Here is a 72,089-nt window from a genome sequence, read left to right as displayed (position 1 = left end):
ATAGCAGTGGGTTGAGGAACAGTAAGCCTAGCCTATCATTCTGATGTCTAAAATGTCACACTTTCAAAGATGCCAGGGAGATGAAAAGCACTTAATAGTCGATGTAAAAAATTAACAAGTGTTAAAGCTCCTGTTTGAATTACAAAAGTATCAATTATAAAACGTCTGCCCTCCCCCCCAAAAAATACCAATTTCCACTCCCTATAACATTACTCCTAAAATGGTTACAGCCGGGACCCACATGCGTACAGCAGACTATACAGGCATTGCTGGGACATACCCTTCGCTGGCTCTGCTCTTGACACAGACTATTTTCTGCATGAAAGGCTCTTTCATTTTGTTTTCCTTATTTGTATCTTTTTTCCCCCCCTGGGCTTGAAAATGAGGTGTTTTAATAGCGCCACCTTGTGGTCATGAGCCATATCAAATTTATACACCGAGCCTCACTTCAGCTTCCTTTTCCAGATTCTCCTTTTTGGAGATTTTTCTTTCCTCCTTTGTTATTATTTTCTCTGTTCTTCTGGTTAATAGTCAAGAGTTGTTCTTTAAAAGGGATGCTATTGAGGATAATGACTTAATTCAAACTAAACAGACCATTAAAAAATTACAAAAATGTCTTAATGTAAGCACAGTAGTTAGTAGTAGTAGTAGTAGTACTAGTAGTAGTAGTAGTTAGTAGTGCACACTTAAGGATACACCCCTCATCACAGGACTGAGGAGAAGGGACTGGGGAGAGGTGTGTGCAGAAATCCCATGGGGAAAGGAGAAACACTGAGACTGGCTCTAACTGAAAGCACTCGGGCTAAACTTCCCTTTTACATCTGCGTAGTTTTCAGGGCTGACGCTGGTCTGTGAACCGGAGAGCTCAGCACGACAGGCAGCTGATTCCAAGGCACAATGAAAGGAATATTAAAGCCATTGATATTCCCCTCGCAGCAGCAGGAACCATAGGCAGGTGCTAAAGGAGTTGGTTGTCTATGAAGAAATAATCCAATATTATTTTCTTCTCTTCTCACTTCTGCAGCCCCGCACAAGACCCAGCCTTCCTATCTTGGGGGAGAAGAATGCTACTCGGGGGAAAAAATAATAGCTTCCCCCTGTCTCCCAAAACCACGTCAATTCCAAAGACTTGGCTACACTAGAAGAAACTCATGTCCAACAACGAATGTCGACAGTCAAGCTTTGAGGTAGGTAATCATGGAATACAGTTTTCAAGATTTAGATAATTAAATCCATTGGAAGCTCCATGCAGCCTTTGTAAGCCCTTGCCTCTTAGAAATTTGAAACAAGCCGTGAGGTAAATTTACAAGGTAGAAACAAAAGAGGAGAGGGGAGGATGTCTGGGAGGGCATCAACAAGAGAGGGTCCTCACTCGTCTACTTGAGAGCACCCAGGCTGCTGAAGGACCTTCCGTAAGCAGAGGCCTTGGAAAAGGTGACCTAATTTAAAGGGCGAGCTGGGATTCACACATAACTGTGCATGCATGCGTACGCATAAACACAAAGATAAACATTCAGCCCTGTTGGCATAGACATTGGGTTTCACCTAAACTCCTAGATCTGACCTTCCCTGTGAAAGACAATTTACTTTCTCCAACGTCAACCAGAAATCCATGGAGGGCATAGGGTAAAGGACTCAAAAGTCACATTTGCAGTCGGTGCTCCACAGAGACAATAGTGTCTCCTTGAAAGGACAGCCAAGGATAAAACCATATGGAGACGTGTATGCTTGAACCTGAAGATGGGATGCTACAGGATGGGCTACAGGAAGTCCCGAGTGGGTCAGGGAAACTGACAAAGCCCCCATGTGTCATCCCACTGACTGAAGGTTCTGGCAGTTTTCCAAGTCTGCCCATGATCCCAGCTGACCTTTCCTGGTCTGGCAGACTCTGGGCCAGACTGTGGAGAAAATGACGGAGAAGCAAATTCCTGCTGCTTCCTGGTGAGATTGCTTTACTTTCCAGTAAGTCCCCTGTGGTATAATTGTTCCTTTATCTGCACAGGAAGAGAATTTTCGATCCCTTCTGGAAACTAAAGTGGGCCCGGCCCACTCTCCTGGATGCTGGCTCAGAGTCTGTGCATATGCAGGCCTGGAAGGAAGCCCTGTGGGGACCACCACATCATAACGGCTCTCAGCATCAGGCTGAATGCGGACTTTAATTCTCTGAGATCCAATGGCCTCGTGGTGATCACCAAGCAGAACTTGCCATATGTTACTATGAAACTGGGACCAACAAAGGGTGACCCACTGGCCAAAGCCAGGCCCGCTCCTGTGTTTATGACTGTGTCTCGTCAGGAGCAGATCCCTGCTCATTCACATTAGTCTCCTGTACACCAACCTCACTCCACGGCAGAGGTGAGTCGCTGTGCCAGAGTGCCTGTGCCTGAAAAGCCAGGATTGTTTACTGTCTGGGCCTTCACTTGAGAAAAGCTCACTAACCTCCGGATCAACAGAAAGGCCATTCAGGAAAGGCAGTGCAGTCTCTGGAAAGACCCTGAGAAGGGACTCAAAGGCCTAAACTCTGGCTCTTCCTCTATCAGAAACCAGCTGGTGAAACCATGACTGAGTGCCTTTTCAAGGGGTATGTGATGCAAAAATTACGTGATTTCCATCTCCAGTGACAAACTGCTTGCCCAACACTTTTTGTTTCCAAAAGCTTTTTTTCTTCTTTGTGACCCAAGGACTATGATATCTAAAGTAATTACATTGGAACTGATACCCTGTACTTGTAGAAAAATAAGTATGGGGATGCAGAGATAGTTCCTTGGTTACAGCGATATCTGCTCTTTCAGAGAACACAAGTTTGGTTTTAGCATCCGTCCAAGTAGAGTAGCCTACAACCATCTATAACTCCAGCCTCGGGGAATCTGACACTCTCTCTGGGCTCCCCATGTACACCGACACACATAGGCGGGTAAATAAAAGACATTTTAAAGAAGGATATACACAGATGGCAGTGGTGACACACGCCTTTAATCCCAGCACTTGGGAGGCAGAGGCAGGCGGATTTGAGTTTGAGGCCAGCCTGGTCTACAGAGTGAATTCCAGGACAGCCAGGGCTACAAAGAGAAACCCTGTCTCGAAAAACCAAAAAAAAAAAAAAAAAAAAAAGAAAGAAAGGAAGGAAGGAAGGAAGGAAGGAAGGAAGGAAGGAAGGAAGGAAGGAAGGAAGGAAGAAAGAAAGAAAGAAAGAAAGAAAGAAAGAAAGAAAGAAAGAAAGAAAGAAAGAAAGAAAGAAAGAAAGAAAGAAAGAAAGAGGGAGGGAGGGAGGGAGGGAGGGAGGGAGGGAGGGAAGGAAGGAAGGAAGGAAGGAAGGAAGGAAGGAAGGAAGGAAGGAAGGAAGGAAGGAAGGAAGGAAGGAAGGAAGAAAAGAAAAGAGAAAGATATACACACATGTAGGTCTAGTGACACTCATATACACAGTGTCCCCACACAGACACACCCCGAAGCACCCAGAGCCCACCCATATACCCATGCTTCCTGTGCTGTCCCACTGCAGAAGAGACATGTGTCTTCTGGGGCCTCGCCATCTGTGGAGCTCCGATCAAAACATTACTATTCAGTTACCATCTAAGCACAGCTGTAGAATTACGGAGACGTGTTTTCACAAAACCAAGCAATTGTCTGAGCCTGTCTCCCAACAGAAGAACGGGGTAAGTCTAATTCACAGAACAATTCCTACTTTATAGAGCATTTATATACAACACGCAGGGTACTAGCCTATTTACTTGTTTTTCGTGCCATCTTTATTTAGTGTGTACTTTATAAGACTTGCAAATAGTTTCCAAACATCTCCAGATTTAAGAGGAAAAATGCAACTGATTTAAATTAGCTTTAGTCTGGGTTCTTCCCAGAAGCAGAGCTCGAAAGAAGATGCTTTATTTTTGGAACTGATTTGAAGAAACAAGTAGAAAACTAGACAAATTAAAATAGGGAAAGGGGAAGAGTCGATTATAGGCCCTTCAGCGGAGCTGGTTACTGGATATGGACAGCCAATGACCCTTCCTCCTGGGTTACTGTGAGCTTCTTTGAGGAATGGCTCCTGGTACATCTTCCTGAAGTATATAGAACAGATATAGAACAGATATATTGATACACTTACTCCCATTACTGCCCTATGTGGATCTAATCTACTCACACTTCCAGGTTGACGACGAGGCAGACGTTCTGTCAGCCGCAGCCTGAAGCAACCGAAGATTCTGTGGTACACCTGCAAGAGGGAGCCCATGTGTCACAACTGCATAGAGTGTTCATAGCCAAGACCACAGCAGGCTAGGAGAACATACAGAAGGACACTAAAGAAACCCACCCAGCATGTGATGTCTAATCCCTACTGTCATCTTCCCCCAAACACCAGCACTTAGAACAGTATGACTTCAGTAGTCCATTACCATCAGAGATGCCTCTGACATACTAATAAATTCCCTTTGTTTACAGACTTATGCAGAAGACGTTAATGCATTCAGATTAACACTTTTGATGAAAAGGAGAACAAGAATTCTCTTCTGTTGCATAGAGAACAGTGAATGGAGAGGATAGTGTAAGAGATGTCTCCAGGGACTGGAGAGATGGCTCAGAAGTTAAGAGCACTGACTCCTCTTCCAGAGGTCCGGAGTTCAAATCCCAGCAACCATTTGCTGGCTCACAACCATCTGTAATGGGATCCGATGCCCTCTTCTGGTGTGTTTGAAGAGAACAACAGTGTACTCACATGCATAAAATACATGAATCTTTAAAAGAGAGATGTCTTCATAAATTGAGCATTGCCATAGAAGTGTTTCAATAGACCAATGAGCTCCTTAGCCAAGGAAGTGCCAAGAAGGAAAAATCTCCTTTGCACAAAGATTGAAGCACATGTAAAAATAAAATAAAAATATGTTAGAAATGTTTAAATAAATACGCGTGGGGAGATGAGCAGCCACGAGGTTGATTAGCAGGGCAGGTCCTCCTCCATCATGGAGCCCTGGGTCCCACCCCAAGCACATTGGGTTCCACACACTCGGTATCAGAGCTCCAGGAAGAACTGGCAAGAAGTAAGAGTTGCTTGGTTTGCTTTTTAAAACCTTGACATCATGGAGTTTAGATCTTCTCAGGAATTTTAGGAGCAACTATAAGTTCGTTCATCTTTTTCTGTTGTTTGTTTCTTGTTTGGTTGTGTGTGTGTGTGTGTGTGTGTGTGTGTGTGTGTGTGGTATAGTATAGTGCATGCGATGCATGTGCGTATGCAAGTGTGCTTACCTGTGCTTGAGTTTGCAGAGGTCAGGGCTTGGCTTCAAGTATTTCCTTCTAGTCCACTCCACCATAATTGTTTTATACAGGTCTCTCATTGAACTTGACGCGCTCTTCTCCAGGTAAATCAGCCTGTCAACAAGCCCCTATGACCTGCCTGTTTCAGTCTGCTCATTCCCGGAGTTCTAAGCTTACAGATGTCCACTGGCAAACCTGGCTTTTGTGGTGGTGCTAGGGCTCAGAACTCAGGTCCTAACACTGGCACAGCGAGCACGTTACCAGCTGAGCCTTCTCCATAGCTCATGTTCGTGTATTTTGATGATCCCAAGATGAAAGGAAGTCAATCCTGTCAAACATTTCAATTCGCAAAACATACAACCTGATTTTCTATAAACATGCAGACAAATGTGGCTAAATTTAACGCAAGGCTAAATGAGAACCACAGCAAAGCTTCATCCGTCAGAGATGTTTGTGCAAACATAGGTCTGCTATTTATTATTTTGTGTCCACCATGCATTACAATGCTAGCTAGAAATAATTTAAACCATCGGCCACCTCCACGGCCCTTTTGTTCTGTGAAGCAGTATGATAATTCAAGGAGACTAACACCAGGACTCAGCCCAGAAATTTAGACTTTCCCCACTCTGTATGGAAGAAAATCAGTCACTTTAGTATCTGCAGAACATGAATGATGGCTATACAACAAGCAAAGCTGACTTTCTCAACTTACATCTGGCAAAAGAAATTAATTCAAAGCTCCTTTCATGTACACGTATACCAAAAAGGAAGAGACAGGGATGGGCCAGTGGAGGAGTAAGATAAGGCTGTGACAACCAACTACAGAAAGTGACAGCAGACACAGGGACAAGGGAGAGATTAAGGTACCAATGAACTCTCTGGACCTCTATTTCCATGTTTCTTAGAACACGCCCTCCGTCTCCCTGCCCCTTTTCTGATAGTCACAAGATTGCTGGTGGTGATGAACAGCCAGGAGAGTGACCCACTTCTAAACAGTGTAGCTATGGTAAGCATCCAAGGGCAGATGTGTCCTTGGCACACTGATTTCAGTGCCATTATATTTGTAGCCAGAAATAACATAGCTAGACCATGGGACTGCAGAAATGGCTCAACAGATAAACGCTGGCTGCTCTGCAGAGGGCCTGGGTTTGGTTCCCCTCACCTACACAGCACCTCACACTGTCTGTAATTCCAATTCCAATGCGATCCAAACCCCTCTTTCAGCTCTCAAGGTCACCAGGCATACACATGGTGTACTTAAATACTTACAAACACTCATACCCTAAAATATAATAAATAGTTCTTTAACATCATGCAGACAGCTGGGTTATAGAGTACTTTTAGCTCTGGGTTTTCTTTTGGGTAAAAGTTGTGAGGAGGTGAGGATATCTCTCCGTTTTTGTTTTTTGTTTTTTAATCTGGTTCCTTTGGTGATTGTTTTTTATATGCTTGTTGGCCTGTTAAGTATTGTCTCTTAAGAAATGATTAATCATTTGTGGGAATCTCTATTATTATTTTTTTAAAGAATGTATTTGGATGCATGAAACCCCTAGGGAGCTAGGATTATCAGTCAAAATATTTTAAAATAAATTGTGTGCTAGACTAATGAGCATCTTTCTTTCTCAACGTGTAAAGCAGCAAGATCCAGCAGGATGGTAGAGATGACCAGTGTGGTGTCACTCTCGTAGAGTGATTTGAACGTGAACGATAATCTTGAAATATCTGCAGCATTGTAAAGTGTCACAAAAATATTAACATTTATACCGGTGACAAATTCGGAGTGTTGCTGATGATATTCCTGTAGTTTGCAATTAACTAATAATCTACGCAGGTAGGGTCCAGGGATTCAAACCCAGTTTGCATAGGGTCTTGAGTTCAAGATTCAATATCACAAAATAATAAATTAAATAATTGATGCATATAAAACTGAAGATATAATTTATGGATTCCCAGTTAAGCCTGCTAGCCATGTTGCCAAAGGTGTAATCAGTGTGTTCAATCCATTCACTGGCGGAGGGTGAGGAGGACCAATCTCACAGAATTCTTTGGATCTCCATTAGCTAGGAGTTCTCTTTTTTCAATTATTGTATTGAGAGCATGTGTAGCCATATGCTGCAATAACCATAAAGGTACTTAGAAATATTTTATTTTTATAAATATGTCATCACTTATTTGGCCTAAAACAGTGTCCATATGCATGCGTGTAAGATCTTTTTTTTTTTCCTACCCTCAGACAACCTACTAAGCACAAAGGAATTTGAAAAGCTGTTTTACTTTTTAAGCAACTGAACTCTCTTTTGGAAGGGGGCGTATAATGCAGAGTTTGAGGGCAAACTGTAATTCCTCTATGTGACCCCGAATAAACTCAGTTTCCTTGTTTGCAAAATGAATATTAAAATAATATTACTACATTAGATTACTGTGAGAACTGCAATGAGACAAACAAGAGGTTTTGGTTTTGGTTTTTGGCTTTTTCTTTTCTCGGCTATGGACCACAACTACCAGCAGAATTTAAAATCACCCTGGCATCTCCTGAGCAGCCTTTTAAAAACCAAAAGAGTACAAAGTAGAAATTACATACATGGTCAAGGAAATGTTACTTAGTGAAACTTTTATTTCAAATACATTTGTGTAACTTAGGTCTCTTTTACACAACAATTTTTTACTGTGAGCCATTGAGGGGGTTGTTTAAATTCAGAGGCAAAATTGCTTAACAGAGGATCCAGTGCACTGGGAGTTGCAACTGGCTTTAGCTTTATGCCTTACCACAGGCCAGAAGAAGCAGGAAATGGATGACTGGGTCACGTGAGCATCAGAGGTCTATCAAACACACAGGCACTCTGCGGTATTTGGAGCTCTTAATAAATATCCGTTGCTTGAATGGAGCAAGACACAGGTTTTGCAGCTGAAGGTGTAACAGTGAACAAGTCACACAAAAGCCCTATCTTTGGAACACCTACCTCCTAGGGAATGAGACAAGTAATCAATCAAAGAAGAGAAATGTATAGAAAGGCAGGGCTTAGGGGCTGTAGGCAGGGCTCAGTGGTTAAAAGTGCTTGGTGCCCTTGCAGAGGACATGAGTTCAGTCCTCAGTACCCACATGGTGCCACATAACTGGAGTTCCAAGGGATTCAATGATCTCTTCTGGTCTCTGGAGAATCCTCCATGCATGCTATACACATGAACTCATGCAGGCACACACCAATATACATACATGTACATAAATGCATAAATAAATAAATCTTTAGGAAAAGAAGGAAGTTGGGGTGAAATGCACACAGGAGGGTGGTTTGCAAGTGTCTCCACAGAGGATATTCAAGGAAGAATAGGTGCCGTTGAGAATCGCCTTGGGGAAGGGAGGGACCAGCTATCCTAGTCGGAAGGAGGGGCAGAGACGCAGGCTGGGCATGTGCTCAGTATTTGCAAAGAAGCAAGAATGTCTGTATGGTTGTAAGGACATTCCTGAGGGCTGAGAGAGGCCCAGAGACATGTTGTATAACCCCGGGAAGACATGACCCTCTATTCTGAGTGAGATGCAGACATTTATTCTCTCTGTTGCACAGTGTTAAGTACCACCCTCCTTCCTTGCCCCTTCCAGATACTGCTCATTGAAGGTCACTTTGGGACAGTCTATAAGACAGCTGGCGTGGAGGAACACAGAAAGCAGAGCCATTGAAACTGAAGACAGGACTAATCTTCCCTAAAAGGCATAAAACTGATGGCAACCAAACTTGTTACCCGACTTCTAAGGATGTGCAGAGGGATTAGAGCGTAGATTAATTTTGGATGATATCGTGTAATTATTTTAAATTTGCTTGGGAATAGTAACAGTATTGGAGCTATGTGGGAGGGTGTTCTTACTGTGTGAAGAGAGGTGCTGAAATCGTTTTAGGATGAATTATTATGAGGTTGGACACACGCTCAAAGGGCGCATAAATAGAAGCAGCAAAAAATGTCAAAATATGAATAAATATTGAGTGTAGATAGTCTATCAACTTCCATCTTCTTTAATTTGTGTGTGTGTATATGTATGTATGTATGTATGTATGTATGTATGCAATCACGATCATGTTGAGAGATATATGTGGAGGACCCAGGAAAATTGGTGGCAGTTGGATCTTCTACCACATAGGCTCAAAGGCAGGATCTTAGATTTGGCAGCAAGCACCTTTACTAGTCATCTCACTAGCTCCAGTTTTAGAATGATCTGTTATTAAAAAGTTGGGAGGCTCCATTTATGCTGTTATCTGTTTGGGTTTTTTTTTTTTAACTTTTAGTTTTTGGCTGCAGAAATTTATTTCTCTGCAGACACTATACTGGGACACAGACTAGGCCATTGATTTATTGCCAGTCAGAAATGGTTGTCTTGGAAAACTCAGAGAAGTCTCTGAGTGCAGGGGCTCAAGTGGGGTGCTGGCTAGGTGGCATACTTTTGGGCAGTGGCCCTTTAAAGGACGAGGCAGTAAGCCAAAGATGGAAGGCGTGCTTCAAACATGTAAAAGACATTCCAGGTCAAGAGAAAGGCAAAGAAAACACCCATAGCCTTAGAGAAATTAATTCCTCCCCTGAACGTGAGCTTTTCCTTAGTGTGGAGGGTCTAAATTAGTCCACTGTTTACCTGCCTCGTGACTTGAAGAAAGGGTAATGTGATTTAGAAACTCGGTGTTCACAATAAGTCTACTTGCTGCCAGCTGGTTACCAGGCAATGTCAGGGTTAGAGCTGTGGAGTATCAAGTCCCAGATCTAATTCAGGAGCCGATGTGCCTGCGAATAGGAGAAAAACTCGGTATCCAGTGCCTGGGTCACATCAATTCACTCCAAGTTTTCCCAGTGGAGGCAAGAAAAAAGAAATTAGACTTAGAACCTTCAGGTCTACTGATGAGAATTCAACTTCTGGGTGGGATGGATATATTTATATACATACAGACCCTCTCCCAACCAAATGAGACAGAAACAGAAATAATAAGTGTACTGGTAGGTTTTGTGTATCAACTTGACACAAGCTGGAGTTATCACAGAGAAAGGATCCTCCCTTGAGGAAATTCCTCCAGAAGGTCCATCTGTAAGACATTTTCTCAATTAATAGTCTAGGGCTGGAGGGCTCATTGTGGGTGGTGCCATCCCTGGGCTGCTGGTCCTGGGTTCTATAAGAAAGCAAGCTGAGCAAGGCAGGGGAAGCCATCCAGTAAGCAGCACCTCTCCATGGCCTCTGCATCAGCTCCTGCCTCCAAGTTCCTGCCCTGTGTGAGTGTCTGTCTTGACTACCTTTGGCAATGAACAGCAATGTGGAAGTGTAAGCTGAATAAACCCTTTCCTCCCCAACTTGTTTCTTGGTTATGATGTTTTGTGCAGGAATAGAAACCCTGACTAAGACAATAACATGCAAAAATGCCTTTGACCTGGGGGAACCTCCTGGGGGAGGTTGCAATAAATGGAAGAATTCTCTAAAGGTATTATTTTAGAGAATTCTTTTATTTTGCAAATGGAAGGAGGCCTTTTGTTTTGCAGCAGGACTGTCAATGAACCAAAAGACTCATTAGTAACTAAGGCGCGAAGGAGAAAGACCATCTCTAGAGGTTTGTCTCCTTGGGCTACAGGAACAAGAGCAATTGAACTCCATAGCTTTCAGCACGGAGACAAAACACTGGCAAACACCAGCTACAGGCGGAGAGGGTTCTTTGCCTCCCGCCTCTCTGCAGCAAGTTCAGACTATGATCTGCTGGCTCTAGCTTTTGAGGGCCTGAGGAGAGGCCGGGTTTTCTGATAGCAGAAGCATGTGATAGAGGCTGCACCTTCACAGCAGCCACAAAGCCAACGCACAAAAGCAACAGACAACAACAAAACAGAAAGAGGAAGGGTTTGGGGTCAAGACTTGTCCCTTAACAGCCCATTTAAATATGAAGTCATCATAGATAAATCCACAGCAAGGCCTCGTGTTCAAAACACCCCTCAACCCGGGGCTCCGACACCTGAGCCTGTAGGAAGCACGTCAACAACACCAGCAGACACTTACTGGATGTGTACCTAGAAAGACTTAATAATCACGCCGCATCTTTAAGTAATCGAATCCTTCTGGGAACACTACGGAAGAAGCTGCTGTTACTATCTTGCTTCTAGGTATCTGGGGAACAAAGAAGTTAAGTAACCCAGTGCCATAGGCAAGAATGACCACAATCTTCAAGCTGTCTCTTGAGGTCAGCCTCTTCAAATGCGCTCCTGTTTATTCTCTCGAGGCACGGCAAAAGCGGGTGTGGTCCTTCCTCAGGATTGAGTATGTGCGAATCGTTTTTGCTTTCTTGCTGTTGTGATAAAACACTCACTAAAGCGAACCTGGGGAAGGAAAGGGTTTATTTGATTTACAGCTTTCAATCTATCACAGAGGGAAGGTAGAGCAGAGGAACTAAAGCAGAGGCCACGCAGGAGCACTGCTTCCTGGCTCTGTCCACGGCTGCTCCATTTGTGCTCTTACATGTCCCCAGGACCACCACCTAAGAGCTGGCCCCGCCCACAGTGGGCTGGGCTTTCCTTCCTGAATCGTTAATCAAGAAAAGATGAGAGAGAGAGAGAGAGAGAGAGAGAGAGAGAGAGAGAGAGAAGAGAGGGAGAGAGATGGTTTAAGAGGAAAATCAGTTTAACAACAAACAAACAAAAAATATCAACGTTATTTGCTTTTCCGTCTTTAGCTACCACACACACACACACACACACACACTTGATTCTTGGAAGCGTTAAAGGGCTTGAATCTTTTCATTTTTGCATTCACAGTGTGGCAAATTACCATGTGTTGAATGACTTTAAGAGTCTTGACCTGAGGAACCATTGTGCCCTGGGCAGAGCTGTGTGCCGAGGGTATTCAGGATCAGACAGATGAACCTGATCTTTCGCCTTCTGGTTTTATGGCTAGAGCCTAGAGTTAATCGCAAACATCCTCTTTGATTTGGTTTGGTAAAGCACCCTGTAGACCCAGCAGCCAGCGCTGGCTGGTGACAAAGAATCTGCATTCCAGAGCCTGTTGACCTCCAGTCGAGGCTGTGTTGTTTGCCTTTGACTAAGGGAGCGCTTTTCCTTCAAGGCTCAGAAAGTTAAACCCACTCTCTGTTCTTTCTTTTGCTCCCTTCCCTTCCCCCTCACCCTCCCCCTCCCCCTCCCCCCTCCCCCTTTCCTATCCCCCTCCCCATCCTCATATCTCTCTCTATCTCTATCTCTATCTCTATCTCTATCTCTATCTCTATCTCTATCTCTCATAGAAGCACTGTATGAGAGAATACTGCATAGAGAAAAATAGATGGAGTTAAAGAGAGAGAGATAGAAACAGAGGCGGAGAGATGAAGAGGCTACAGAATTCACCTGGCCACACTCAGACAGGAGGCTGAACACAGGGACCATGTGGGGGGTGGGGGGCCCACAGTGATGGCCACCAGCACTGGCGCACCTGCGTCCAAAATAAATTTACCAGTGTGTGCTTCACCCTTGTCAACCTTCCAGTCCAATATGTCCACCATAGGAAATGCCATGCTTGGGATTTTGGGGGGGAATCTGGCTAATTGACTAAAGCCTAAGGAGCTCTTAGATTGTGAACAGACTTCTATCATGTTCACCCGTGGTCTATGATATGCCCACGTGGCTCATAATAGCATTTAACTTTGTCCTTTTTAAATGTTTTACCTAGTCTCCATTTCCGTAAAAGTCATTTTATTCATGTAGAGAAGGGTCCATACAGTCTCTCACACAGCTTGCTGACTCAACTAAATGCTTCCATACCACAGGCTGAGGGGAAGTAAGCATTTCTTGTGGGTCTTGAGGTCCCTCCGCAGCTCCTCGCATTGTTTGAGTTTGTCTTGCTTGAATGGAGGCCAATTGATTCTCCTCCAAGTTCCATTTTGGGTCAGATCTCAGGAGACAGCCTGTCTGGTGTCGCAAAAAAAAAAAAAAAAAAAAAAAATCTGGCAGAATATCCACCCCAACCTGGAATCAGGGCGGATCACGGCTGCTTTAGAACCTTCTTCATGCCCCTGGTGCCCTGGGCGTGGTGGAGGGGGGCTGAAAAGTGGGGAGCCCTCTAACTTCTCAAGCTGAGCCTCTGAGTGCGCTTCTAAGTGGGAAGTCCTGCGCAGGCAGCCAGGCTGCCCAGCATCCTTCCCTCTTACACAACAGTGTCTCCTGCCAGGGCCCTTATGTCCTCTTCACTCTCTCCTGTGTTTACTCGCGGGCGTCTCGTCTTGTGGCCTCAAAGCACTTTTAGCTGTCTACCACTGTTTAGTAGCCAGTCAGGGGGCTTGATCTCACTACATTCCCTGCAAAGATCACAAGATCTAGAAGAGGGGGTTCCACTTGCAACGACCTTAAAATCCTGGAATGGAGACAAAAAGCCACAACCACAGTGTGGTTGTTGCATTGTGGATGTGTTACATGGCTCTTTTCACTGACAGATTCCTCTGTGTGCTGCTGAGATTATCTTCGGATAGTCAAGTATGGCCTGTCCATCAAGACGACAAGGCTAGATGGGATCTGGTTCCCTGGTAACCATGTCGGCTTCTTGTGACTTTACACAACCCACTTTAAAAGCATTTTGAAATGGAATTAAGAATTCCCATTGATGTACAACTGACACTTTAGTTGGTGAAAACTTATTCAATTTTGCCATTAATGATAAGTTTGTCTTTTATACCAGAAGGCTCAGAGCAAATTTCAATACTTATTTCAAATGAAACAACAGAAGAATTTGGCAACTGATACGTTGTTATTATAAACAACTTTTGCATGGATTATTATTCATTTATATTTATTATTATAAATTCATTATTCTTTTCCATTTTTAAAAAACAATGTATGTATGTATATGTGTATGTGTATATATATATGTGTATGTATGTGTATTTATATGTGTATATATGTACATATGTGTGTATGTGTATTTATATGTGTATATATGTACATATGTGTGTATATGAATTTGTATGTGCATATGTGAGTATGTATATGAGTATATGTATATATGTATGTGTATGTGTATGTGTATGAATATGTGTATGTGTACATGTATGTGTGTGTATATGTTATGTGTATGTCTGTATATAAGTATGTGTATGTGAGTATGTGTATATATGTATGTGTATGTGTATATGTATATGTGTACGATTATGTGTATGTGTATGAGTATGTGTGCTTATATGTGTGTATGTATATGAATATGTGTATGTGTATATGTGTGTATGTTATATATATGTGCATGTGTATGTGTATGTATATGTGTGGGCACATGCATGTAAACACTAGAGGACAGCTTTGTAGAGTCAATCCTCTCCCTCCACCTTGATGTGGGTTCCAGGGACAGAACTCAGGTCAGCTGGCTTGCACCGAAGCACCTTTGCCCACAGCTATTTCACTGGCCGATGGATTCTTTTCTTTCATCTGTGGTATAAATAACAATATAGGCCAGTGGGGTAAGAAGACCTGGAGAAAGGGGTCATAAATCTGAATCTACTTTTTCCTCATCTTGTGAGTTTGGAAAAGAATAATAGCTTTTAGCTTGTGGCTTTGTTTTTTGTTTTTCTTAATAAAGAAAGCCTAACATGTATGACGTATGAAGTGTACACAGTATTTATTATATATGTCACTTTGTGCTTGCCTGGTATGCTTGCAGAATTAGGCAAGTATAAATCATTAAAATATTTGTTTGCGTAGAGAATAAGTAATTGTAAACCAGCTGCTTATCTTTAAGGAGAAAAAGCGTGCTCTTGGGTCTTATGGGCAGACCTGCCCTGGGTATAATGTCTGTACCGGGACCAGGTAAGTCTGTAAGCAGTCACTTTTTGAGAAAGGCTTAGTCTTTGACAGAGGTTTAAATTAGAAGGGATTTTTCCAGAGACAAGAGAACATTGTCTCTGATGAGCTCATTAGTGAATGACTCTAGAAGATGACTCTAGGAGATTAGTAAATGACTCTAGGAGTCACAACCTGGAGACAACAGAATTCAAGTCTTTCAGCTGAGCTGAGAAACTTCTAAGCCTTGTGGAGGAAACATAGTGTCCAGGGAAGCTCACAGCTCCACATTGTCAGTAAACCACTGGCAGTTGTGTGACCCTAGGCAAGGTGACTGACCTTTGACTTGGAGATCAGATGTGGCCCATGAGAGGGCGTGGCACAGCTCCCTGCCCCCTGGACAGTTTAAAAACTTGGTTGTGTTTAGCTCCTGTCATCTGCAGCTCTTGCAAGCTCCTCACACCATTTCAAGCAGGGATCTTAGCACAAACAAAACCAAAACTAGCCTACATCTAACCTAAAAAGATCAGACAGCACACAAAAGAACTGAAAATTCTAGAAAATCACACAAGGGGATGAAATAGAAAGCATAAATTGTCCTACCAGAGTTAAAAACAAACTGTTGGTCTATTTCTGTAACCATTATTAACGGCACATAAAAAAGTTAATCATGAACAAATTTGACAATTTAAATAAAATGAAAAAGATCTTAAAAGTACAACTTACCTAAATGCAATAATAAATGTGAAAGTCTATCTGTTTTCTATTTTATTTTATTATAAACGTATCTATGATTTTCTACTAAAAATTATATTTACCATAAAAAAACCTTACCACAAAGCAAGTCAGAGTCCATATAACTTTATAAGTTCTATCAAACATTTAAGAAAAAATGCTATCAATCTTACTCAATTTTTCTCAGGAAATACAAAATTAACCTATAGTCATGCATGAAAATTTAACAAATACTGCTAGGAAATAGGCTTGTGGGTTGATATAATTTTTAAATATAGATTCAAAAGGCTCTAGATATTAGTTTCATAAAAATCAACAACATAAAGCAGAAATGTGTGTGTGTGTGTGTGTGTGTGTGTGTGTGTGTGTTAAGTTACTTTTCTCACTGCTATGATAAAAAAAAATTTTCTGGCAGTGACTGAAGAGATAGCTCAGCAGGTAAGAGCACTGGCCACTCTTCCCAAGGGCTGGGATGCCTGGTGGCTCCCAACCATCTGTAACTCCGGTTCCAGGTAATCCTGTGCCCTCCTCGGCCTCCAGAGATACCAGGCATCTACATGGTACACTGATAGTCATACAGGCAAACATCCATACACATACAGTAAAATAATAACATTTGAAAGAAAATAACAAAAGTGATTCAAGGAAAGTTTAGTTTGGCCCACAGTTTGAGGACACTGAGCATCGTGGCAGGGAAGTCCTCACAGCAGGACCGCTGAGGCAGTGGTCACATTGTCCCCACAGTCAGAAAGCAAAGAGAAGTGAGTGCTACACTGCTCTGGTTTCCCTTCCTCTTTATTCACACATGGACCCTGGCCCATGAACGAACGAGGCCGTTCACAGTCAGGCTTCCCATCTCAGCCTAATGAAGTTTCTCATAGGCTTGCTCAGGGGGTTGTTTCCATGGCAACTCAAAATCCTGTCAAGTTGACAATAAAGATTAAACACCACAATGACCAATTGGATTTTTCCTTGGAATGCTAGATTAATTCAAGTCATTCAGTGTGGTTTCCTACAACAACAACAACAGAAGAAAGGTCAGAAAGACATCTCCATCCATGAAACAAGACTTCTGACAAGATCTTATGTCGAGTCACTCTTAAAAATATCAGTGAACTAGGAATAGAAACAAGCTTCCTCAGTCTGCTAAAAAAAAGGGTTTGAAACACGTACAGCTAACATTTTATTTAACCCTGAGATATTGAATTATTTATTCCCCAAGAATTAGAAGCATGACAGGGATGCTCCCTTACGTCTCATCTTAATCAATCCCAAGCTAAGGTCTCAGTCTGGAAGTCATTGCATTCAAGAACAGCATGAAACCTGCCATGTCACTTCATCTCCCCTTACTAGTTCATACAAGGTTCATACTAGTTCATACAAAGTTCATACTAGTTCATACAAGGCATCCTAATGATATTCACCTGCTATTTCCTTTCAGATCCACCTCCTAACTCCCACACCTCCCAAGTTTTCAGAATCCAACAAGACTGATACGCAGTGATTCACTGGTGTAGGGCCATCAACCAGAGGGTGGCTAACAGACCAGGGACTATACCCAGAAAGCAAGACAGCAAGGAAGTAAGGAAGAAGGGAAGGGAAGGAGAAAGGGAAGGGAAGGAGAAAGGGAAGGGAAGGAGAAAGGGAAGGGAAGGAGAAAGGGAAGGGAGGGAGAAAGGGAAGGGAAGGAAAGGAGGAGGGCAGGAGATGGCAGGACAAGGCAAGGCAGGGCAAGAAAGAACTGGCTCTCTCTTCCTCAGAAGCTGTCAACTGTCAGCTGCCAATCAAATGGAGAATGGGGGCTCATAAACCCCTCCCACTCAGTACCAGAACGCTGACCGACTTGATCTTGTGCAGGTCTTGTGCAAGCAACCACAGCAGCAGAGCCCCTCACGTACATGAGTGCAGCCACCCACCATGTCTAGAGGACAACTTCACTCCAGGTCTCCCCGAGCGCCTTCCAGCTCTTGCGGTCTCTTCACCTTTCTTCCTATAATGGCCTCCTTCTCCTCCCCTGGATCCCCCATCCACCATCAATTCATCCTTACTCCAGCCCCACTACTTTCCAAGAACCGATGAGATCTATCACATCAAGGATTCACCTGCTAGCATCTCCACATCAATCTGTGAGCTCCTCTCTGAGGCTTTTTTGGGTACTGTTATCTGGCTTGACTAGCACTCCTTTCAAATTTAGTAATTTTATAATGCAACTCGGACATTACCCAAACTTAGAGGCCGTTGTAGGATAGCTGCTACAAATGCCAATCTATCAGGAAGGATCACTAAACCAAATGGGGAGTAAATCTGCATTGGATTGCCAGAGCGCTCAGCTTCCCGTGCGATAGTCTACACACAGTTGTCCAAGTGAAATCCCATTGCTAGCGCCTCCCAATGGCTCGCCTTTTGTTACCACAAGCACCGCCTCCCCTCTGTGGGCTCCATGGGTTGCACAGGGTCCACAGCCTGAATCCCCATGTGGAGACTAGATCTTGAGGTCCAGATGCTCCTGAGGAACGAGGGAACACAGACCCTGTACAGTGCAGGCTGTTGCTAAATTCACCAGCTTCACTTTGTCCCCAGTGAAGCTATTCGAATCACAAAACAAATCCTAATATTTTTAATATATATTTTTTTATTTTCTATATTCTTTGTTTATAATCCAAAAGCTTTCCCCTTTCCCAGTTCCTCCCTCCCCATATGTCCCATAAGTACTCTTCTCTCCATCCATTCTCCTATCTTTCCCCCCTCCCTTTTCTCTGTCCTGGTACTCCCTACAATGCTAGATCAAGCCTTTCCAGGATTAGGACCCTCTTCTTCCTTCTTCATGGGAATCATTTGATATGCTAATTGTATCTTCAGTATTCAGAGCTTCAGGGCTAATTAACATCCACTTATCAATGATTGCATTCCATGTGTATTCTTTTGTGATTGTGTTACCTCGCTTAGGATGATATTTTCCAGTTCCATCCATTTGCCTAAAAAAAATTCATGAATTCATTGTTTTTAATTGCTGAATAGTACTCCATTGTGTATATATACCACATTTTCTGTATTCATTCCTCCATTGAGGGATATCTGGATTCTTTCCAGCTTCTGGCTATTATAAATAAAGCTGCTATGAACATAGTGGAGCCTGTGTCCTTATTGCATGCTGGGCAATCCTCTGGGTATATGCCCAGGAGAGGTATAGCAGGGTCCTCCAGAAGTGTCATGTCCAGTTTTCTTAGGAACCGCCAGACTGATTTCCATAGTGGTTGTACCATGTTACAGCCCCACCAGCAGTGAAGGAGTGTTCCTGAGATTTCACCTCACACCAGTCAGAATGCCTAATTTTTTTTAAAGAGGAAGCAAGTATAGCAAAGAGGAGGTGAGAGGGAAAATCAGAGAAATCAGAAATAAACAGCACAGAAGGTGCATGACATAAAAAGGCAATTTCAGCTAAGCACAAACATTATATTTGGTGTATAAATAAATTCTACTTCTAAACAAAGGTATGAAGGGTTCTAAGGACAAAGTTGATTGGCTTCTCCTGCTACCATAAAATGATTTAAATAAAGTCTTCTTTAAGAGCACCAAATTACTGCCTGACCCCAGGACACAAAACATGGGCGCTGGTACAGCAAACATGCGCTCGCATGCGTTCAAATACACGCACACACACACACACACACACACACGCACACACACACACAGGCACACACACACACTCACGCACACGCACACGCACACGCATGCACTCCCACTGCCGTCAGCTCTATGCCTAGCCAGTGGTGTGATTACAAGCTCTGCCCTGGCAACCCTCCCTCTCCAACACAAAGCAGCCCCACCCTGGCCATTTCTGTCTTCCTCCCTCCTCCCTCTTTCCTTGTTCAGAAGCAGAGCTCCTTTTCCTCTTGGAAGAGGCCCCTTCCTGAGCTCCCACATCTCCTTTCGGTTTCTCCTTTCGTAGCTCATTTCCTCTCTCACTACTCCAATCTTGGTCCTTAGTTGTTCCCCTTCAACAGCACCAGAGGCTCCTGAGCCTCCCTGACCCTGACCCGCCCCTTTTCTTGCCCTCACCCCTGAGTCCCCAGCCTTGTTCTCTTTTGAACATTATCACCAGCTTTTGAAGGAGCACTGGGTGTGATTCACCAGTGCTGCCACACCACCTCTGCTGCCCCTTCAACTTAAACTCCTGAGGGAAGGAAGGAGCACAGAATGGGAGAGGCAGGCTGGGCACCACAAGAATTCCTCTTACCCTTTAGCAGTCTCCAGAGGAACCAGGCCCTGAAGGGCTAGATTGCTTGGGGTCTGAATTATGGGGTTTTATGTGAAAATCTACCAATTTTAAAATATAATAAACTGCATTTTTTGTTTTTTGTTTTTGTTTTTAATTCTGAGTGTCAAATAAGATGTCTCTTCTGTTTGGCTTTGTCCTAGAGTTTGCAAACTACATTTTCTTCAGCTAACATTCTTCCAAATAGGTTCTCCAGACCATCCAGCACCTTCAGAAGGCCATTCTCTCCCCTTAGCCCTTCTCCTCCTCCTGGGCAAGTGACCTGCTTTAAGGCAGATTACTTGCTAAACCAAGAATTGGAGCTATGTACCTGCCCTTCCGTCATCACCCCGCTGTCTTGCTTTCTCTAACACCTCTTTTGTTGTTTTTCTAATGTACGGGATGTATGTATGCGGGGGCGGGGGTAGGTGAGCGTGTGTGTGGTTTCACAGTCACGTGGAGGCCAAAGGTCCATGGGGGGGGGGGGGTCTTTTATATTGTTCGTCACTTTTTTCAAGGCAGGGCCCAGTCTTTGGATCTGGAGTTCACTTATTTATCTGGGGACTTAACCTGTCCCTGCTTCCCCAGCCCACCCAATCCTTCTCCCTATGCTGAGATTATAGCGCCCCCTAGAGGGCTCATGCAAGTGCAGGGAATGCAAGCTCCATTGTTCCTGATGATGTGACAAGCATTTTACCAACTGAGTCATTCCCCAGCCCCTCCACCTTATCTAATGTGTTCTCCCTTTTTAAAAGCCTCTCTTCTCTGATAAAGAACTTATTTCACCCTCTCTCCCTACACCTCTCCCTAGTTCCAGTCTCGAACTTGCACAGATAGTGTAAAACGCCCAAGTCGTCTCGTCTTCCTTTACCCCAGTTGCCACTAAACATCTTTATTCCTGTCCTTCTGAACAAACAGACCCAAACCTCACCAACTGCTGTCTCCTGACCCCCAGTCCACAGCCGCTTCTCTGTGCCCCTTGATCAATTGTCCTGAACCGACGCCCCCTTCTTCCTTCCCAGGTAAATATGGCGGTCCTCATCCACTTCACTAAACCCTCTTCAACCTCCAAATGCCTTTCCAGGCTCTGGTCGGTCATCTGCCCTTTCCTCCACAGCAGCCTGGGGCAGGAGCTTCCCTTGGCTTACGGAAAATGGAACATGAGACCCTTTGCGCTGACTCTGCCACCCCACAGCCTGTGCCCCTGAGCTCCGCCCCAGAACTCTGTTCCCTAAACACAGCCTTATCTCGATGGTTAATCCACTCTCTGCATGAGCTAGCCTCCTTCCCCCTCTCCTGAAACCACAAAGCAACAAACCCCTACCCAACGCCCCAGTGGCTCCGGACTAGCATCCTGTTTTTCTTCTCCAAAACTCATCACCCTGCATCTTTGTGCCTTGTGGCTATGGGCTGCACGCGGCAGCAGGTGGTTAAGGATAGTTATGAACGCTTCCCAGTAGAAAATCGGAAACTTACTTAAAACACGAGGAGATACCATTCCAAGTCTTAAACTTGATTGTATAGTTCTCAGCCATAAAATTTGCACACGCCAATCTTGTCTCCTAGTATCAAAAGGTTGGATGCGCTTGGCAGCGTTTTGGGTGCCTGTGCTGTCTTTAAGAGTGTGAGTGTCCTGGGCTTGACTCTCCTGCCTTCGCAGCTCAGATGCTTCCTGCTACATACATTTGGGGACTGTGCAATGGCCGATATCCCAACAGAAAGTAATACTAACTATCTTATAAGTTTTTATCGATAGGATTTGAGTCTAGGAGCCTGAGAAAGTGAGGCCTTCCTGTCTTATTAAGTGGTAAAAGCTTAGGCTTATAACCCACATATGCAGTGAGTTACAGGTGCAGCCCCGTTTCTCATTTTCAGTCTGACTCTGGTAGACTTTAAAGACTATTTCCAGCAGCAGGTTTTCCCCTCTCCCACACCCTCCTCCTCCCCCCCTTCTTTTCCCTCCCTCCCTCCCTCCACCTTCCTCCCACCGTGAGACCGCACTAGACTTGCTCTCTCTGGGATTCAGCCCAGGTCTCATCTATAAAGTTATCTTGACCCACAAAGCTTTCATATTCTTCCATCTCAAAACAAATGTAGTGAGTTTTTATTGAAGTAGAAATAGTTCCCACGTGGGTAAAAAAAATTAATTCAAGGGCTGAGACCCAGTCAATAAAATCCTTGCTGCACGGATATGAAGACCTGATTTGCAGCCACAGCACCTCCATAAAGGCTGAGCGTGAGGGTGTGCACATATCACACAAGCCCTGTGGGCTGAAAGGCCGAGCAGGAAGATCTGGAGGTCATAGCCCAGTCTGTTCTAGCCAAATAGTGAGCCTCTGATTCAGGGAAAGACCCTGCCTCCAAAACTAAACTGGAGAGTAATGGAAGAGACCCAGTACTGACATCTGACCTCTGTATACATGCATGCACACGAACATGCGCATTTGCACACAACCACATAGATATATGCATAACACACACACACACACACACTCCATAATTCAAAGAGAATAAATTACTATGAAGTGGAAATTCTCCCATTTACACCATACTCACACTTCAGTTTATCACCTCAGAAATAACATATCCATTATTTTCTTAGTCATCTTTCTATGTTTCCTCCCCTTGCAAATACACACACATACACAGAGAGAGACAGAGAGAGATGGAGACAAAGACAGAACAGAGACAAAAACACAGACAGAGAAACAAAGAGATGGAGCAACACAGACAGACAGACAGACAGAAATGGAGAGACAGAGGAAGAAGCAAAAATTATATATAAGTTATATAAAAATTATATATTTTATTAAAATTATAATTATATAAAATATATGTGGTATATATTACATATATACGTTGCTTTTTATAGAAGCAAAAGAACACAATGCACACTTCTTATATATCTTAGGTCTTTTCATTAACAGCATTCTGTGGTTTATAAATCTAAGTTAATAGCTCTAAATCCCTTACATCGGTGCTTGAACCCCAGTACATACTGAAGCACTGTCCCCTCACATGGGGGAGATCAAAGAACAGACTCCAGCATTCGAGACTGTTGGAGCGCTGAGAAAAAACCAACATGGTTGCACTGGACAGGATGGACAGAAGGACAGAAGCCCAGAGGACGCTCCAGAGACAAGCCTCTAGAGGCTACCCTACTACCTCTCCCAGTGCCTGGGTGGCATTTGAAAAAATAAAATAAAATGTTGCCATCAGAGGTCACACTTCCTCAAATGAAATCCCACTTCTTTCCCTCTGGTACTGATCCACCTAAGCTATGCACAGGGAAGCGAATCGTCATGGTAGATTTTGTTGCAGCTACCATCAGAAAATGAGAGATGCCTTCTGTACTTTAATCTGTTGCGTCACAGTAGCAATGGTAAACTCACCTAAAAAGAATGAGTGGTATTGAGCCCTAGGTTGGCCCAAGCTTGCTCGGGTCCACATCTAGTCACAAATGTTCCTGAAAGATAACGAAGGGGGAGAGGCCCTTGCACTTGTTTCTGGTTCCAAACCTCTCCACTGAGGCCCTCTACCTGAACCATGGCAGAACCATGGTAAATTCCAAGGCTAATCAAACACTGGCCAGGGCAAGGCCTGAGAGGGAACTGCAAGCAGCTTTTAGTGCAGACTACTTTGCCTAGTGCCGTGAGGAACGCATTCTCTGTCCACACAATTCTCAGTTCCCCAAAGATGCCTTCTCATTTCTTGGTGTAGAAACGTGACAGAGGCCTTCCACTCGCCCAGGCCACCTGGCCCACAATGCACCTGTCAGACTCAGCAACCCACACAGCCTGGGGGTAGGATGTGAGGAAGGGCAGAGGTTTTGAAATGTGGAGTTATTTGGGTGTCTGAGGAATTTGACAGAACTTGTGACTGCTCACAGGAGGGAGACTGGCAACTTAAATAAACATGAATCGTTCCAGAAAAAATAATAGAGTCCATTTAAATTCATCAATCCCTCTCTCCCTGCCAGAGCTCTTTGTTTTGAATAGGGCATCGTTTGAGTGTTCGTGGGTATGTGCACGCACTTCCAGCCAAACGTTGGGAGAAATGCCAAGTGGTAGCCCTCCCAATGCTATCAGGGAGGAAACAAGAGCTGCCTGACCCTGGGCTGTACCCCACTGAGAGACTTCTGTGGGGTAGAGACTAGGTCAAAACAAAGCCAACGACTGCAGACAACTGTTCTCGCCATTGAGTCGCCAAAGCCCTACAGCACCCGATACTTGTGACCCACATAACTCCACGGACACAGGGTGCAGGGAGCAAGCCTGCGCTGTGACAGCTGCAGTTCCCTCACAGCTCGACCTTGTCCCGGAGCCCGTCATGTTGACCACCTCAAAGGTCCTGACAGGGAGAAAAGTCGAATCCAGGAGGAATTTGAGTCATTGGGGTGTGACTGTCTAAAGTACTACTGATGAGAATAAGAGACCAAAAACAAAACAAAACAAACAAAAAACAAAACAAACAAAGAAAACCAGGCCAGGCAGTTGAGGGGAGTAACTGCAAACCTTGGCTAAGACCTGAGGATGTTTTGGGGTCTGCCCTGGCTGACCACCGACTTCATCAAAGTGCTGTGGGACCATAAACAACTAAGCGTCTTTCTAATTCCTGAGTGAAAGCTCACATGAGGCTAGAGATAAAGCCGCCCTCACACTGAAAGGCAGCGTACCTTTTCTGGACGGGCCTTCAGTCAGGCTGGCTCGGCCAGCACCAGTGCTGAGCTGTGATCGCCCTTGACTGCTCCACGCCAGGACAGGGAGACACGACCGTGGGATCTCATCAAGCCAACCCCTGTGAACTCCGAGTGACAATGAAAACAGATTGACAGAATGTCACCAAACACTTTGCCAAGACTCAGACCAGGAAAGAGTTCGGGCCACCTGCTCACTTCTGTGCACGGAAAGACTGAGGCTGGCCTTGTTCCAAACAAGGGATTGGTCTAAGGCCGCTGCACACAGATGTAGAAGAATCCCCCAGCTGGGCGAGCAGTTAGGGAAGGGCTCAGACACTCTCCGGGGAAGGATGGATGACAGGGTGACGCAGCTGTTGCAAAGGTCTGTGTTGTTCCAGTGGCTTCGGGGAATTAAGACATTAGGAGGAGGAGTTCCAGACAAAACGCTTAATTTAGTCTGGCTTCCAGTTGCTAGCACCAAGAATCTCAGAGACAGTGGTGAGATCTCTTGTACTCTCTCTCTCTCTCTCACTCTCTCTCTCTCTCTCTCTCTCTCTCTCTCCCTCTCCCTCTCTCTTCTACCTTCTTTCCTTCCCTCCTTCCTTCTCTCCCTCCTTCCATCTCTCCCTCCATCCTTCTCTCCCTTCCTCCCTCCTTCTTCTTACTAATATGTCTAGAAGGCCCATTGCTCCTGTTTTCAAGTTGCAAATGAAGTCTTGCCCTTCCTGGCCATCCCCACTGCCAACACCCGGAGTCAGGTCGTCGTTATCTTTGACTTCCATTGCTGGCGCTCGCCTGCTCATGAGGCCGTCCTTTAAAACCTGAGTCAGACGGCATTCCTCTTCTCCTTTCTAGAAACCCTTCAGCAACTCTCCCTCTCAGGGAAGGGGCCACTAAGGCTCCCCGTCGCCTGAGATATTCATAGTCATCCTGGTGGCTGCCCAGTCCCTGCCTCCCCCTGCTCCTCACTTTCCTCATGCTCTCCAGTCAGGACCATCTTCCTCTCAATCAAAGACAACCTACCTTAGGGACTTCTGGAAAGGCTGCCCTGGGTCTGGGAGCCTCCTTCACCCCTTCAGCTCCTTCCTCAACTGTTCACCTAGGAGACTCCACCCTCCCCAGAACTGCAAGTGTAGGCAAGCCCTCCTCCAAGTACCCGGATTTGTCAGATGGCCTTCCATATTCTAATGTCAGAAATGACATGCTATCAGTCAAGAACAGAGGCCCTTCTAATAAATGGATCCGTGGCTGACTTTGCCGTGGTGCACAAACTAGAAAGTAAATAATTTGGCCCACTGTTGCATACGCAGTCCGGTGCTGAGAGAAACATCCTGACGCACATATATGAATGTGTGTGTAGACACGGTGCAGTTACTGCGCATTTCGTGTGCTCTCTCTGTCTGTCTGTCTGTCTCTCTCTCTCTCTCTCTCTCTGTCTCTGTCTCTGTCTCTCTCTGTCTCTCTTGTCTCTCTGTCTCTGTCTCTCTATCTTTCTCTGTCTCTCTCTCTCTCTCTAGCAAAGTGTAAAACACTATGAGAACATGGAGTCAGAGTGGCATCTGTCCTTTGACATGTGTGTTATGTGTATTCTCTGGTCCTCTCCACACTGTACCAGGTACTGTCCCGGGACCTCAAATGCAAAGTATTCAACCATCAATGGTCCTGTCTTCCTGAAGCTCTCAGTTCAGTATATGGAGATGGGTATTTCACAGATAATACGATTGACATAAGAACACTGTTAAAATAGTCGAGGAAGGATATTGCATTTGCAGTTAGGTAGGTGGTTGGTGGGGGAAAATGACTGTCAAGATCCAAGATCAACTTAGAAGTTGGAGACTGTGTAATTATGAATGAATTGAAGGGAATTTTTATGACACAGGTGAGTATATACATTCTGACTGAAGAAACTTGATGGCAAATACTAATACTTTAATTGGTAGAGAAGGCTAAATAATGAATGGTCTTCCAAAAGATATTTGTCCTCTAATCCTTAAAACCTGAGAATTCTACCTTATGGGGGGAAACAGTTTTTGCAGGTGTGATTTAATTAAGGAAGATAAATGGGCAAATTATCAGGATTATCTAGGAAGGTGCACATGCAATCATGTTTTGCATTGTTACAAGGATCTGATAGGTGGGAATGGTGTGGCACACCTATAATCAGAGCCCTCATGGAGCTGAGCCAAACAGATTACAAGATGGGTGTCTGGCTAAGCTAAACACGAAGAACTTGTCTCAACCTCTACACCTAAAAAACCAGGGTCACAGGAATACTTAGAGACATCCACACAATGTAAAGAGACAGCAAAGAGAGAATCGGTGATGCTGGCTTAGATTGAAAGATGTGGCCACAGGCAAGTTTGGAAGCTAATTTTACTTATAACCTGACTACGCATGGGTTCCCAGGTGTATGGTCAAATAGAATCTGTGTGCCTGTGAGCTTGTTTCTGGAGACTGCTAAAGCACACACACACACACACAGCTCTGGGCCTCAATCAACTGGATAGAACAAAAGGGCTGAGTAGGAAGGGATTTCTCCTTCCTGATTCTGAACTGAGGTACTGGCCTCTCCTCTGCTCACCCTGGAGCTTTGAGCACTTGTTCCAGCTTGATGACTTTAGTACATGTGACACATCTCAGCCTCTGTGACTGTAGGAGCCAATTCCAGATGGATGGATAGATAGATAGATAGATAGATAGATAGATAGATAGATAGATAGACAGACAATAGGTAGATGATAGATAGATAGATAGATAGATAGATAGATAGACAGACAATAGGTAGATGATAGATTAGATAGATAGATAGATAGATAGATAGATAGACAGACAATAGGTAGATGATAGATTAGATAGATAGATAGATAGACAATAGGTAGATGATAGATAGATAGATAGATAGATAGAGAATAGGTAGATGATAGATAGATAGATAGATAGATAGATAGATAGAGAATAGGTAGATGTTAGATACATAGATAGATAGATAGATAGATAGATAGATAGATAGATAGACAGACAGACAATAGGTAGATGATAGATAGATAGATAGATAGATAGACAGACAATAGGTAGATGGTAGATTAGATAGATAGATAGATAGATAGATAGATAGATAGACAGACAGACATAGATATAGACGATATACGTGTATATTATATAGGTTCTGTTCCTCAGGAAAACAGATTAATACATCAAAAACTGCTAGCAGCCACCAACAGCAGAAAGATATAAACCCATCTCTAAAGGCCACATAGGGGGAGCAGCACCTCAAGTTGATTACTTATAACCTGACTAAGATCATATTACTATGATCTGGTGGAATCCATCTCAAATTTCCCACCTGCTGAATTGTAAAAGGAGAGCTGTACCCTGTTGAGCCAACCAATCCGTAGTGATACATCTCAGAGGCCACAGGAAATTAGTAAGATACGAAATACTGTAAGACAGACATCAATATTATTTTTGGAGCATGAACCAAGATTCCAGTCATACGCTGATTGGAAAGACAAGCTAAATCCCAGCATAGATAGGCCACGTGTGACTCACAGAAAGGTCTGCGCCACTGTTGTGCTCCAAGGACACCACAAATACAAAGTCATGGGAAGTAGGGAAGGCAGCTATGCTACACCCCGTGTCTAGACCTCTTGACATCAAAAGACATGGCAGAAGAGAAGTCTGGAAAAGAAAGTAGAAGGAATGGAGTCTTGGAGCCATGAGATGTGAGAATTTTGGATGGCTCTGGAGTCAATGGGAAAATGATCGGTGGTGAAGCCGCCAAGGAGCCACGTGAGAGTTGGTTGCCTGGGAACGCACATGGACAGTAGGCAGTGCCCATGGATGGTGGGTCCAGGAAGGCGCTTGGTCTTCTTCTCTGATGGGAGAGCGTAGAGCACTGGGTCTGCTTTAGAGAACTCCCCAATGGTGAGAGCAGTAGGAATGCAGATTCAGGGTGCTATTACCTCCCCGCACTGAGAAAACCGCCAATAAGGAGGATGCAGAGAACAGAGCTCTCTTTTCGGACAGCGGACAGCGTTTAGGATCCCTGGGGACATTTTAAAAAATCACAGTGAGTTCAGGTTTTCTAAGTTGGGTTCCAGACATTAGACCTAGTCAAGTAGTTTCAATATATGACCCAGGAGACTCAAAGCATTCCTGATATGTATGGTACTGTGTGGGAAGGGGACCAGGCATAGATAATTCATAGATACACGTTAGAACAGTCATTCCAACCTTCACCTTTGTGTTATGAACATTCAAAGCAAGGTCATGTATGTGCTATGTGTGTGATCAAAGAAAGGCACTGAGGGCTGAGGATGAAGAAACCATAGCCTAGTCACGCTGTATAGAAAACTGAAGATGCCTAACTGGAATAAAGTACCACTAATTCTAGAAACGACCAGGAACTGATAGTTATACGGTCCATCCATTTACCCAACCACAATTGTTGGACGAACTCCTAATACACTATGAAGAAAGGCAGGCCTGTAATGTCACCAGTTTTATTACTAACAGAAGGAAATCTTCAAGCAAGCAAAAGATTCAGAAGCTGTAATAGAATTTAGCACAGAGGAGAGTGGTAGTAACTTTTAACTTCTGCACGGAGGATGCTGGGATATATAGTCATTGTTCTACAAACACCTTAGGGGTATGGAAAATGATGGTCATCTCTTAGTCTCCACATGCAGCTAATGCAGCCTTCAAGCCATAAGGACACATCAGCAGTACAGTGCCATGCAGGAGAGGATCTTCTCCGTGTCCTCAGGACAGGCAGCAATGCTCAAGGGCCATGATTTTCTCCTGGTAATTTCCGCGTGACATTCAGAAAGTGGCCACTAGATGGCAGCTGCGTGCTGCGAAGAAATGAACCCAATTCGATCAGAAGCCAAACTTCAACAAAGTCCTGTGCCAGAAGGGAAAAGCCAGAGCACAGGATGGGGACAGGTTTCCTTTTAATCTGGCCTCAACCGCTAGACCACACGCAAGCGAAATGAGTGGCTGAGTGTTCTGAGCGCCACCGAAAAGTTGAAAGTTGGATTTTAATTTAAATATGACAGCAGATGTTCATTCAGCTCAGTTATTTAAAAACCTTTAAATCAGTCTGGCTATGAACACAGGAGTATGACAACCTACTTCCTCAACTACGAATTCTATGACCAGTTCCAATGAAAATAATGAAATTAAGCTGTGCATGTCACCCGTTGGCATGAGGTTGACATAGAAGTGCATTATAAAATAACCACCTGGGTAAGATTAATCTTCTGTTGTCTCGTAGAGTTACCACTTTGTACACACTCAGAAAGATCTACCCTCCTGATAAACTTGAAGCATACAACGTAAAACAACAGCATTTATGTTTGTATTAGCTATGCTGATTTTATATAGATGTATGTAACATTTTGATATAGTTTTTAGATAACGCATATTAAACTTCATCTTCTTTTCTTTCACTGGGTGGTTTGGTTTGGGAGGGTGCTTTGCCATTTACTGAAAGGAAATTAAATGAAACATAGGGGTGGGGACACGCAGGAAAGAGACAGCAGCCCTCGCTAACCTCCTACAGAGTCTGATCCTTTCCCTACCCGCCCAGGTCCCTCTACATGGGGACACTTTCCATTCTACCCACACAGGCATTTTCCTGGTGGTCTGGATCCTCTTGGTTCAAACAGTAGTGATTTTATATTTTCTTTCTCTTCTCTCTCCTCTTACACCTGCCTCTCTCCAGCTTGGTCCACAAAGGGACAGGCTGGAGATCAGGTTCTCCCATCTTGCTCCACACTCGTCTTCAGGACTCTGACTCTGGACTCTGGGTAGGTTTTCTGGAAAGTACTGAGCAAATGCGGCTGCTCTGATGACTGCCCCACCCCCACCCTGTGTCCTTCCACCCCACACCTCACCCCACACGCCACCTTCCTTCCTGATTCCATTACTCAAGAACCATAAAGAATTATAAATGGTCTAGAATGCTTGCTTCATGTGCATCAATGATGTTAGACTATTCTCTCTCTCTCTTTGCTTTCTCTCTCTCTCTCTCTCTCTCTCTCTCTCTCTCTCTCTCTCTCTCTCTCTCTCTCTTGTGAGAATACCAGCTGAGCAAGGGCTGAGGCTTCTTAGTGATGGGCTGGGTCATGATGCTGGGTTTATTTGGCATCAGTGGGAACCTGTGATGTGTAGTTAGCCACTGGCTTCAACTCTGTGACTCAGTGAACAATGGATCAGGCAGCTGCCTGTAACATATCCATAGGATGTAGTTCCAAACAGCCTAAAAATCCCCAATGCCTAACTCCCAAATGATCCCAAGAAGTCAGAAGTTTAAAATGCTATCTCACTCCAAAGAAGCTCCTAACTCCAGCATTCTAACACCTCAAATCCCAGAGGCCCCAAACACCTCAAATCCCAGAGCCCACTCTTTGTGCAACTAGGTGAAAGGTTGCATTCCAGAGCCCGCCCTTTGTTAGGAGGTAGGCAAAAGGGCCTTGAGTACGAGATCCTGCCCCCCTCCCACCCTAAGGTAATGGGAAATGAGCTAATTAGCTGCTTATCTTGCTTCTGTAAATTGCTTACGCCATCACCCCCACCCAGGAGCTCACACAGCTATAGACCTCCGAAAAAATAGGAAACTGATTGGTCCACAGAGCACGGGCTTGGATAATTTAAACTGATTGGCCTAAAAACTATGGAGTGGTACAAATCGATTGGCTCGCACTACGCGGGCTCACAATGCTAAAAAATGATTGGTTTGTGATTTGTGGGCTTTGTTGTAAACCCATAAAAGCTGTCCTGATTCTGCACTCAGGGTTCCACAGTCCTCCACAGTCCTCTACCTCTGCGTGGTGTACCACTGTGAACCCCAGAGCCTCTGGAGTAAAAATCCTCTTGCTGTTGCATCAAGACCGTTTCTCGCAAGTGATTTGGGTGTCGCCTTCCGAGGCATGGGGCGCAGGGGCACTCTCGTTTTTCAGTCTTACATTCCTTTTGGGGGGATCGTTATGTTTCTTGACTAAGATAATTGTGTGAAAGCTACAAGTCCTTTTCACCTTAATCAGATATAAGCATGTTTAGATTTGGAATATATAAAGAGTTAGAAGGCAACCGTCCTACACGGCTAGGGGATGAAGGCCCTCACCTTTGGAGTTATCTAACAAAGCTTCCTGTGCCAGGGCTAGACCTCCTTAGGAGTTATTGTTTAGAGGGACCAGAAATCCCCAGAACCACACAGGTTCTTGCCATTCCTCATGATTGCCTACCAGAACCAGATGATTCTGGAGGCAATATGTGTAATTTTTTTTTGTATGATCTAGAGAAATCAAGCTAGGACTGAGCTAGAAGCTTCCTCTCTGCCAGCCAGCATTTGTGGCTTGAGAAGATGCTATGAAAGCAGCCTCAAGGAGAGAGCCTCATGGGTCTTATTCAGCTGTTAATCCTAGGAACTATAAGGCCATCTACCAAGCAAAATGCGCCCCCACTTGTTCAAAGCGGCATGACCGGTGTCAGGTAACCAACAGCTCTCTAACTGGAAACTGAGGCCAGTTTTGCAGAGAAAGGAATCTATGCCTGGTACTAAAGGCCTGACCGAAAACCCACAGCTAAAGAAGTCATGGGTACTGGGAGTGAGTAACTGAATATTGTTGTTAAACTAAACTGACAAAGCATCAAACTGCCTTCTAAATGTTTGTCTTTACCTGTGAGCAAAAGCTACTCTTAGCCTTCACCAGAGAAGCCTCTGCAGTAAACAATGGTAAGGGCCCAGACTCACAGCTTCCCAATGTACTGAGAATACAAGACATATAAGTACTGATCCCCGAGCAAGACATCCATCCAAAGGCTGAGGGGATGGTAAAGAAGAGACGGAAAGAGTATAGGGCCCAGAAAATAAAAACAGGAGGGCTGGGAATGCCACTTTCTAAGCAAGACCCAGACACTGCCATCACAAGCTCATAGCAATGGGGAGGGGGGTATCCACTAGATTTACACAAGAATTAGCCAGTCAGCCAGCAATCAAACTGAAGGGAGGAGGAATTCAGATTGCCCTAGTCTCCCCGATGAGCTATTTATTCACACTTTCTATCAAGTGCTTCAAGGAGATGGGGCCACCCTCGCCTTCAGGTGTCTACCCACTGGTGGCCCCGCTAGACCCCAAAGGATAACTCTAATCCAATAATCACGTGCATGGCCCTGGTTGATCTAAATGGGTCACAAAACCAAACCAAAGGTCACGAATCTGAAGAGGAGCAGGTATGGAGGAGGAGACGTAAGACAGGAAGGAGAGAAGAGAAGAAGGCAGAGGGTGATCAGACTGCACCATATACACCTATGACAGTGTCAATCAACAGCCTTAACTTAAAATCCAGCAATATGGGCTGGAGAGATGGCTTAGCAGTTAAGAGCACTGACTGCTCTTCCAGAGGTCCTGAGTTCAATTCCCAGCAACTACATGGTGGCTCACAACCATCCATAATGGGATCTGACACCCTCTTCTGGTGTGTCTAAAATCCAGCAATAGCAACAACAACACAGACAGGCTCATTGCCATACAGATTTAATCATATAAATGTATAGAACAAATGATAGATTTGCTTAGAATCAGCTCAGTGATATATGAAAGCAAAAGGAGGGTTTCAGAGTTTCTTCTTCTTTCTCTTCTTCTTGGTTTGTTAATAATAGACTGCAACAGGAACTCGTTGTGTTCTATAAAAAGAAGATGATGCTAGAATTGCACAGTTTTCTCCACACTTGAAACAGCTGATTGCATGTCTGCACAAGGCCTTTCCCTCTACACTGACATTCAGTTATTCCCAGTCTACCAGGACACGTGCTTACTCAGCGATATATAACGAAAACTATCAAGTGCACAAATGCTAACAAGGAAGAGGATTTTTTTTCCTTGTTGAAATGTCCTAAGCCACACCAATTCTTAGCTTCCTATTTCTAGACTACAGTCTCCACATACTTCTCTCTTTAAACACACACACACACCACACACACACACACACAGAGAGAGAGAGAGAGAGAGAGAGAGAGAGAGAGAGAGAGAGAGAATGAATGACTAGACATGTGCCTGTGCTTGCCAATGCCAGGATACCAGGCCTTGACACACAGCAGGAGGCTGAAGCCACTGCTCCATGACTTTACTGCCGACCAGGTTCGTCCTCCTGCCTAGAGTCAGCTGACCACTGGATTCCCAGGCCCTTCCTGGAGGAAGGCAAAGCTGGGACTTGGGGCCCACTCTGACAGTCTGACTGCTGACCCAATCAGGGTCTGAGCTCAGAGTAAGCTCATGTAAGTCAGTGTTCTGAAGATGGAAAAAAGATGAGACCCCTGGGCCTTCCAGACACCAAGATGTGACCTCACAGAAACCAGGTTCTGAAGAACGAGGAGCCCATGATGAAGAGCCACAGTGAAGAACCTAACAGGCTGCAAAGATGGCGTACCATTTACAGCAGCTGCTGTTCTTGCAGAGATTTTAACTCAGCTCCCAGTCTCCACAGCAGTTGTTCAGAATGACCTATAACTCCAACTCTAGAGAAATCTGAGGCCTCTGGCCTCCACCTCAGGCACCTGCACCCACACACGCATACCCTTGAAAGAGAGAGAGCTAGTGGAAGCCAGGGGTGAATGCTGACACAACAGGCATGTCTTACCGGGAAAGGCACTTCAGGAACGAAAGGCGGTAGGAATGAAATGGAGAACTAGTAAAGAAATACGCATGAGAGAGTCAACACCTCAGAGAGTCAAGAGGAGTGAAGACACACTTTCCTGAGCTAGGAGTCAAGGCTTCCACCAACTGCCCACCAACCTCCCGCCCCAAAGATGCAATAATTCCTGCTATTGGGTTTGTTCTGCCATTGTTTGTAAGTTGGAAGTCATAGTAGCTCAATATTAGATTAGAACTAGAAAATGCAAGCATTTCTGCATAAAGTTCTTGTATTTTTTAATCAAATATAAGAAGCATGAATTGTTCTAAAAGAGGCAACCTTCATCCTCTAGCCTCACCCCCCCCCCAAAAAAAAACCTTAAATATCTTTTAACATATCCCAACCACACAGGGAGCTAACAGGATTATGTAGACTGTTAGATAACATTCAGTCTATGTTAAGACTGACATGATAAGATCTAACATGATAAGATGCTTATCATGTTACTGTTTACAGTCCTGTTTACAGAAAAGGGAATTTAGTGAGTCTATGTGACTCAAAACAATGTTCCTCTCTCAGATAATAGGGAGTGGGAGGTAAGAGTTTGGATTCCAGGCCTGCAAAAACTGGTTAATTTGAAAGGGCTTTTAAAATGTGTTTGTTTATTTTATGTATATGAGTACATTGTACACTGTAGCTGTCTTCAGACACACCAGAAGAGACCATTGGATCCCACGGTGGTTGTAAGCCACCATGTGGTTGCTGGGAATCAAACTCAGGACCTCTGAAGGAGTAATCAGTGTTCTTGACCGCTGAGCCATCTCTCCAGCCCCTAACTTGAAAGTTTATTGAGAGGATTTGAATTCTAGTTTAAAACAGAAGCGAATAGGCGAGAATTAAGGTTCATCTGAAAAGCTGTTTAGAAAACATGCACAAACGATTCAACGTCTCAACTGTCAAAGCTCTATGTGAGAAAACTTGGCTTTGGGCTCTTAGTTCCTTGGCTCTTCCCTGGCCTTTATGTCCTTTATGTCCTCTACACAGGGCCCCACAAGCATCGTACCCACTGTGAAGAACCTTCTTCACAGGAAGGAAGCGGAGTGCTAAGAGACCTCGGCTTGCAAATCTGGTCAGGCACCCTCTTCAGCTACAGCACAGTTTCTCTCCGCCCTACTTAATGAGCAGCAGTCATTACTTGTCCTAATTCAGAGACTCTGAATCAATGATAAGTCAGGCCTAGGGCAGCCACCTCTTAACAATCCTTCTTGGTAGCTCGGAAAGTCACAGCGTTCCCTGGTGGAAGGCAGGCAAAGGGATGCCGGGGAATGCAGCAGACACTTGGTGGCCTCGCACAGCGCAAAGCTATGGTTTCTGAACAATTACAAAATATGTCTGTGTGAAGCCCACGGGCCCGGGGATCAAGTCAGCATGTCTTTGGCATTTACCAAGTCCAGATGTCTTTATCTTCCGGGCAGCAAGTCAGAGCCTGTCCAGATGGCATCTTGATTGCCTTTCGCCCAGCTGATTAAATTTCTAAGGCTGACAACTCTTCCAGTCTCCTCATCCCGGGAAAATGCGGTTGGCAAAAAGCAAGAGGAAGAGTCACGATAAGGGGATGGAAAGGTAGAAGATTCTGAGCGTAGACCCTGAGCTCCTGAGACAACCACACCCAGCGCATCCCAGGCTGAAGCGCAGAGGCGCAGGGATGATTTCCACTACAAACAGGGTGTTTCTTGAGGGCATTAAAGTGGAGGCATGAGTGTGAATCTAGAATCACACAGGGCACTGCGGACTCCTCTGCTCTCTGCTTACCAGCCTTGCCCTTGCTTCCAGCCCTGAACCACTCTGGTCTGAATTTACTTATCTGTACATTTGGGATAGGAATAGAACCCACGTCATCAAGTTCTGGAAAGGTAAAGCGTAAAGCCTGCCGAAAGCCTCTAGGGCACCTGGTACCTAGTAACTGTTTCCTTCATGTTGTTGCCCCTAGCTACTTTTAAAGTACAGCTTCTTCAAGCACTGTCCTGAGTGAGGACTGGAATCCAGCCTGGTCATCCGCAGGCTCTCTATGAGCAACAGCATAAACCATCCGCTTTCACCGGGCGCTCTCTCCTCATAGGCACTCTTAGAGGTGAGCTCACTGAAGGGAGCCGTCTCTTTTTCACCGAAGAAATGGAGACACTTATGGTGTGTCTAAGGTCACAGGAGGGCCTGGGTCTGAAGATTGAAACCTAACAGGCTGTTGAACTCTGCTGACAATCCTGCCAACAAGAGAAAAATAGTGGTTAGCCCAGAAATTTTGTTCATCGACTCAAGCACCCCCATAATGCTTTGCATCATGTGAATGGGTTGTTTCTGAAAGAGAAGGAATTTGAATGAAACAAAGATGACAGGTTGCTGTTTGGGCAGTTGCCGCCTACCTCTTTGCTGGTTTAGGAAAACTTTGCTTCCGAAGTTCACTGTTAGGGGCTAAAACACAAAGAACATAAATATTTAAGAAAGGCGGAAGTAAAGGAATGGAATAGGAATACTCATAACTCTTAGGACCATTAGACTTATCAGTTGTTCATTTACATTCTCAATTAGAGAAATGACTAGGGTGGATTTGGTTCCTTATAAACTTATTTTTAGCTTTAAGTTTTCTGATTTCAATGCAGCACTCTTAGGACCTCTGTGTTGGTTTGAATGAATATGGCCAAATAGGCTAATAGGAAGTGGCACTTCTGGGAGAATCTCATAGAGATTGTATGGGAGAAGGCATAGAGAGAATTTTCCTTTACTTCTGCCTTTCTGAAACATTTCTTTATGTTCTTTGTGTTGTCACAGTTTTAGCCCCTAATAGTGAACTTTGGAAGCAAAGTTGCGTACTGCATAAATACATTACCTGCCATCGACAACTTTAAGGGTTCATGATTCGCCAAAGAATAATAACCTGGACTTAAATAGTATGTAAACACAAGGAATGTTTTATTCTGTAGAAGTCCAGTGTACTGGGGTCTTCCCATTACCAAGACAGAGAGACAACCAAGTGAACTTGCAGGCTTGGTTTAAAGCACATTCGGGAATTCCGGGGTAGGTGGCCTCTATGCTGATCTGTTCAGTTCATCTCTCATGGGTTCCGTTACCAGGGTGTGAGAGGCAAGGGCAAGAACATAAGCAGCAGGAACCAAGGCTGCTTGGCATCATCAGAACCCAGTTCTCCCACCACAGTAAGCCCTGGATACCCAACACAGAAGAAAAGCAAGACTCTGGTTTAAAATCAGATTTCATGATGATAGAGGAATTTAAGAAGGACATAAATAACTCCCTTAAAGAAATACAGGAGGACACAGGTAAACAGCTAGAAGCCCTTAAAGAGGAAGCACAAAAATCCCTTAAAGAATTACAAGAAAACACAACCAAACAGGTAAAGGAATTGAACAAAACCATCCAGGATCTAAAAATGGAAATAGAAACAATAAAGAAATCACAAAGGGAGACAACTCTGGAGATAGAAAACCTAGGAAAGAATTCAGGAATCATAGACACAAGCATCACCAGCAGAATACAAGAGATAGAAGAAAGAGTCTCAGGTGCACAAGATACCAGAGAAAACATTGACACAACAGTCAAAGAAAATGCAAAATGCAAAAAGCTCCTAATCCAAAACATCCAGGAAATCCAGGACACAATGAGAAGACCAAACCTAAAAATAATAGGTATTGAAGAGAGTGAAGATTCCCAATTTAAAGGGACAGTAAATATCTTCAACAAAATTATAGTAGAAAATTTCCCTAACCTAAAGAAAGAGATGCCCATAAAAATACAAGAAGTCTACAGAACTCCAAATAGATTGGACCAGAAAAGAAATTCCTCCCGTCACATAATAGCCAAAACATCAAATGAACAAAACAAAGAAAGAATATTAAAAGCACTAAGGGGAAAATGTCAAGTAACATATAAAGGCAGACCTATCAGAATTACACTAGACTTCTCACCAGAGGCTGTGAAAGCTAGAAGATCCTGGGCAGATGTCATACAGACTCTAAGAAAACACAAATGCCAGCCCAGGGCACTATATCCAACAAATTTCTCAATTACCATAGATGGAGAAACCAAGATAGTCTATGACAAAAAATGACAAAAACAAATTTACACAATATCTTTCCACAAATCCAGCCCTACCAAGGGTAATAGATGGAAAATACCAACACAAGGAGGGATACTACACTCTAGAAAAAGCAAGAAAGTAATCTTTCAACAAACCCAAAAGAAGATAGCCAAACAAACCTAAAAATGACATCAAAAATAACAGGAAGCAACAATCACTATTCCTTAATATCTCTTAGCATCAATGGACTTAGTTCCCCAATAAAAAGACATAGACTAATAGACTGGATACATAAACAGGACCTAGCATTTTGCTGCATGTAATTGCCTGCAGTTACATCGAACGGGTTACCTGGAGCTGGGGATGTATGGGAAGGTAGCAAAAAGAGACAAAAACAACATTGCTGTTTAAGGTCTCAAAGTTTAATGAAGAATTCCAAATATATAGGCAGGGGAAAAGTCTGGAAACTTCTCAGCAGAATCAATTAAGTTGCTCCACAGTTGGCTAGTGTTTCTCAGAAGACTGCAGGTCCTTGAAGAACAATAGGCTTCACCTTGGTCTGAGCACTCCACCCTAGGTGGAGGGGATTATGGATGACACAGGAGTTCCCACTCAAAGGCTGGGAGAGGACCTTCACATTTGTTGATGTCAAGTTCCTGCCAGGTGGCATGGCACCTCAATAAGGCTCTCTACAACCGCATACAGGAAACGCACCTCAGTGTCAAAGACAGCCGTTGCCTCAGAGTAAAGGACTGGAAGACAATTTTCCAAGCAAATGGTCCCAAGAAACAAACTGGAGTAGCCATTCTAATATTGAATAAAATGAACTTTCAGCCAAAAATTATCAAAAAGGGTAAGGAAGAACACTTCATAGTCATCAAAGGAAAAAATTACCAAGAAGAAATCTCAATTCTGAACATCAATGCTCCAAACGCAAGGGTACCCACATTCATAAAAGAAAAATGAAAATAAAAAATTTTAAAAGGCATTCTAAGATACTCACATATCACTTGGCTTGCTCAGCCATCATCAGAGGAGCTTCCTCCTGCAACAGATGGGAACAGATACAGAGACCCACAGCCAGACACTAAGTGGAGAGTGAAAGACCTTCATTGGAGGTAGGCCCTAAATGGAATGTGATGATCAGATCAAATCCCTTCCCTGAGGCTTCTGTGAAGGCCATAAAAGAGAAGGACAAAAGCAAGAGGGGATGGAGCACACCAAGAAAGCAAGGCCCTCTGCATGAATCAACAAGACTGAAGTCCATAGGAACTCAGAAACTGGAGCAGCGCGCACAGCACCTGTGAGGGTCTGCACCAGAAGGGGACACCTCCCCTCATCCCTAACCCAAAGCTATCTCCAACTGACAACCACTTGCAAACTAAAATTTAGTTTCCTCTATGGGAGTCTCACTGAGGAAACAAACTACTCTTAAGGGTAGGCTGCATGCCCAGCACTAGATGGCTAACAGAAAATGAACTCCACCGCATCTTTGGAAGGTCTCAAAAATGTCACGTCAAGGCTTTTCCTGTTTTTAAATTAATTTAGAAATTGAGTCCTTTACAATTGTAACATACAGGAATCATTTCCTGAAAGTTTCTTGATGTTTTTCTACATAGTTTTTCTTTATGCAGAAACAGAAAATAATAGAGTATTGAAATGAAAACAAAGACAAGCAACTCACTGTTAGATCTTTACCTGAACTAAGTTAAGGCATTTTCAGGTCAAGACATGATTTTACGGTTCTTACCAAAAGTATGCAAGTCAGAGAGCTGAGAATTCAGTTAACTTTCATGGAGAAGAAGGGAGACAAGGAGGCTAGGCTGGTTAAAATGTAGACCAGCTGCCTCCCCAGTCCTCAGGTTCTGGACTTGACCATGACACTGACTCAACTCTGACCTTGACCCTGGCCCAGGAGCCTGAGCTTGTTACCTGATTTTCAGATGTTCGATTTACTACTCTATCATCTGCTTCACTGGACAGATATGTTGGTCTTACTCATCCATGACATTTATTTTTAAAACTCTAATATGTATATTAAAATATATTAATTATATATTGTTATTAAAATATTACTTTAAAAAAGAAAGTACAAAGCATTTACTCATCCCCCCCAGGAACTTTGTAACCCAAGTTCCTTGTATGATTTCAATAAAAGACCGGGGCTGATTCAAGTCTATATGGGCATTCTGACTCCCGAATTCTGAAAGCTCTCACAGCAATGAACGAGCCTGTCAATTTCCTCAAAATAAATAAATAAATAAATAAATAAATCCAAACACATTCAATTAAATAAGAGAAGTTAACAAACAATACTGACATCGTGGTTAATTGAAAGTTAAGGCTTAGCAAGTGTTGTAATGCACTGCCTGTCTTTGCGGTGTACGTAACCACAGAAAAGAATGAAATTCAGATTTGGGGAGATGTTCCAACGTCAGGCACTTTTTTAATGACCATAACGAAGCCAAAGGAAACAAATATTTCCACTAAGATCCAATAATGGTCATCTTGGGACGAGGTGAAACCAAGGACAGGAAATGGAAACTGTCCTTGCTTCAAAGCAAGATAGACTCCTTCCCCTGAGTTTGTAACCAGGAGGACTTGGCCTTGGAGGTGAAGAAAAACTCGGGGTATTTCTGAGATGAAAGCCAGCTGTCGTTGACATGGTGAGGACACTGTGCTCTCTCTGTTGGCTGCAGTGTCACCAACAGTTTGCAGAGCATCCTTCCCCAGATATGCCTCATTCTGATTGCTTTGAGCTAATGGTGACTGAGAAACAGCAGGGGTAGGAGGATGGCTCTGCTCTCTCATCCTAAAGCAGGGTCTAAATTTCCCAGAGGAAAGGGTTCCTCCCTCCAGCACGCAGAGAGCATTCTCATCAGTGTAGACAGAGTCAGACCAACAGAATGCCACGGATCTTCTAGTAGAATCACCCACAGTTTCTTGACTGCTTTTCCACAGTCTAGCCGTCCTATCTCAAACAGCTTTTTCCTTTGCCTCACTGCATGTCCATAATTTATTAATCTTCATTAAAATGGGATAAGACACACTCCCCCAACCCCTGTGTCTAATTGTTTCTTTGGGGTTTGGAGAATTTTCTCTTCTTTGTAAGGATCTCAATGTACCATGGAAAAACATCAACATCAATTACATTTCTGTGCTTTACGGCCTATCCATCTGTCTCCCAACAGTTCGGTTTCTAAAAGTTCCTCCTACAGAAGTCATGAGGAGAGAGGAAAAGTCTTTCCTCCTTACAAAATCAAGCTGTATTGACATGTATTGACATATCACCTCTCTGGAAGTGAATTGTGTTGAAGGGACCAGTATTCAACACAAGGTACCCCCAAAACAAATTCTCAGCACATAAAAAAAAAAAAGATTTATTTTTACCAAAAGGACAAAGAGCAGGGTCCAAGAGACAAAAAGACAGGAGGCAGGGGATGAGGGAAAAAGACAATAGGTACAAGGGGGACAGGAAAGGGGGATTTGTCACAGAGGGAACAAAGAACTGCCTTTTGATATCAAGGAGACAGACTGGCCATGGCCCATAGGCAAATGAGGGTTTATAAGGGTAAAGGGAAAATCCCATGGTAGAATGAGGTGTTTAATTTTAATTAGGCATGTTAATTAGGTAGGCCAAAGGGAGCTCTCTATCGATGGCTGGATTTGAGTACTTTGATAGTTGGACCGTTGGTGGTCAGCCTCGGGAGAAGGAATTGGCCAAATAAGTGAATTGACTTTAATGTCTCAGTTTAGGAATGTAATCTGACAGTTTTTAGCAAGGCAGAGGAAATGGGGAAGAAGGCAGCGAGACCTCTCACAGCCATGTGAGGGTCATGTTTGCCATGCTTGGGCTGGATAGAGTCCCTTCAAGGGTTACTGGCTCTATGCAGCCTGATAACCCACAGTGTCACCACCGGCAAAGGAGTAAAGGGTGTTTAGATGTGTCACGAGACAGCACACTAGGCAACCCTCAAAGAGAGGGGGTCACTTGAGGGATGCTCTTCTTTGGGTCTTTAAGGCTCTTCATCCTGTTACAACAATTTGATTAAACATAGACAAATCATCAGGCAATATAATGACCCAAAGTAAACTTGACCATAAAGTATATTCAAATATTCGAGAATATTTTAGAAAACTAGCTACATTGAGCCACTGGTGGGGGCACCATGTAATGGGATGAGGAACCAGGCTTGGGCCAAAAGCAGAAGCAAAACTAAGCATACAAAAGGGAAAGCAGTTAAGTCCCTGTAATTCTACCTTTGCTCACATGATATAATAGGAATTAGTCATGTGGTGCTTTTTTCAAACTTGGGTCAGACAGAAGGGCCAAATGAAGGGCCAATGCACCAATGAAAGGGCCAATGTGCCAATGGAGGGGGCTTAAGAAGAGAGAATGGGGGTTAAGGGAGTGTGGCACGGTGGTGTGGGGGAAGGGGGTGTCCAGGCGGGCCCATGTCCAAGCACCTCTTCCCCCTGAGGTACCACACACACACAGCCATGGTATAGAATAGAGTTTAGTCAGGGTAGAGGTTGGGAGTTAGTGGTAGAGAAAAGAGAGAGAGAGAGAGAGAGAGAGAGAGAGTAGAGAGTATTGGAGGCTGGCCATGACCACGGGGAGAGAGGGGGAGGGGAGGAGAGTCCAAGGGGCAGAGAGGTGAGAGTTGGATGGGGGAGAGAGAGGAGGGGAGGGGCAAGTAGCCTCTTTTATAGTGGGCCAGGTCTATATAGGCGGGGCATACCTGGCTGTTGCCAGGTAAGTGTGGGGTGGAGCTTAGACAGTATACCAACACAGACAGCATATTTTAGCGTGTATAGACTAGCCTTTGGCTAACCACCTGGAAAGTGCTCAAAGGCCAAAGCTGTGTCTCTAGGGTCCTAAATCACTCTTAGTGCTAATGACTTCAGTGGTTCTCAGCCTTCCTAATGGTAAAGTCCCTCATGTCGTGGTGACCTCCAACCGTAAAGTCATTTTCTTGTTACTTCGTAACTTTAATTTTACTACTGTTATGAATCATGATGTAAATATCTGTGGTTTTCCAGCAGTCTTAGGTGACCCCTATGAAAGGGTCATCCAACACCATCCCTCCAAAGGAGCTGCAAGCAATAGGTTGAGAACCATTGACTCAGAAGCACAAAGGTGATCACTAGAGGCCTCACCAGACATGAAAACGGTCAGCTTTCCAGAGTCATCCACTAAGTGACTACAGACCATAAAGGATGATCTTTAGTGGAACAATAAGGTATATGGACTTTGTATGCAAATCCATGCTAATGGTTCATATAAGGACACCTATTGCTGTGAAAACTGGTCAATAGTAATAAATGTTCCCACTTCCATTTCTTGGCTTATCCTCTTTCTCTCTAAAAGAAATCGTTCTCAGTGTGAATCATGGCTGCTTTATCTCTTCCTGGACACCCCAGTCCATGGCGCTGTGAGTAGACTGGCATTAGAATATGATAGTACCTCCCACCCCTTGCACCAGATAGCCTTTTCTAGTTTTTGTTTGCCAAGACGAAGCGATGCCATCTGGAGGAAGAAGGAAAGAGCAGATTGTCAAGACACAGCAAGCGTAACTCCATTTATCAGCTCAAGCCAGATTTGTCACATCAGTAAGTTGGAAACTATAATTTTAAAACAAAGTAATGGAGTCTTAAATAAAGAAGTCCCTTATAGAAAAAAAAAAATAGCCAAGGGCCAGGGAGGTTGCTCAGTGGCTAAAGGTGCTTGAATACACAACCTGAGTTCAACTCCCAGAAACTACATGAAGATGGAAAGAAAGAACTGACTCCACAGAATTGTCCTCTGACCTCCACATAAGCCCAAACACATCAAACATGCACATATATCAATAAAGAAAAGAAAAACTAGCCAAATTTCATCATTGATAGTCTAAATGACACAGAACCAGTTAGTGACAAAGTAGGCTTCTAACTCGTTTTTCTGTGATCTCTGGGAAGTATTCATAAGCAGACTGTAGGGAGTGATAATGCATGAACTTGCGACATAGAGGAACTGGACATTTTTAACCTGCAAAGGGGGAGGATTGGAGACATTATCATTTTAAATACCCATAGGACTGATAGATATGAAAGGGCTTCTTGGATTTACCCACTTAGTAGCTGAAGGAAACCAGGAACACTATGAGTACAATATAGGGAAGATTTTTACAGTTAAATAAAAGACCATACCGTATATATTAACAGCTAAAATTGCCCAGACCAATTTCTTGAGAAATGGTGCCTTTTCTGTCACTGAGACATTTTGGGGAAGACTGAAAAATAGTGCAGTCTGTCTAACCACAGCGGTGGAGCAAAGGGCTGTGGAGGGGAGAATTGAGGCATGAAAATCATTTGAATGGGGTGACCTTTAGGAGAATGTGATTCTTTACAATCTGGAACCAAATAAGGGCTTCATTCTTGCCTCTGAACTCTAAAACCTATCTTCCTATCTGTTTGCAATAGTTTAAATTTTAATCTATTTCATATTTCAGGGTATTATGCCCTGAATATTTGATTTGAATGCTGTGGCAGAAGGTCACTCATATTCATTTATTTTCTTTTACTCTTATACACTGGCAGCGAGTCTTTTGAATCCATTATGCAAACGCACGCAAATCATATGCAAATGATGTGGCCTCAGAAAATGACAAAATCTTATGGCCTTAACGGAGCCATCAAACCTTTCTTCAAGACAGAAAGTAATACGCCTTTTCAGTGTCTCTGGGGTAGGAGACAATTTCCTGAGAGTGATATTTACATGACATTGGGATTGGTGGCTCATAGCAGACTTCGCTTCACATTCTTTATGTTTATGTAGGACTTTAAGGTTAAGAAAGCATTTTCCTACAAATGATCCCATTTGATCCTCATAATTACCATGTGATGTAAGCAGAACAGCGCCAGTCTTTCAGATGAGAAACTACACCCAGGCAAGTGTGGTTTCTTGTCAGAGGTCACTCAATTGGCAAGCAGTGAACTTGAGGCTTAGCACCATGGTTCCTCATGGAGATGGATGTCTTCTGTGAAGTAAAGTGTCCTGCCAATCACCTTTATTAGCTTAGATTATGTTTTGCAAATAGCATCTTCAGAGGTATGCTTGTTGGTGAGGATGGCATTTTATGGAAAGCCTAATGACTGAGAACACCCTTAACATAGCCCACGGGAGAAGCTGTTCCTGCCCCACCCCACCCGTTCAGCCTCTGCTGAAATCGATGGGTGAACATTCTTTGTCCTGTCTACTATTCAATACTATTCAACTGGTTTAGAAGGCAGCACCAGTTATCCCCCATATATCAACTGGTTCAAGGTCAGAAAAGACCTGTGGTAGCTAAATTCACCAGGCAAATGTTTGAACTTTTCCCCTCCCTGACACTCCTTGACCTTCTGAATTATTACTGGTCCTATCAAAGGGGTTTCTCTATTTCTTTTTTTCTCCCCTCACCTCTTAAAAAGACTTTCTAATAACTTGGGCTGGCCTCAAACTCCCTCTGACCTTGAATGGCCTATCCTCCTGCCTCTATCTCCTGAATGCTGAATTTCTATGGGTATGCCCATGACAGTTTTATGGGATGCTGGGGACCGAACCTGGAAGTTTCATGCATGCTAAGAAATCACTGTAACAACTGAGTTATTCAATTTCAAAGCTATTTCTAAGGCAAAAGGGGACACCCCCCCCCCAAGCTGATACACTTATTTCTGCTCCATTGGCCAGGCTTTTAATAGATGTCTTGTTTAACTTTGAGCCATTTGTGAGGCCAAGAAAAGGGACTTTCACCTGAGCCATTTTAACAGTCCTAAGTCACCAGGGTGAGAGAGAAGTAATCTCTGTCGGCAGAAAGAACAGTGGTCCAGGAAGCAGCCGAGGTTCATTCAGTTAGCAGGATTGCTGGGCCTGTCACCTCCTGCCCTAGTCCCCAGTGTCAAGTCCGGTTTGCTGGAGGGAGCTCTCAACCCTACCACTGCACTCCAGCCCTTCTAGCCACTCACGAGGACAGCTAGTAGAAGTGGTGTCCAGTGTGAGTGCAGATTCCTGCATCCACAGACAAGGATAGAGATTAGAAACCGACTGAGTGACCCAAAGCCCTGGAAACTGGCCTCAAGCCAGTGGAAGCATCAAAGCGAGACTCTAGGAGGGCTGCACAACTGATCCATCCATGTTTGACAGGAAATACAGTGGGGCATTGTGGGGCAGGGCTCTCAGTTATTTTTGGCCAAGATGGTTGGTATGCAAAAAGAACTTCCCTTTTTTTTTTCTCTTGCAGCACAGATCTACAAACTGCTCAGTGGTTCCCAGAATCTCGGTTCTGAGATCGACCTTCTGAGCACCTCACTGGCTGCCAAATTGCCAGTGCTATTAGCGTGTGATTAGATTGCTTGGCTCTAAGCATTAGATAATGCTGCACAGCTGGGCTCGCTCTGGACCTGGGATGGCTCTGGACATCAGCTGTTTCTTTTTAGTGTCCCTCTTCTCAGCCAGCTGCCAAGCCATCACATCCTCAGATCAGAGGTGCACTGAGGTGAGTCCAAACTATTTGTCTCTACCCAGCTGACACGTGCTGAAAAACTTGAGATTGGTATACAGATTCATCTGAGCCTTGGCTCTCAGTCTCTACTGCCCTGAAAAGGACAACTGGAGATATCAACAGGGGTCTGGTGGGAAGAGCAGGCTCCCTCAGTCCTGATGCCTAAAGCAGGAGAGCTACTTGGCTACCAGCCCAGGACATGGTCACTGCCCACAAAGCCCTTTGGTTTCTTAGCTGTCTTGATAAAGACTAGTAAAGACAGGCTCATGCCAGGATTCAGAACATTTATAAGGATCATTGTGAATGAGATTGATTTTTCTCTGCCAGTCGGACAAACCCTTCCATCTGTAGGACTAACCCCCAAGAGTCAATCTGAGGACCGAGACAACTCAAACCTTCTGTTTTAAACTGGAACAATATTTATCAATGCATGGGAAGCGGTGGGGAGAGTGGAGAAGTGGAGAGAGAGATGGCCTCTGTCTTTTGCCATCTTAAAATGACTTAACCTCCCTACTGCTGTCCTTGACTCTGGCAAGTGGCCAGTCCACATGGGCCTGCTTGACAAATGGTGAAGACAGAATAGACTGAGAGCCTTGGTGACTTGGTTAGCTGCTTTCCTACTTGGAGACTGGGAGAATAGCTAGAGGCACAGTGAACCTGAGGTGTAGTTAAGAAGTCAAGGGTATGAATCGAACCCAAAGCCATGGGTGGATTCAGGATGCGCTCAGACAGAGCAGAGATAGCATACCAGGGAACTTCAAGGCAGGGATGTTGTATTAGTTTCCTCGGGCTTCCAGAAGTAGAGCTTCAGGGTGAGGGAAATTACCCAATAGGAACTTATTGTTTGTCGTTTCTGGAGCCTGGGGACGCAGGATGGAAGTATCAGGAAAGGTATTTTCCTCCAAGGACTTTCTCTTGGCCTATAGATGGCTGTCCTCTTGTGTCTCTTCAGTGTGTCACCCCCATGATTAGCTGTGTCTCATTTTCACTTATTGGGACATTAGTCATGCTGGCTTAGGACCTACCCAGAGTTCCTCATTTTATTGTAATCATATCTTGAAAGGCCTTCTGTCCAGTTAGAGTCACATGAGACACGGGGTCCTGGGAGTTAGAGCATCAATGGCAGAAATACACGGTTGGGAGGATGGGATGCGATTCAGCCTATAAGAGAAGTAAAAGAGGAAAGGGCCTTCGTTAGCCCATCTAAGTTGGGAGCTTGATATCATACACCATGTAGATGTCTTAGGGAGATCAGGATGGGGACATCACCTCAGTGACCAAGGACAAATGCCAGGCACCTGCTGACATCATCTCCGGATGGGATGATCTTCCCATTCGTCAGTTTCACAGAACAAGGCAATATGCAGTGCTGCACTTGTGGGAAGCCTGTCTAGCCCTTCTGAGGCCACAAGGCACACAAGAAGGGAACCGTCCAGCAGGCTTACTGAGCCGTTCAAACCACCCAAGGGCGACGCCAGGCTCTGGAGCTGCAGTTCCCTTTTGTGCATGGCCCTGCTTTGGCAAAGGGAAGAGGAATGGGGCAAAGAGAGAGACGTTGTCTGCCATGGGCCTCCAGTATTGTGCCTTTCAGGTCCTGGGGGTGGAGCTCAGTGCCCCAGGTCCCCTAAAGACCCTGTGTTAGAAGGAAGACGTCCTTTTTGGATAGACAGGTGAGGGTGAAGTCCTCTAGTCCAGCAGTCCCAACCTCCACTCTGTGGCTGCACCCTCGCACAGGATTAATTTTAAATAGCCTTGTAACCTGTTTCATTAATATTCCATCTCTCCTTTCTCTTCCCTCTTCTCTCTCTTTTTCTTTCTAAACAGCCGAATTCCAAGGCTGTTTAATGCATGAATATGATGGAGTCTAAGTGTTCCTGACCTCTAGGGCACAGGCAGGTAGGAGAATGCGGGACCGATTAGAGAGACTGTGCTTTTGGTTTCCACGTGTGGTCCTCTCCTCCATCCAAACCAGCCTGCCTCTACCCACCCTCTCCTTGCTTCCTTTTCTTCCTCGGCCCACTCCAAGCATCATTAGGCACTTGATGCCTGTCTGTCCCCATGACTCACCACCCTGAGCTCATCTTGCCTGCCACGATTAGAAGGTTTTGTTTTATAAAATGAAAGCCTGATTTTCAGCTTATTAAACATTTGTTGAAGCAAAGCCACACATACAGAAAGTTCACAGAGCCCCAAATATGCAGCTAATTGCATTTTAACCAATAAACATACTCAGGTACTCCACACATAGCTCAAGACACAGTAGGCACTCAACACCCCAGGAGCCCTCAAGTCTCATCCCAGACATTAGGTCCACCATCGTGGTTGCTCTTATGCCTGTTAAAAGATAACTTCATACACTTGGGGTCCTATTCTAGAAACTCTGGCTCCTTGGCTTGACATTGAACTGGTGTCACTTTCTGATGACAAGTGTAACAGTCATTTGTTGAGTCCTACTGTTGAGTGATACTCTTTTGTGTTGAAGACGCCACCACAATTTATGCATTTCTCTACTATTAATAGAAAACTGCATTGTTTATAATTTTGGGGAAGTTATGTATGATGTTAGCTTAGGAGTTTCTTGATGATATATTTCTTAGTAAACAAGCATACATATTTACATTAACTGAGTACCTATATAGATATATTTGCTAATAGGTGTGTGTGTGTGTGTGTGTGTGTGTGTGTGTGTATGTGTGTGTGTAGGGGGGGGGTCTGTATAGATGTTGCTAGCTTTATAAAACATTGCTACTAATTAACATTCATTGGCAGTGTATGTGACTTTTGATTGCTCCAGAGTCTTGTTAACATTTGATTTTAAATGTGAGCTATCCTAATAGTTGGGAAAGTAGTATTTCATTGGGATTCAGCTTTAATTTCTCTGATGAATTATTACAGTGAGTGCCTGGTCACAGTAGTTTACATCCCTCCCTTCTTCTTGCACTGCTGAGAGTCAAACCCAGTGTCATGGTAGACAAGCATTATGCCTCTACTGTGCCCCAGCCCTCTCCCACCACCTTTGAGTAGTGCAATGCTTTCGTGTGCCCATTGTCTCCTTTGTCGCCTTGGTTTGCATGGATTCTTCCTTACCTGAGAGCCAATATGCTCTCCTACTCTCAAACTCCCCTGCCAACTCTTCCAAAAGTATCTTTTGCCAACTGGAAGTTCTTAATGTTACTGTAACTCAATTTAACATTTTTTTCCTTTTATTTTCAATGCATTTCTGTCCAGTTTAAGAAAGCATCCCACAATTTCCTCTGGAAGATTTATTGTTTTATATGTCTAAATTTTACAGCTCAAGGACTGATATATACATCTGTGTATGTGTGTATGTCAGGTAGAAGTCAGGATTAATATTTTAATTGCTTTTATTTTTGCTTAAAAATCAAAACACACACACAACCTACACACAAATTCTGAGAAAATTATAATAAAACTCATGAACACTCCACCGAGAACCTTCTGTTGCTAAATGCAGCATGTTCTCTTTATGTGTGTAACAAAATTACAACCATGACTAGGCCTTTAGAGACTAGCTTGCTAATGTTCCAAGATTGTTACTGTTATAACATTTTCAAAGCATTCTGGACTACTTCCAGAGACTGGGAGCTTACTTCCCCCACCCCATTTCGAATATGCTCCTCTTGGCCACTCAGTTCACTCAAAACCAGGGTAAGATAAAGTCTTTCTGTTTCTAGGAGTGGAGTGGGCTTTAAGAACTCCAAGTTCACAAAGGCAAAGCTTTTTAGGGTCTTTAGATGGCGGCGGCGGCGGCGGCGGCGGCGGCGGCGGCGGCGGATGATGTGATGATTCCTTAAGCGGGGACTCCTCCTCTCAGGGCTTGGCAGGTCCTCGGGTGATGCTTCTCACAGCACACCTGCCTGCGCTTTGAGCTTTATTATCCCTGATCTACAGCTGGGGAAAGAGAGGCCCAGGCATCACAGTGCCCTGAGCTTAGATTTGAAGGCAATCAGGCTAATTCTGTAGAGCAGGCTCTCAACCTTGAATTCTGCCACCCCTGAATACAGTTCTTCATGTTGTGGTGACCTCCCAAGCATAAAATTACGTCTTCTTAACCATGATTTTGCTACTGTTACGAATCATGATGTAAATATCTAATATGCGGGAAAGCTGATATCAGACCTGAACATAAGGGTTGTTCAACATACACCCCCTTCCCAAAGGGAGTCACCCGACAGGTTGAGAACAGCTGCTGTAGAGGCTCAGAAAACAAAGTACGTTTAATTGGAATGTAAGGTCTTTCACCTGGAGGAGACAGCTCAACAGCATAATTTTAGGGATGGGTCTTCCTGGGAGCTTTTGTTTCATTTGTTGTTTTGTTTTGTTTGCTTTGTTTTGTTGTCAGAGAGTAATCTTTGCTCTGGAATTTAGCTTACCAGTCAAATTGCTCCTTTGGCTTCAAGGGGTGATTAAAGGGAGGGGTGGGGGGGAGAGGCGTTATTTCCAAAGCCTCACGCCTGCATGTATCAAGAGTACTAGATACCCAAAAAGGTGGGAATAAGCATTCCAGTGAAATTCAAAGGCGTTCAAATTAGGAAGATGTCTCAAGGCCTGCAAGGAGAGAAAATACCGCAGGACAGGAGGGAGCTGAGAGACAGCAGAAACAAAATACCGTCCTGATTGAAAAAATGCAAAGGAACGCCTGCAGGGATTGCAAAACAAAGGCAGCTCTCCAGCCAGGCTCTGGGTGGAAGAGGTGCAGCTCTGCACCCAAGCTGAGGACAAAGTGGCTGGCACAGGTCCCGGTGCGCTGTGGGCCCGAAACAAATGCTTCTTGAGCCAGAGCAGGGTGTGTGCAGTTGCATGCTTCTGAGTGGCTTTGCCGAAGCCCCGCTCATGCAGAAATTCCTGTTAAGGATAGGCGCTGTCTGCAGTGCAGCCAGTCAGGGAGGAAGAGTGAAAAAGCAACTTTAGAACCTGCCTATCTCCCAAAAGAATATTCACACAAGGCCTGGAGAGCTGTGGCATGGGAGATGTCTGCCGGGGAGGAAATCCCGAAGTGCATGATTTATATACATATATATGTGCATATATGTGTGTATGTATTTATATATTATATATGTGTGTATGTATATATGATAGGAAAAACAGAAAATTGCTCTGGAGGACAGTGTGACAGCAACTGGAAAAATTATGGATTGCTGGATAACAACTCGAATTGATGTTAAACATTCTGAACTTGATAGCGGCACTGCGACTATGTCCTTGTTCTTAAGGGGGTATAAACTGGGTGTCTGTAAATTAGAAAACCTTACATTCCAAAGGAACTAACAAGGGGGATTGCATGTGTTCCCATGTTCACACACATAACCTTAAAAAATATCAAGCAGCTGAAAACGCTGCTAACTCTCACGGTCATAACAATTTGTATTGTAAAACTCAGACTGCAAAAACTGTAGAAGGTGTGTGTGTGTGTGTGTGTGTGTGTGTGTGTGTGTGTGTGTGTAACCTGTTGTGTTTTGGAGGCGGCGGTGTAATGCGCCAGGAGAGGGCGCCTCCGTGCGCCTGGCCAAGGTGTCCACCTGTACAATCAAGCCAGGCGACAGGCCTAATATGAAGAAGGTTTATTGGTCAAACGAGGCAAAGAAAGGAGACAGAGAAGAACAGAAAGAGAGAGGAGAGAGGGGAAGAGAAGAGGCCGGCCAGGAACACATAGGGATTTGGGGAGAGAAGGGAGAGAGAAGCCAAATAGTCCTTATAGGCTTGGCTCCTGGCTTGTACCCTTCAGGCCGCTGTTGTTAGGTAACTGGTGGGCGGAGTCTAGAGAAATTGCTAACGGAAACCAAGACCTGTTACATCTCCATCTCTCTCTCTCTCTCTCTCTCTCTCTCTCTCTCTCTCTCTCTGCCTTGCCTTGCCTTGCCTTCTCTAGCAGTTCACATGGCCCCTGGCTCAGCAGAACTTCTTGTTTTAGAATCCCATCAGTGCAGTAAAGTGCTTAGAAAGCCCAGGAGAGGCTGAGCCGGGAACTAATGTCAGCGTCTGGGGTGTGTATATGCAGGAGTGGGAAATCGTTAGCCTTAGACCTTTTGCTGTAGGATTATAATAGAGCTGGCAGATTGGAGGCTTCTCCTTTCTCCACACAGATGTAATATGCCAATGGGGACCAGAAAAAAAAATAGCTTCCAAAGGACCTGGAACCGTAGTAGCACTGAGCCCAGTGCTGTCCCCACAGGTTCTCTCTGGGTAAGCCTCATTCATGGGCACTGGGGACAGTCTGGTAACATACTTTTTCCTACCAGTCAGCTAAATCTAAGTTTTAAATGCAAAGTGTGCATTTCAAGGACATTATGTGGATGGATTTGTGACAGTGCCTAGAGGACTCTGGGTCTATAAAAATGGAGAATAAATTACAAGGAAATATAAATATGGCATTTTCTTCCACGACACTTATAATAACCTCACAGCACAAAAGGAAACCAGCGATTTCCTGTAGATGTGCATGCTTAGTGGAGCTAGGAGAAAGTGTGCCACGGAGCAGGAAAAAGAGTTAAGCAAAAAGGGACTAAAGAGATGCCCGTTCAGGAGGCTCACCCTTCAGAGCAGAGGAGGGTGTGTGCACTTCTCTCTCCGGCTAGGGAAAATCTGTTTGTAGTCGGCAGTAGGAAGGCACCTGAACTACAGTGTGGTGGAGCAGCCTTAGTGGGGCACTAGACCAGGACCAGGATATGGGCGGTTGCATGAGTTCACGTAGGCTGTGAGACATCTGAGCACTGGTGGTCTTTTGCCCATCTTCCTGTACCTTCAATGGTACTTTTCTTCCCTAGGAGCCCCCTAGGTGGGATGCACAACATAAGACCTTCTTACCTACTCCCCCTCAGACATACACCAGTCCTCTCTACTGTCAAATAAACCATGACCATAAGTTCTGTGACCTTCTGATGAATAGATTTCCATTTCTACTTAGTTCAAGATTTGCATCTCAGATTAGGGATTGAGGAGGCAATCAATCCTATTTCAGGATCTTCAACTAAGTTGGACACAGGATGGACTGATTCAAAGCCCCACAATCTGGTAGTCACAGCCTGTAGATCCAAAAGGGGGAAGTGATTTATGTGCTAAGGTTGAAACACCCAATATCTATGCTAGTTAGTTTTCCTGTTAACATTGTGTCTAGAAAATCTGTTACAAAATAGTTATAGGAGTTTCCGAACACGCATCCCTCACCATTCAGGGCCAGCAGCATTTGAGTTCGGTAGGTTGTGATATGTGAGTTACTGCTGGTCCCTGGCTTACCTTTCTGTACCCACTTCTCTCTCCTCCCCTCCTTTTCTCATTCTTTGGATTATTTGCTTGTTTGTCAAAATAAGGGCTTTCTCTATCTCAGACATGCTAAAATTCATAGCAATCCTCCTGTCTCAGCCTCCAAAGGTCTGGGGTTATAGACTGATCTCTCTCTCTCTCTCTCTCTCTCTCTCTCTCTCTCTCTCTCTCTCTCTTTCTGTCTCTAACTCTCTCTCTCTCCCCCTTACTTTTTCTTTTTTACTGAAGTATGCTAAAACAAATCTCAAACACATCATTTAATCTCTAGCTACTTTAATGTGCATCTCAAAAAACTAAGCTGGTCTTTTACATGATCGCATAAGCCACTGATGTTAAGTAATTCACCCTTTCCCTGTCCCGCTTCCCCTTTTCTTTGGAAAATTTATTACTTCTCAAGGTCATTAAATCTTGTCAGCCAAGTACTCTGATGATTTATAGAATGTCTTTTCCTAACATTTTTCAAAATCATAATCTAAGCAAGGGTTAGTCTATTACTATTATTTGCTTTTCTAAGAAATCTTATACATCTTTCTCTTTTAAAATAACTTTTCAACATGTATGTATGCACCACGGCATGTGGGTGGAGTCAACTTACAAGGACAATTTGTAAGAGCTGGTTGGTTTTCTTTCTATCCTGTGAGTTCCAAGGGAGTAAACTCAAGTTGACGGGCTTGGTGGCAAGTGTCCTTATCCACTGAGGCTATCACTAGCCTCTTCTTTATTTCTTAACAAAAGTCTCCTTCCCCCCTTCCTCCTCCTTGTCTTCCATTGCCCCCATCTTTTTCCAGTTACTGTACAGAACTTCTCACTCTCTGTATTCGACTGACTGCTGCTTTATGATTTTTTAACTTACATCTGTTAAGTTGCTCATGTGGAGATATAAAACGAGGCCTAAAGCCTTGACTAGATCAAATTTATTCATTCATTTGGTAGCTTGTTTTGGGCAAGACTGTTTCTCCAGGGCTCCTCTCTAGGGAGAACCACATTTTGTTTACCTAGACTCATACCCATAATAGAGTAGCTGCTGACAGTCTTTTTCTCCTCCAATACTGAAGATTGAAAACAGGCTTGTGCATGCTAGAAAGCTCTCTTGTTTTTTTTTTTTTGTTTTTGTTTTTGTTTTTTTTTTTATTGTTGTTCATTCATCTGTTTGGGGAGGGTGTTGGTTTGTTGAGACAGGGTCTTGCGATGGAGCTCATATCATCCTTGACTTCACAAACCTTCTGCTTCTCTCCATAGTGCTAAAGAGATTAAAGGTGTGCCCTCCACACATTGACTTACAGCCGATCCTTGGCTAACAAAGTATAATTTTCTCAACATCATCTAATGCCATCATTCAGAGTTCTCTGATGGACTACAAATGTCTTTTACTAACTGATTTATTTGAATCAGCATCTAAGCAAGACAGAATGCTTTATTATTATTCTTTGTGGTTTCTTACTTTAAAAAAAACCCTATGATGAATACAACTGTGCATAAGCGTTTTGTGGTTTTGCAAGTGTATTTTTGATAAAGATTACTAGACATGGGATTGCTTCTCAGAAGGCAAATCACACACGAATTTTCTAGAGAGTAAATCAAACTACTAAATCCAGTATTAATTTATATTCCTTCTCCCATCAGAAAGAAGCCAACAAAACATACAACTGTGAAAACTTAGGTCTCAGCGAAATTCCTGGCACTCTACCAAACTCAACAGAGTGTTTGGAGTTCAGCTTTAATGTCTTGCCTACCATACAAAAGACGACCTTCAGCAGACTCGTAAATCTCACCTTTCTGGATTTAACTAGGTAGGTATTTTAGTTCCTTGAATGCTCTTGACAGTTTACTTGAGGAAAACTGTATTGTATACCCAAGTGTCTCCGATATCTCCTCTAGGACTGCAGATAAGCTGCTTGGGTATTTATACTTTCCTAAGGAACACGTTCCTAGTGCTACTTTCTATTGCAAATAAATGCCAGTCAATTAGGGGGAAAACAGTCTGCTCTCCGGCTCTGCCTTAGTAGTGCTGTCTAGGAAGTTCTAAGGTGGTTCTCAACCTGTGGGTCAGGACCTATTTGATCACAGGGTTACATCAGATATCTCGCATGTCTGCACTATAATTCACAACCATAGCCAAATTACAGTTATGAAGTAGAAACAAAATAACATGAGGAACTGTCTTAAAGGGCTGTGGCATTGGGAGGATTGAAAACCACTGGTCTAAAAATTATTATAAAAACAAGTCTTGATCAAATCAGATGCCATATTACACTGCATGTTAATAGAGTTGGCTGTTACTGAGCAATGACATTTTAGGAGAAACTCATAGAATTCTCTAGTAACTTTGTTTTATTGTTTGTTGGTTTATTTGAGACAAAGTCTATGTAGTCCTGGGTGTCCTGGAATTCACTATTTCAACCAGGCTGACCTTGAACTCACAGATACTTGCCTTCTTCTGTTTCCTGAGAGCTAGGATTAAAGGCTAGCACCCCTACATCTGGCTTCTAGTAACTCTTTATTTGCCTGTTTCATACACATTGGATAAAGAGTTCCATTATCTGTTCTAGAGGCAGAACCATGATTCCAATTGATGAAATATAGCCTGAAAGTTTTATCTGATTGCTGAACCAATGCTTGAAAACAAATGGGCAAAAAATCAAAAGTAAATGAGGGTGTGCAACTTGCATATGTGGAAAAGAGAGAAGCCTGATGCTTCCACGACAGCTCTGACCCCTGTAACAGCTTTCCACATTAGTCCTTCCATTCCAGCAGAGTAGGAGAACACACGCATCTCTAGTGATCTTTCTTGTTTATAAGCACCATCTTGAGATGCTACGGCCAATATAACTACTCACTTGTGGGTAGGTGAGAAAACCATCAGTATACATGAATGCAAACAAAGGGGTATGTGTTCATGTGCACACGTGTGTAATTAACCCAGTATTTTCAGACATAATACCAGAATGGTGATTTCTTTACTGATTTCCAGCTAAAAGTGCATTTTCCCATTAGCATCTGAAACATAGTTCTTCATAAATCCCCTTTGAATTACCTGCTGAAAAGAGAGCAAGACTATAGCCTGGTGGTAGAATATATATTAGCATGTGCTAGGTCCTAGATGCAGTCTTTACAAACACTGCCCTTCATACACACACACACATACACACACACACAAAATCAGTAAATGTTGTATGTTGCCCATGATGTTATCAATATATATTGTCTCCTATGCAGATATGTAGTTTTTGGTATAGTTTATATTAAATTAAACAGTAAATCATAGTTTGGGTTTTGACAATCATTCAAATCACTGTTTTGTTTTCCTTATCATAAAAGAAAGAAATTGAAAAATCCATGAGAGTTCATTCTGAAAGGGACAAGGGATATGGATTAAATTCTGAATCAGAGTGTCCAGAACTGAAGCTATTCATTAATCCAAGAAACTCTTCTGTGGGTACGGAAGAAAGTTCTGTTTTACTTTTTAGTCATGTATGCCATTTGACTATTGCACACAATGAATTTGTTAATCCGCTGCTGTGCTGGTGTTAGTTCATTTGTCCTTGTATAAATGATTGCTGAATGCTCTTATCTTCTTCGAGGTGCCAGATTTACTGGATACATGAAGATACTTTCCAAAGCCAACATCAGTTAGACACACTTGTGCTAACTGCAAATCCCCTGATATTTATGGCAGAGACAGCACTTAGTGGGCCTAAGGCACTGAAGCATCTGTTCTTCATCCAAACAGGAATATCCAGTGTTGACTTTATCCCAGTGCACAATCAAAAAGCCTTGGAAAGTCTCTATCTTGGAAGCAACCATATTTCCTCCATTAAGCTCCCTAAAGATTTCCCAACAGAGAAGCTGAAGGTTCTGGATTTTCAGAATAATGCTATCCATTACCTGTCTAAAGAAGATATGAGCTCTCTACAGCAAGCCACTAATCTGAGCCTTAACCTAAATGGAAATGACATTACAGGAATAGAACCAGGGGCTTTCAAGTCAACTGTCTTCCAAAGTTTGAACTTTGGAGGGACTCACAATTTGCTAGTTATCTTCAAGGGTTTGCAGAACTCTACTATCCAGTCTCTTTGGCTGGGGACATTTGAGGACATTGATGACGAAGATGTTAGTTCCTCCATGTTTGAGGGTCTCTGCGAAATGTCTGTTGGGAGCATTAACCTACAGAAGCACCACTTCTTCAACATTTCCTCCAACACATTCCACTGCTTTGGTGGCCTCCAGGAACTGGACCTAACAGCCACTCACCTGAGAGAGTTGCCGTCTGGGATTGTGGGACTAAGCAAACTTCAGAAATTAGTTCTCAGTGCAAATAAGTTTGAGAAGTTATGCCAGATCAGTGCTTCCAATTTCCCCTCCCTTACTCACCTTTCCATCAAAGGCAACACGAAGAGACTTGAGCTTGGAATTGGCTGTTTAGAAAACCTGGAAAATCTTCGTGAACTTGATCTAAGCCATGATGACATTGAAACGTCTGATTGTTGCAACCTGCAACTCAGAAACCTATCTCACTTACAGAGCCTCAACTTGAGCTACAATGAACCCCTGGGCCTCAAGAATGAGGCATTCAAAGAATGTCCTCAGCTAGAACAGCTAGATTTGGCATTTACCCGACTACAGGTTAAAGACGCATCAAGTCCCTTCCAGAACCTCCATCTTTTGAAGGTGCTAAATCTCTCCCACTGCCTCCTTGACATGAGCAATCAGCATCTCCTGGATGGCCTGCCAGAACTCCAGCATCTGAACTTACGGGGAAATCACTTTCCAAAAGGGAATATCCAAAAGACAAACCCGCTTCAGACACTGGGAAGCCTACAAATCCTGACCTTATCCTTTTGTGATCTCTCCTCCATTGACCAGCAAGCCTTCACCAGCCTGAAGACAATGAATCATGTAGACCTGAGTCACAACAGACTGACATCCGCTAGCATCGAGGCTCTTAGTCATCTTCAGGGGATCTACCTCGATCTAGCCTCCAATCACATCAGCATCATCCTGCCCCATCTCCTCCCCATCTTGTCCCAGCAGAGGACCATTAATTTAAGACAAAATCCCCTTGACTGCACTTGCTCAAACTTTTACTTTTTAGAATGGTACAAAGAAAACATGCAAAAACTTGAGGACACAGAGGACACCCTTTGCGCAAATCCCCCATTGCTGCGGGGAGTCAGGCTCTCCGATGTCACCCTGTCCTGTAGTATGGCAGCTGTGAGCATTTTCTTCCTCATTGTATTCTTGCTCGTGTCTGCTGTTTTGTTGATTTTTGCAGTGAAATATTTTCTCAGGTGGAAATACCAGCACATTTAGCTCAGGGTTTCCAGGGAAGGCAGATAAATCTGTTTAGCAAAATTGTCCCAAGTGAAGAAACTGTCATCCTTGAGTGACCACACTTTTCTATTGGTTCCTAGGACTGGGCTGGGGAGGTTCACTGAACACTTGTGAACATGTCTTACTCATATGAGTCTCCCATGGTGCTGTACCTGGAGACACAGAGTCAATTCCTCCAGTGAGAAGTGACCCACAATTCCCAAATTCCCAATAGCAGCTCTACCCATCTGAGAAAGAAGAGCATTTACCACAACCATCATCACCTCCCCACCCACCCCTCTCACTTGCCCACCCCAGGCCCCACCCTGGCTTCCACCCCAAGCCCAGCCTCCACCAACTTGGCTATGCTGAGGCCAACTCTGACCCTCCACTCTCTTTCTCTCACACTTCTGACATTTTGCTTGGGGCCGAGCTTTCTGCCATTGAGCCATTTTGGAAAGTTAGGTCCCGGCAAAATCTAATGCTCATTTTAAATGACAAAAGATAAAAAATCCCAAACCAAAAACCAAACCAAACCAAACAAACAAAAAACCACAATGAATTTAAAAGAAAAGACAAAGTAATAAATTCTGCTCTCAACTAGCTTCTATTAATCAGCTCAATTATTTGCTCTCTGAGGTTTTGAGAAGCCCCTAGGGTGTGCCACAGAACAAAACTTGTAAAGCCTGGTCCCAGCCATCCTTAAAGGTTAAGAGTTCAGCCATTTCATAACAAGGGGGGCTCCTCTTCCATGACCTGGTATTCTTGCTCTTTGGTTGCCGACTTAGAGGAGGGCTAAGGTCAAAACTGTTCTTTTTATTATCCAGGTTTCTGGTCCTTGAACCTCTCTCCCACAGGCACAGCGAGAACTAGCCTCTCAAAGCCTGTTAATCCCTTTGGAGAATATTAAACACCTTCACAATGGAACCTGTGGATTTATGTATCACGGTACACTAGCTGTGGAGAACACGATAAGGCCAGTTTACTGAGAAGTTACTGTTTAGTACAGGGTTATTCCCAAGGGTGTAGCAATGGCAGACAGTACGAGGCTGTTGAAAGCAGACAGACAGACAAAAACAAGATAGTTCCCAAGTCTCAGAATCCTTCTGGTGCAGGGTAGATCATCTAAAGTCTGAATTGCTGGTTGAAACTCAGTTATTGTACTATTTAGTTACTGTTCTCTGAATCCAGGGATTTAAGCACCAATAAATTGGTAATATTTAAAAAAGATTGCACAAATTATATATATGTGTGTGTGTGTGTGTGTGTGTGTTTATTTCATGATTCTCCAGATAACATCCCTATCTACACAGTATATACCATGTTTAGTATTGTCAGTAGCCTAAACACAAAAAGTATGTGGAAAGATTGTGTGGGTTGTATAAAATTACTATTTTGTTCATTTTTGCATATAGGACTTGAATATTTGAGGATTCTGGTATCTGTGAGGACTCCTGGCCCCAATTTCCCCAGGAAAACCAAAGAGCAGCTGCCTAAAGCCTTCATTAAATTTCATATTCAATTTTAGGTTAGAAGTTAGCTAATTCTGAAATGCTGATCAAATGTCAAAGAATAATTGATCGATGGTAATATCTATTCAGAATGATAAGCATAGCCGGTCTTCTCTTCAACCCCTGGAAAGCTGCGTTAGGCAGGTAGCAGCTGGGAAGAACCTCTGTGCTACTTAGGGACTTCAGCCTTTCTTGCTTGGTCATTCCTGCCTCTGGAAGTTCCTTCAGTCAGTCCTCAGATTCCTGGGATTTGTAGGCATGGTTTCTTCTTCAGAGAGCGGCTTTTCTCTATAGAGCCAACCCTAGTCCAATGGTGAATGGTGCCAGATGCAGTGAACTCTCCAGCGCACCTTTATTGTCCCTATGGCCCTCCAATGGCCAGACCACACCTGGGACTTGATAAGGGTTCAGGGTGTGTGTGCTCATGTTCATTTGTGAATGCTCAAGTCAAGGCCAGATGGCAAGGTCATGTGAGTGCTCCCCTATCCTATAGGAGACAGGATCCCTCACTGATTGAGGCACCACCCAAACCCCAGGGATCTATCCATCTCCTCTCCGCTCCACTCTGCCCCTATCCCCAGCTCTGGGTTACAAATGCTCTGCCAGTCTTTTTACATGGGTGCCAAGGAACTGGACTCAGTCTGCAGGCTTGTACAGAAAGCCTGTTCCTCAAGCCCCCACACAACCCTCATGTTTTATAGCTTGAACAATTGCTGAGATTTTGCAGGCCTCTGGTCCCTGAGCCCTTCTCAGTGCTTACTGCTATCACCAACCCTGTTCCCACTTCTGCTAGGCTGTGGTCAGCATTTCCAATGCTTCCTGCACTGCACCTCCCACCTATCTCTCACCAGAGATACCCGGAGCAATCTGTCAATAATGGATTGCTAGCCAAGCCTCCAGTAATTAGGATATCGTTAAGATGAAGTTAATTGCAGAGTCCTAGCCAATGACTGATCTCTGTAATAGCCCACCCTACTCTTTCTGTTTTCCTCCCCCCCCCCCATCTCAAAGTGTAGATGGATCCCACATTCAGAATGCTGCCTTAGAAAACACCAACCCATTGAATTCACTCTCTGTTCTGTCAGATGTCAGCTGATTCCTGACTTAGGGACATAAGCTAAAGATGGAAGATACCTAGTGTGAATCTACCACTCTGTGTAGTAGTTCAAAAGAAAATGATCCCCATAGGCTCTACTACTAGAGCGGAACTACTAGAAGGTGTGGCCTTGAGGAAGTAGGTGTGGCTTTGATGGAAGAGGCCTGAGAAACTCAAGGCAGCTCACTTTCTGTGACCTGCTGATCCAGATGTAGAAATCTCAGCTCCACCTACAGCACTACGTCTATCTGCCCACCATGTTTCTTGCTGTGATAATAATGGACTGAACCTCTGAAACTGTAAGCCAACCTCAGTTAAATGTTTTCCTTTGTAAATGTTGCAGTGGTCATGGTGTCTCTTCACAGCAATAGAAACCCTATAGCCATACCATTTTTCTTAATATTAATCTATAACTTGGGAAACCCAAAGTGTCCGGTAGAAAATCTCTGCTCCAGATGCATTCCACTAAAGGCCCCAACATTTCAAGCCTTGGCAAGCCCTAGCTGCCCGTCTTGCTTTCACATGTCAGGCCTGCCCCACCTCGTGCCCTGAGAGTTGCGGTACCAAAGCAGCACTGATCTAAGGCCCACTGGCAGCTCCTCTGTATTAAGCAACAGTAAATTCTCCCCACAGAGTCAGGAAGGGAGCTTTTTGATGACTGCTGTCAATTTTATTGCTTTATCTGGTTACTAGGATAGGATCTGTAGACATCGCGTGTTTATTGGTTTTATGTATTGCATGTTGTTGCTGCTCTGACAAGCTACCTATAAAAATGTGTTATTATTGCACGATGTAGCCCAGTGAGCTGACCCTGCATTTCAAAGTGTACTGAAGCAAATAGCACGGAGGTCCATAAAAGCTGACTGGCGTCCATCACAAAGGACTCTGCGTGAGCTGCAGCTCCTATAATCCAGGAAAGAATTATACCCTTTCCTGTAGCAGCAGCCGTCGCTTTTAACTGAGCCCAGCACACTCCCAAGCACAGGCATTATCTGAAACATTCTGGGACGGGATGCTTTATATTGCTCTGATTTGTCCAACTCTCTGAGAAGACAAAGTACAGTTTTGAAGTTTACAAAAGTGTGAAATAACCGGCTTGCTGGTATGATGTTAGCAGAGCAGGCTAGTGGAACTACCAACAGCATTTTCCTTCTTCTCTGATGCAGAAACGGCACTTGAATTACAGCAATAGAAAGTGGTTATCTCGAAGCTGGACATGTTAAGAGTGTGATTGTCCAGCACAGTGGGAGTTAGCTTGTGGCACAGAGTAAAAAACTAGCCCACGACAGCTCCCAAGCCTAGTTGAACACCAGAGCCACCTGGAGAATTCCTGACAAAACAGAAGTCTTCAACCTACCTCTGTATATTGGCCCCTCACTCCCCACCAAATAATTTTACAAAAAATCATTTCTAATCTTAATTTTAGCAACCAACACCAAAAGCATGTTAGGCTCCATGATTCAGATGAGCTAGAGATTTCATTCACCAGGGGAGGAAGTTTCTTTCCAAAAATTGGACAGATGTGATTGGCACTTCCAAGGTGCAACAGCCTGTCAGGCATGACTGTCTCTCTTGCCATCACAACTGGGCTGTGAGACACTGCCTCTGAGGCTGTGCTGTCTCTTAGTCTTTCTTACCCAGTCCTGCCACTTGCTAACAGCTTAAAAGTGAAATATTGAATTGAGTACTATAAAACTCAATTGTTGATAAAGTCTCTTACTCTGTCTTCTAGACTGGCCTCAAATCATTATCTTCCTGCCCACCTCCTGACCTCGGAAATATAATGTACATTAGCATATCCCATTTGGTCTACGTGCTCTCTAAATAACTTGGGTGTCCCTTAATCATCTCTTAGAAAAACCTAAATGAATAATCTAGCTATTAGTGATAGACAGGGGGTAAAGTAAATTCGAGGATGTTCTGAATACATGGGGAGAGATTCCATGTCCTTAGAAGGAAGAACTTAATTCTATCAGAATATGTTGATTTAGATAGAAATCAGAGGAATAAATATCAAAATAAGATAAACATTAATATCAGACTGACTAAAAGATTAAAAAGTGAGGCTGGAGAAAGGGTTTGGATGTTAAGAGTCCCTGCAGTTCTATCATGAGGACTGCAGTCTGGATCAATCAGGTGGCTCACCAATACCTGTAACTCCAGCTCCCAGGGAGCTGATGTATGCTAGGCCATCTGCAGGCACTCGCACACAAAGGTCCACATATACTCACACAGACACACATGCGTAAGTAAAACTAAAATGAAACTTGTTTTGATAAAAGTCAAAGGCTAGAGTAGCAAGGGGGTCAGGGTGGGCTTATAGACACTATATGCCATACTTACAGTTATCAGTAAACTGGTCAGTCCTATAACTATATGACACTAACCAGTCAAAATTAAATTACATGGCCTGAAACTTCTCCTCTGGGGTTATATCCCAAGAAAGCTTCATATATCTGCAAAGACTTCCCTCCCAGCATTAGTGATGAAGGGAGAGATTCGCAGCAATTTGAGAATTCATCACTAGGAAAGTATATAAGTTAAATGGGGGAAGATGGATATGCCAGAGGACATTGGACAGTTAGTTAGAGGTGATGGGTTAGACAGACCATAGAGGAATTTTATGGTAAATACCTTTAGACAAATTAAGTTTAGACAAATTGAATGTGGCAGAGTATCTTTGAGCAAAGAAGGAGTCATGAGTTGGATATACTTCAGCTGTGGTGGCTCAGGGAACTGCACCCAGCGCCGTGAGATTTATGAGCAGTACAGGCCAGTGACATACAGAAAGAGCTTGATTGGTCGCAGCTGTCTTTGCCTTATTTAGGTTAGGTATCATGAAGACTTTGCCTTGTGTGAACATAGCAGCTTGTTATTGGCTGGCGTTCAGATGCTCTGACTGACTACAGCCTGGTTACGTACATGGGTGTGTTCTTGGGTAGGCTGCAGTCCGTTTGCCTTCAAACTTAGGCTGCAGTTGTTGTCCAATGGCAAATCTATACAGGGAGTGGAGGGAGCTCTGAGTGGGGGCGGGGGCGGGGTGCTGTGAACATGGGCCCAGCCATGCCCAGAGATCCAGCTGCATGGAGAAATGGCCAAGTCTTCACATCCTCATGAGCAACATGAGGTTCAACCTTTGTCCAGTCCAAGTGGGAGGCCGATGGTGTGTGCACAACATGTCTACCATACCTTTATCCTCCTGTATGTTTACTGCCTGAAGACTGCTCCCCCTACAGAGAAAGGCTCTCTCCCTTTCTCTCCCTCTCTCTGTCCGTCCCTCTCTCCCCTTCTCCCCGCTCCGTTCTCTCTTACCCACAGTTCACAGCATACATGACATGAAATGTGTACTGTCATAAATAACTGCAGGCTGTATTTGTGTTTTAATGTTCATGAGAAGAGCTGGTTATTAAAGAACACAGCCACTGTTACTTCACTATTCATTAAAAGGGGTTGCGTTTCTCAATTTTGTGACAAAGCACACGACGAAGGTAAATTAAGGAAGGTTTGTTACAACTCTTGGTTGACGAGGGAGGCTTAGCGGGGCTTCTAGTTACAATGTGGACTGGTGTAGTCACAGGCAGGAAGCAGAGGAAGAGGAGCACAGGGACCTGGGGGCTTCGTTTTTCTCCTGCCTTTTAATCAGTCTGGGATTTGAGTCCTTGGGATGGTGGTGACCACATTCAGGTTGAGACTTCATCCATTCAGCTTCTCCAGAAATCCATATATATATATGGACATAAAAAGAGCTAACTGAATTTTCCTAGGACTTCTGTTTCTGCAAGTGTTAAAAAGAAAGAAAGAAAGAATCCTGGATTGTGAGAACAGCACATACTGGAAACGGGCACTAAGTTTTCAAATCGTTATTAATTCTTTGAGAATTTTATATAGCATATTTTGGTCACATTCACTCTCCATTCTACCTTCTAACTCCTCAAGGATCCACCCCACCTTCCGATCCCTCCAACTCTGTGCCCCCTTTCTTTTATTTTTTAAATAAACCATAAAGCACAGTTAGCACTACCATCATATCATATACTCCTGGGTGTGGGGCTATCCACTGGAGCATGATTGTTTTATTAGGGGTCATGAAGACCCTTGTAAGATGCCACCCTTGAAGAAAGCTGAGTCTCCCTCTCCCAGAACTGTCAATAGCTTCTCAGTTAAGGGTGACGCTAGCTGAAAGATACTGTTTTTATTAATATTTGTGTTTTCAAATGCAATGATCACACTCAATCTCTGTGGGTCACTACTCTGAGAGTGACTACACAGAGAACTGGGCTCTTGAGACAACAAGAGGTTCCCAGGATCCAACAGGGATCATAATAGCTGAAATACCCAAGAAAGGGGCGATAGAGCCTATAAAGAACATATCCAGTATTCCAGCACCGCCCTGCCAGTTGAGGGATGGGGCCACCCACACATCTAAAAAATATTAACTCAGAATTGCTCCTGTCTAGAAAATGCAGAGACAAAGAGTGGAGCAGAGACTGAAGGAAAGGCCATTCAGAGACTGCCCTACCTGGGATTCATCCCATCTGCAGACATCAAACCCAGTCACTATTGCTGATGCCAAGAAGTGCTGGCTTACAGGAGCCTGGTACAGCTGTCCCCTGAGAGGCTCTGCCAGATGTGGATGCTCGCAGTCAACCATAGGACTGAGCACAGGGACACCAATGGAGGAGTTAGGGGAAGAACTGAAAGAGCTAAAGGGCTTTCCAACCTCATAGGAAGAACAACAATATCAACCAACCAGACTCCCCCAGAGATCCCATGGTCTAAACCACCAACTAAAGAATACACATGGAGGGACCCATGGCTCCAGCTGCATATGTAGCAGAGGATGGCCTTATCTGGCATTAATGGGAGGGGGGGGCCCTTGGTTTTGTGGAGGCGGGAGTGGGTGGATGGGTGGGTGGGTGGAACACTCTCATAGAAGCAGAGGGGAGGGGAATGGGATGGGGGGGTTGCAGGGGGGAAACCAGGAAGGGGGAATAACATTTGAAATGTAAATAAATAGAAGAAGAAAGAGATGAAGGAGAAGAAGAGGAGGAGGAGGAGCAGGAGGAGAAGGAGGAGAAACAGATTTTGCCTCTTCCTCCCTTTGTGTAGTGCTCACCTATAAATTAATATTGTGATTTTTAAGTACAGCTTTGCAAGGTACAAGGATTTTGGCTGAGAATCTACCAATGGGTCTAACACACAATGATTGATCACAGGCAATGAACTTAGGCTGGCTTCACAAGACTTTGTAGCCAGATGATTAGGCCATAAACGACTAACTGCTGAGGCTATAACCAGCTGACTGGTTGGTTGACTAGGCTGTAGCACGTTAGATTCCGCTTTAGATAGCGCTTGCTCCCGCTTTCCGATTGATGCTCTCTGATTGTGTTGCTGGGCCTCTCGCGACTGTTCCGGGAGCTGCCCAATGAATGTGTTCTACCCAGATTCATCTATGTGTGATTGGTTCAAGCACCTTTAACAGTCTTGAGGAAGTCAGCGGATTTAAGGTAGAATCGACAGACCCTGGAAGTGCAAGGTCTTCATGCTTGAGTACTGTGGCCACTGAGTCCTTGCTCTCTATCTGGGAGTCAAAAGTCTGTCATCTCTCAGCTGCCGAAGCTCCATGGATTTCGCTTTGTGTTCTCTGAGCTTGGTTGAGCAAACTTTGAAAAAAAAATCAAAACTGGAGTTGTACGTCATAACTAAAAACTAGATCGGGTCTTCTTGAAAAGGTAGATTCTGAACTGGATTCAGCTGGAACAGGAACAGGCTCTGTGGAGAGAGCTGGAGAGTCTCATTGAGAGCTAAGAAAAGGAAACTGAACTGAGTTTCCTAGGTAAGTAGAATTGCTAGGTTGTGGGATTATCCTAGGACGATTGATGCTGTGTGAGAGGACATGACCTTATGGGCGAGTGCTAACCATCAGTTTGTGTATTGGAGAACAATAAGACTGCTGGCAAGCTCATGGTGGCTAGTCTGGGCTCCTGATCTCTGGCTAATCCTGTAGCCTAAGAACTCTCGGTATGTGTTTGTTGGTGTGTTTGCTTGCTTGATTTTTACATGTGTGGGTTGTGTTTTACTATTTCCTATATTTTACTTTGCTTTCTGGAAATACCTTAAAAACATAGAATTTGCTACTAGGAAGTTTTAATGTAGGTTGAACTGCATATTTGTAAGGTAATTTAGACAAGGATCAAAGACATCACAGGAGTAATGAGACTGTGTTGCTACTATGGTTAGGATGGAAACCAGGGCCTCCTTTGGGCTACCTAAGAGCCCCAAGGAGCCATGCCCTTCTAACACTTAGGTTCATTTTCAGCTGCATATAGAAAATTTCAAGTGGCTGAATAAAGGACAAAGAGCTCTTTGTAGAGTTGCACCCTCCGTTCAGTAGGATCTGCTTCTTCAGGCAGCTTTATGGTGTAAGACATCCTAGGGCAGCAAAAACCATTTCTTGCTAACAGGATCAGAATCGACCGCAGTGGTAGCACAGGCGGCTTGCAAAGCTGCCAATGTTCAGTTATTTTTTTAGACCTATCTTTAGTGAAGAAAATATGCCTCCATAAAAAGCATTTCTATTCACCTTCTCTGTGTCTAGAAGGAGAGGAGAGGCTACATTTCTGAATGTTTTCCCAATGAAAGAACTAAGATGTATCCAGGCGTACCGTTGACCAAGTATGCTAAGTGGGCTTTCTGTATGTGTTCATCTCAGCAGACGTTGGTCTGAGGCCTGAAATTTGATTCCAGCCAGCAACCTCAGGGCAATAAGGAGGAAGATCAGTCCAGAAAGGGGAAGGGTGATTTGGACACAAGCCCTTGCTATGATGAGTAAATGGAAAAGGGCAAAGGAAATATACACAGAGTGAGGCTTTTAAAAGGACGAAAGGGCCCTTAGATGCCTGGGATTGTTTTGACAAGTTCTGTTGGCCCATATTGACATTCTCTGTCATGAGATAACCTAATTCTAGAGGATTGTAAGAACAGAGGCCCTATGGAGTGGTGGTTCTCACCCTGTGGGTGGAGACTGTTTTAGGAGCCAAATGACCTGTTCACAAGGGTCATATATCAGATATCCTGCATATTAGATATTTATATTATGGTTCATAATAGTAGCAAAATTACAGTTATAAAGTAGCAGTGAAATAATTTTATGGTTGGGGTCACCCCAGCATGAGGAACTGTACTAAAGGGTTGCAGCATTAGGAAGGCTGAGAGAGGGTGCAGTGGAGGCTGTGTCTTTTAACTGCAGGAGAGCTTAGAAACCCTTTTGCTTTGGAGCTCAGATGGCTGCAGATAGAAATTTATGGATGGAATTTTTCCTAGTTTCCAGAATCCTCTTGAAGTCTTAAGAGTCTAGCTGTAGCAAATTATATACTGGAAATTTATGAACTGTCAGATTACTTTTTTCAGATATTAAAGACTAAAACAGGCTTTTTATTAATTCTGATTTGATTGTGTGTTTGTGGAGAGGGTCTGGCAGGATAAATTACAGCCTGACTTCAGGACATGTTCTAATTACCGTTGACTGGAAGAGAATACTAGAAATTGTTTGGAAGAGAGAAGACATCTATTTACTTTTCTCACTGGAAAAAAATATGCAACATGTTTGACTAGCTGGAAAATACTGAATAATGGAACCTATTCATTTATCAGGTATCTGGCTGCTCATGTAAAACATTCTGCTAACACCAGGAAAAGATGACAAATGGAATACACACAGCTCCTCTGTCACCAAGTGCCACAGAAGAAATGTGTTTATATACACTTTAAGCAACAGAATACAGGAAATTAGTAATTACATCAAGTGCTGAGAGAAAAGAGGGTTGTCCATTATTAGTATCTGCAAACTGATGAATGGATGAACTAAATTCACAAATTTCTTTCTTCTGCTCCTTATTTAATATGTATGCATTGTGCTGGCCTCAGTTTAGTGGATGACAATGAATGGTCTCTGATGATGGTATCATATAGTAGAGAAAAGTGGTCCTTAGGTCTCTTTGTAGTCACGAAAACAATTATTTTATGAGGAAATGTTTCTAGACTTTCAAATGGTGTGTATATGAAAAATGCTGATACCAAATATTCTCAACTGTTTCATAAGTTTTCAGTGCAAATGAGTTTTACTAAGAGTAAAATGTTAATAAATGGTTATTGATTTCTTCAGTTGTATTTCAACTAATGATTGATCTGAAGAATTTTTTTAAATCACTGCTCATTGCCTCAATAACCCATGGTTCCTTTGGTCTCTGTATCCTTGTGTATTTTTTAAAAAATGTCTCTTGCTATTGATATTAGTTACATTCTTCAATCAGAAATGATGTATGATATTATTTCAAATGGTAAACATGTTACAATGTATTTTTGGCTTGATACATGGTCTATTGTTTTTTATAATTTTTATTTATAGTTTGAAAATTGGATACATGCAATGTGTTTTAGTCAAATTCGACCCCTATCCCTTCACCCCAATTATTCACACACACTCCAATTTTCTCTCTAAACTCTCTGTGCTTTAAAAAAAACAACTCACTGAGTCCACACAATGTGCATGGCTATAGAGACATGAATATATCTTTTAGTCTCTAGAAGGATATGTCATTGAAGAAAACTCTCTCTCCTAGCAGCTATCAATCACTAATAGTTGTGATCTCAAGGCTATCTCCTGACTACAAAAATGGAATTGTGTGTGGATTGACTTTCCTGCAGGTCCTTTGTGTACAGTCACAGCAACTGTGAGTTTATGTGTGCAATAGCCCTGCCTTTGGAAACAAATGCACTGTCTTTCTGCAAAATCCACTACCCCTGGTTCTTAGGATCTTTCTGCCTCCTCTTCCATGATGGTCTCTTGAGTCTCAAGGGGAGAAGGTACAGTACAGATGTATCGTTTGGAAATGACTATTCCAGAATTTCTTATTCTCTGTGTTTGACCAGTTGTAGGTCTCTGAATAATTGCCATCTTATATAAAAAGCAGCTTTTCTGATGAAAATTGGGGTATGCATTAGTTTATAAAGATAAGAACTTTTGATGCATATATTACTTTGCCCATTTAGCAGAATAATAGTATAGATTCACTCCATGGATCTACGACCTAGACAGTAATTTTTTATACCAGTTAATGGTATCAGACATGAGTCCCATCTTGTGGAACAAGCCTTAAATCCAGTCTGAAAATTAGTCAAATATTTCTACAACATTTATGTCACTATTACACCTATGGGATATTTTTCCAAGTCAGTTGTTATTATACCTCAGTAGGTTCACAGTGTGTATGACTATTGTCTATTTTTCTCTCCCCTGTAATATGTATAGCACCTTCTATCCTGATGAGAGTTAACTAGTGGACGTGGCATTCACTGGTCATATCAGTTTGATTTCTCCATGTTCTGTGAGTTATGAAGAGCAACTAAAAGCAATGGCAGCAATAGTCTTTGAGGGAATTCTATGAGACCCCACTGATCATTAACTTACACACAAAAATGTACCCGACATTGGGCTTTCCATTTGGTGATCTATAGTATCTGGAAGAGGTATTGTTGTCAATCCTCCTCCCCTTTTAGGGTACCTACACTTAAAATACTTATGTATATATATATATATATATATATATATATATATATGTATGTATTTTATATATATAAGTACTATATATATATATGCATTTTAGGAATGTTCTACAGTAGTGAGTTTCTTTCATTCCTCCACCCCATTAATCCTTCCTGTTCCAAAACTCCTGAACCTGGGTCCTCGGCAAGAACAATAAGTGTTCTTAACCACTGGACCATCTCTCCAGCCCCTCAAAATAAACATGTGTTTCCCTGATGCACAAGGATGTTGAACATTAAGAAAAAATGCTCCTCACTTATTTGGACTTTGAAAACTCTCAAAAGTTTTGCCCCATTTTAAAATTTGAATTGTTTGTGTTCTTGAATGTTAGTTGTTCTGTTTGATTTTTGTTTTGGGGGA

At 43.6% G+C, this 72,089-nt stretch overlaps 1 protein-coding gene and 1 long non-coding RNA gene across 3 annotated transcripts; both read left to right on the top strand.

Moving 5' to 3' along the window:
* Positions 1-46,659: 46,659 nt before the first annotated feature.
* Cd180 (CD180 molecule) lies at positions 46,660-65,485 on the top strand. Of its 2 annotated transcripts, XM_052159509.1 has the most exons (3): positions 46,660-46,921; positions 55,832-55,998; positions 57,790-65,485. In XM_052159509.1, exons 1-3 carry the CDS (start codon positions 46,799-46,801, stop codon positions 59,516-59,518), a joined length of 2,019 nt encoding a protein of 672 aa, XP_052015469.1. In that variant the 5' UTR covers positions 46,660-46,798; the 3' UTR covers positions 59,519-65,485. The 2 variants fall into 2 exon arrangements, with proteins under 2 accessions (XP_052015469.1, XP_052015470.1); XM_052159510.1 differs by lacking the exon at positions 46,660-46,921 and having other exon boundaries at positions 55,902-55,998; positions 57,939-65,485.
* A 1,632-nt stretch (positions 65,486-67,117) lies between these two features.
* Positions 67,118-70,495, top strand: LOC127666910 (uncharacterized). The gene is made up of 2 exons (XR_007973741.1): positions 67,118-67,961; positions 69,779-70,495. It is a non-coding gene; the product is annotated as an uncharacterized LOC127666910 (long non-coding RNA).
* Positions 70,496-72,089: the final 1,594 nt, after the last annotated feature.

The sequence above is a fragment of the Apodemus sylvaticus genome, chromosome 16, assembly GCF_947179515.1.
Source record: "Apodemus sylvaticus chromosome 16, mApoSyl1.1, whole genome shotgun sequence".
Taxonomy (NCBI): Eukaryota; Metazoa; Chordata; class Mammalia; order Rodentia; family Muridae; genus Apodemus; species Apodemus sylvaticus.
This window is presented reverse-complemented; position numbering and strand designations above follow the sequence as displayed.

Bases quoted from the DNA above. Each gene is read 5' to 3' on its own strand.
- Cd180 (XM_052159509.1), top strand. From the start codon at position 46,799: ATGCTGCACAGCTGGGCTCGCTCTGGACCTGGGATGGCTCTGGACATC. The intron at 46,922-55,831 runs GTGAGTCCAAAC...TTCTCCCATCAG, and splicing joins CAGATCAGAGGTGCACTGAG to AAAGAAGCCAACAAAACATA. The intron at 55,999-57,789 runs GTAGGTATTTTA...ATCTTCTTCGAG, and splicing joins ACCTTTCTGGATTTAACTAG to GTGCCAGATTTACTGGATAC.